This window comes from Psittacula echo, assembly GCF_963264785.1.
Source record: "Psittacula echo genome assembly, chromosome: 5".
In the NCBI taxonomy this organism is placed as follows: domain Eukaryota; kingdom Metazoa; phylum Chordata; class Aves; order Psittaciformes; family Psittacidae; genus Psittacula; species Psittacula echo.
The window spans coordinates 89,117,131-89,183,808 of record NC_137739.1 but is presented as its reverse complement, the minus strand read 5'-3'; the positions used below and the strand labels follow the sequence as shown (position 1 = coordinate 89,183,808).

The 66,678-nt window shown below is 52.1% G+C and overlaps 1 protein-coding gene across 1 annotated transcript; it reads left to right on the top strand.

Moving 5' to 3' along the window:
- Positions 1 to 23,835: 23,835 nt before the first annotated feature.
- On the top strand, positions 23,836 to 62,560 carry EPS8L2 (EPS8 signaling adaptor L2; the record flags this gene model as incomplete). Its single annotated transcript, XM_080620023.1, has 20 exons — positions 23,836 to 23,879; positions 25,444 to 25,499; positions 40,136 to 40,200; positions 44,257 to 44,418; positions 45,285 to 45,434; positions 45,567 to 45,646; positions 46,046 to 46,185; positions 47,462 to 47,541; positions 47,982 to 48,108; positions 48,469 to 48,557; positions 49,225 to 49,299; positions 50,002 to 50,150; positions 50,321 to 50,447; positions 51,153 to 51,268; positions 55,037 to 55,148; positions 56,303 to 56,410; positions 57,861 to 58,002; positions 60,878 to 61,061; positions 62,041 to 62,173; positions 62,489 to 62,560. 20 exons carry the CDS (start codon positions 23,836 to 23,838, stop codon positions 62,558 to 62,560), a joined length of 2,211 nt encoding a protein of 736 aa, XP_080476149.1.
- Between the last annotated feature and the right edge of the window lie 4,118 nt (positions 62,561 to 66,678).

Below are 66,678 nucleotides of genomic sequence, written 5' to 3'. Positions count from 1 at the left end.
TTGCTCTGCCAGGAAGAAGTCTTTGTTCTTCAGCCATCACAGGGGTGTCTGCCGCCAAGCTCATTTAAAAGGCTGATCCCGAGAGGCAAGTTTAGCCTCCTGGGATTTCCAACCTGGAGATACTCTGAGAGATAGGGATTTATGGGTCCACAGCCTTTCCGTGTTCCTCAGCAGGCAGGAACGATGTACAGCGCAAAACCCAGTGAAGGAGCAGGGCTGAGGAGGTGGTGCTCATCTGGAGCCACGCAGGGAGTGAAGCCAGCAGAGCAGGAATACCGGAGCCATCCGGCACAGCAGGGTAATTCCCTCTCAGGCCAGCATCAGCTGTTACAGGGAGGATGTAATAACCTCCACTGTGGTTTTCCTCCCTGCCCAGAGGAAAAGCTGCCTCCTCCATGCAGCAGTTAGAGGTTTCCTGTGGGTGCAGCACCTCACAGGAGCCCACTTCATCGGGAACGTGGAGCTGAGGCTGGCAGAGGGCACGCACAGGGCCTAACACATCAAATGGTTTCTCCAGCAGAATCCTGCCACCTCCCTGTTTGCATCCCAGCAAAGTCAGCCTGTCCCAGTGGTCCCAGTGTGTTATCCCAGTGGTAGATAACACATTTCAGGGGATAGGGATCTGCTGCACAAAGCCTTTCCACTGGCAGGGCTCACGGGGCTCCGTTTGGGCTGATGTTCCCACTGCATTTCCCTTCTGTAGAACCAATATCCCTTCTCCTGCCTGGAATTGTGGCTGGCAGCCTCCGAGACCTGCTTCTCCTCGTGCTGGCGATGTTTCACAGTGCACCCTTTGCCGAGATCCCTGGGACCTCACTGACATCGCGGCGAGGATGATGCTGGGTGCTGGGTGGGTGCATCACACCAAGTATCGGTTCACGTTCCACGTGGTGGAAGAGGTTGATCTCCTGTCAGGACTGAGCTGTCATGCAGGGAAGTGGCTCTCCCGCTGCCCATCCAGCTCACCCAGCAGCATTCCTCTTGCAGTAACTCACCCGGGGTGTTCCCCGGCTCCTCTGGAGCTGAGCACGAGCCCCCTTAGCAAGGCAGGCACTGAAGGGAACCACGGGGCAGGGGGCTCCACAAGCAGCAAGCTCAGGAAGCCTCCAGCCCCGTGTCCCGTGATGGAAGTGTCTGATTTCCTTCTCTAGTGTCAGAGTTGCAGCTCTTTGTGCCCAGAGGCTGGTGACAAGGGGTCTCTCTACATGCCATGGGTTCAACACACACCACAGGGATGGGGGTGGCCTGTGATGCACCTGCACTTCAATAGAATGGTCTCAGAAGCCCCATCCCTGGCAGTGCTCAAGGCCAGGTTGGACACAGGGGCTTGGAGCAAGCTGCTCCAGTGGAAGGGGTCCCTGCCCGTGGCAGGGGTTGGGAATGAATGAGCTTTAAGGCCCCTTGCAAACCATTCTATGATTCTACCCTTGCAAGAAGCAGTTCTTGCTTTCCCTGTGCCCAGCCGGAGACCTTTACTCCCCTCCTGCACCACAGCAATTGCTTCAGCTCAGTTCCTCACCACGGTGGGTTTAGCCATCGCCCCCTCTCCCTTTGTAACCCCCGCACAGCTCTGCCAAAGCCATGTTTTACCTTTGCCCACTGCCGGAGGCTGAAGTGTGGGGCTGAGACGTGTGGCACAGCCAGGCCCCACTACCTCCTGCCAGCTCCTGGTAGAGCTGGGGCAAGACGAGAGGCTTTATGGCTATGTAACCCTAACGAGCACAGTGCCGTGGTGTGGGGTACCTCGACGGGGGCTCTGCTTCTCACCCCAACTGCTTTGGGGACCTGAAGAGTGAGGCTGTTTTGCCCTCCCTGCGTCCCATGGCACCTTTCCCTGCTGCGGACAGCAGGCAGGAGCAGAGCTGGAGGAAAACACGCCATGAGTCAGCGCGGGGCTGCGGAGGAGAGCACCAGGCTGCACAAAAGGTGCCTTGTTCCCCCCGCAAGCAGCCTGGCAGCGCATCCCCTCCCTCCCCGGCGACGGAAACCCAAGCCCCGCGCACTCCTTTGCCACCCGTGGCTGCCTCCAGGCTCCCCGTTGTACGCAACGTTCTCGGGTGGGACACACCTCAAGTTCCACACGTCCCTCCCGAGCTTTCCGTGCCCTTGCATGGGGAGTGGGCGAAGGTGCGGAGCGGCCGGGGCGGCCGGCTCCTGGTTATACAGTAACCTGTTGCTGCGGGTGCCAGCTCCACCTCTCGCTGCCTGCACATCCCTCCCCTCCTCTGCTCTGCCAGGAAACCTCTGTCACCTGCTCGCAGACAGCCGCGGAGAGCGGCGCCGGCACCCAAGGGCAGAGGGGAGGCGGCAGCGCGGGGACCCTCATCAGGCTAGGGCACCGGGTGGGCTCTGCCTTGCTCTCTGCTCCATCGCTGGCGCTGGGCTCGCAGGCAAAGCCCCGGGCAGGAGGCAAAGGGGGTTTGGCTGCTGGAGAATGGCAGCAGGATTAAAGTAGGAAGTCACGGATAGCTGCGGGAGAGGACACACGGGAGCAGAGGGGACACGAGCGGCTTCTCATCACCGGTAAGTCCCTTCGTGCACACCCGAAACCTTCACATCCCCCTGCCCAACGTTCGTCTGCTTCCAAAGGCCGGCAGTTGCAGCTGCGGAGGGAGCGTGTGGAGGGGCTCTGCTCGGAATGTTTCCCGGGGGGGGGGGGGGTATGTGGGAAAACGGCGTTTTCCAGCGTTGTTTTCGGGGATTGTTCCCGTTCCTGCGCTTCCCACCGGGACGGGCCCAGTAGGTGGCACTTTTCTGGCAGCAGAATGCGCGTCTGGCACCGAGCAGGAGCTTTCGCTCTGCCGAAGGCTGGAGACGGCAGCTGGGAGCTGCTGTTTGCTTGCAAACCTCGGGGTTTCCTCCTTTGGGATGTGCGTGGAGGGAATTCGGCCATTCCCAGGGCACAGCAGGAGCTGCTGCGCTGGGCGCTGGGGTGCTCTCCATCACCCCGTTCCAAACCGGAGCTTGGAGCTGCCCCGTTCCCTCAGCTCTGCCTGCCCATGAGCCGCTGGCTGCATTAAAGGGCTGGAGCGCAGCTTTCCCGTCCCCTTTCCCTTATTTGCCTGGAAAATACCAGAGCAAACTCCACCGGGACAAGGCTCAGGGACGAGTCATTTGCCTGACGTTATACTTAAAGGCTGGGAACAATTGTGAGACAACACAGTAGTAAAATCCAGTGATTGCCCTGATGTAATTAGGGCAACAGCGAGTAACGCTTGAGTTGCTGGGCTGCTCCCAAACGCTGCACGGAGTGAGGGCTGTGACGGGGATCAGATCCAGTAACAGGGATCAGATCCCTCGGTGGTTGCTTTGGTGAGATCTGCTCCTAAAAGGGCTCTTTTTGAGTTAGAGAATGACACTCAGCAGCCCGGCTGCCTGAAGCACAGACCCGCTTTCACCTCAGGAGCACATTCCTGGCTCCATTTAGTGCAGTGATCAAGTTTTCAGGGGGTTAGGAGCAAAAATGGGTCCCCTTCATGCCCAGAAAGGGCAGGCAAGGAACTGAATCAAGGAGTCCCAACAGAGGACTATAAAAAGGGGCTTGGGATCCACCACAGAAATATCTGTGAGTGGAAAGGTTATTGCTTTGCCCTGTTTAAAAGCAAGGCTTAAACTGGTGATTGAGGTGATAGCAAGAGTTTGATCCTTGCTGCGGTCAGGCCTGGGTTGTACCTGGTGCTGGTTCCACCGCTGAAGCTGGGCTGGTCGAGCCCTCCAGCCCACGTAGATGATTGGAGCAGGATCCACTGCAGGGCAGGGTGGGGTTGTCATATAGTAATAGAGCTTAGAGGGACTTGGGGGTGCTTTGGGGCACCTGAGAACAAGCTGAGCGCTGGCATCATTGAGCTGGACGTTGGTGAAGTCCCCATTTGCCTGGTATCACGAAGCAGTTTTACAAGGCAAGCTTTGGTTTCTGCCACTCTGCCCGTCCCCATCAAGATCAGGATGGGCAAAGACCCGAGCAAGGCAGCCTGGGTGCTGCACAGCAGGAGGAGGAAATGCCTTGTGGCACAATCTCTGTGCCATGGAGCAGACAGACTCTGTCCTCCAGTGCCCAGCTTGGCTGACTGCAGACAAGCTCCCATCAGCTGGAGTGGCAAAACCCAGCCCCAAGGCTGGTGAAGTAGGTCCCGACCATTGCTTCTGGGGCTCCGTCTGCCCGACTCCCATGGGTGCAGCACTCGACCTGCACGGACCAGCTTGGGCAGCAGCTGGTTTGCAGGTGGATCAGAGAGAAGACACTGTCTGCAGTAACATGAACAGCAGGCACCATTTTGTTAGGCTGTCCCGCTGTGGCTTCAGCCAAGGGCATAAAGAGCCAGGGAGCAGTTGTGCAGGATGAACCCAGGCTCTGCTCTGGTGGAGACTCTGTTTGGAGGACCAAATCTGCCAGAGGTTTGTTAGGATCTGACCCTTGATGGGCTGGCTTCGTGCTGGAAAACTGAGTGCTTTTCATAGGGTCATGGATAACTCAGGCCAGAAGGAAAAGAGATTCCAAAGAGACCCGGATGTGCAGAAGGTCTCAGGAGGTTTCAGTCCTTGTGGTAGACAAAGGAAGGAGTGAAACAGGGTGAATATATGCATCGGCTTGTGTGGGCTTGAGAAACATCCATATAAAATAAGTCCGGGTGCAAAGCCTGAGTGCGTGGGGAGCCTCAGAGTCTTATTCCTGGAGGGCTGGATCCTGGCCGGGTGCTGCTTTGGTGCTGTGTCTCTGTCACACTCTCTGCTTGCTTCCCTCTTCCATGCCACGGTCTCCTTGGAAGTGCCAGCTCAGGGCAGTTTGTGGGTTTGGTGGTTTTCTCCTTGGCCTCACGTCTGCTTTACGTTGCAGCAGTCAGCAATACTGCCCCTAACTCAAAGGCAGATGGTGGTGCGTCACCTACAGCCTGAGTTTGATGTGATGGGCAATAAAACGATCACCATCCAAAACCATTCCAGCCTTATGAGCCCTCCCTAGTGTCCCCCACGTAGAAGTGCCAGGGAATGTCCACAGACTTTCCAGAATGGCAGAGATGGTTTCCTGCACTGCAATAAAGCTTTATCAGCAGCAACGTATGCGCCCAGAACAGCAGCAGTCATGCAGCACTGGGCAGATCTAGGTGCACATGACTGTCACCACGGCCTCCTGACCCCTCCTTGCTTTGGCCAAGGTTCAGCAGGTACCCAGAACACTCACCTGCCTGCCCAGGAGCTGCTTGAGCCTCCCACTGCAAGGGAGGGCACGGGTGGTACCTTCAGAATCCTCCCTGCTCATCCCACTGCGTTATAGGAGAGCCCTTGCGCCATCAGCAGTGCCTGAGCGATGCAGGAGATGGCATCCAAGGAGGCCCAAGATCAGCTTGGCTCCTGGATCTCCCCTTGCCACCAGACCACAGCTTCTCATGTCAGGGTTACAGCAGAGGGGAGCATTAAGGGGTTTCATGTAGCAAAGAGGCTGCGAACAGCAGCTCTGTCTGCTCGTGGTGGGTTTGAAGTGGAAAGCTCAGGAAGAAAGGATGCTCTCACTCATCCCTAAAGTATTTAGCTCCTCTGGATCAAATCACTGTCAAGAGGGAGTCACAGGGGATCCCAGAGGGAGCCAACCCCATGCATCGGTGGTGTTCTGCTCCCATTTGAACAAGGGAAAGTTTGTCCTTCCCCAATGCAGCCAGATGCTTCCTTCCTCCTGGCTGGGGACGGTGCCGCCAGCAAACCAGACACTCATTATGCCAGGGGGTAACCAAAAAGCCTGGTGCTTTTACTTCCTGATAATCCAGATAAATCAGGAGGAATTGCAAGTAAGGAGGGAGGGAAGGGTGTGGAGCCGAGTGATGGACCGGTTTGGAGCTCTTCCCTCTTCACCTGCTCTGCAATTCCCCCAGAGAGCTGAGCCCTTGCTCCCATTCCCCAGGTGCTCCCAAGGGTGTTACTGCAACGTGCTCACTGCCACTGAGGGAAAAGCCCAGGAGCTTCCCAGCCCATGGGAAGAGGAAGCCTGGAGGTGGCTGTTCCTGCAGACACAGATGACTCAGGGGGACCTACAGAGGAGGGGGACAAATCAACCCCACTCACAGGCACAGAATCATGGAATCCCAGATTGGTCTGGGTTGGAAGGGACCTTAAAGCTCCTCCAGCTCCAACCCCTGCCACGGGCAGGGACCCCTTCCACTGGAGCAGCTTGCTCCAAGCCCCTGTGTCCAACCTGGCCTTGAACACTGCCAGGGATGGGGCAGCCACAGCTTCTCTGAGCAGCCTCCCACAAAGGTTTTCCTTACCCTGTTGAGATGTCTCCTGTGCCAGAAATCCTCATCCCGGGTGCCACATCCAGACCATGGTTGGTTGATCACCCACTGAGGCTTAGCCCACCTCTTCACCTCTCCTTTCGCACTCCCTGAAAGGCTCCCACAGCTTCTCCTGGGCATTCCAGCTGGGATGGAGGAGCTGAGCACCAGGACCCAGGAAGGGGCAACCAATGGGATTTTGGCACAGCCCTAACTGTTGTGATGGGCAGATAAGGTACAAATGAGCCCTCAGTGCTCACAGACCTCCAGCCCAGCCTTGCCCCAGGTGAAGGCAGCTCTTTTAATGGCTGCTGGAGCATCAACACTCCACAATTGGTGGGTTGGGGCTTTCAACACCTCCTTGGAAAGGGCCAGCAAATGCTTTCCTTAGTTTGGTTTCCAGCTGGGTTCTGGTCCCCAAAAGCTTTTTATGAGGTGATCTTGATTGAATTTTGTTCTTCCTGCTTCCTTTTCTTTTTCCGCTGTCTTATCAGTCTCAACCTGGCCAGATTTATATCCTCCAAAGGTAAGGTGCAGCCCATCTGAGGGGCAATAAACCAAAGTTCAGGCATCCAGCAGTAATGCACTGCAGAGCAATTCAGAAAGTGAAATTAAGACCAAGTGAACAGGCACAGTCTGAGTCAGCATCACCCTCTCAGAGCATCGACATGTACCCAACCTCTTGCTGAAGGTGACCAGAAGTGGAAACTGTGTGGCAGCCAAGCTGTTTCCAGCCTCTTTATGTGTGAGAGGTGTTAGCTGCCAGAAGAACCAGAGCTGCCACCAGCAAATGCAAAGCAAAACCCAAACCCTGACCCACCTCATGGCTGTGGACAACACAAATGGGTTGTTCTATTCCGCCTCATTGCCACCAACAGGGCTGCTTTGGGGTCACTCCTCATCCCACCACTGTGGCAGGAGATGGGTGGCAATGAGGAGGGTGCTGCCCTTGTTCTAGGTGTTGCTCATAGGTGGTAACAGAGGGTTGGGGCTTAGACTGTGACTTGTGGACACAAAACCCTCTAAGTGTGGTTTGAGGCTGACAGTGGTAACTGGATGGAGGAAGAAGCTTTTGCTGCAGATAAACACAGGGGTGTCCACTTGCCTGAGCCTCAGACACTCTTTCATCAGTGAATTCACCTGTAAAAACACTGGGGAGAGAAGAGAGGAAAGTAATTGCACCCACACCATCCCCTCATAAATCACAGGCTAGAGCCTCCTCTCATGCCTGACACTGCTGCCTCTTAATGATAGCTGTGCTCAGCTGAGGAGCCAAGCAGAGCCAAGCTCTGTGCAGCAGGCAGCTCTAATTAAACCTCCCTGCTCCCTAGGAAGACATTCATGGTTTCCCCTGGGGAGGAAGGGAATGGACTCACCTGTGGCCATTCCCCTGGGTTAATCTCAAACACTTTCACACAGGGAGGCAGTTTGGCTTGGGTTTAGTACCTGATGCTCCTGGTGTTGTTTCGAGGTTGGGATATGGGGCTTTGAAAACTCCTTGAAGAAGGAAGAGGAAAACCATGTATCCGGGTTTACTGATCAGGTGTGGATGGTGCTTGTCTGCTGTAAGGTTGGGTAGTAAGAAATGGCTCCTCAGTTGATGTACATGACCACAATGCTATTGTAAATTGTTCCTTGCTGAGACTGCAGCCCTTAATATATGTGTCCCAGACTGCACCCAAGCAAATCCTCTGATTGGAATTAGATAGACTTCAAGAGGCTTGAGCCATGCCCAGATCCACATGAGAAGAGAGGCAGGTCCCTCAGGCTGGCAGGCAAAGGAGCCCTGTAGCACCAGGCACCTACAGGCCAGCATCTCTTGATGATCTCCAGATGGGCTTGGTGCCTTGCTGACTCACCTCCACCTTCCCACCACCTGAGAACACCTAAGGTGCAGGAGACATCTGAGCTGTGGGAATGGCAGTTTGCCCCACTGATGTCAAAGGGCTGATTCCCAAGCAGTGTGAGTCAGCATTCTCCAGCTGGGCCTGCAGAGTTGCAGTAGTTGAGAACCCAAGTCCAGCATCCAGCACATGCTCATTCCAATGAAGTCAGAGTAGGGTGTGAATAACATGGGGAAAATCATCAAATCCCAGCCTGGTTTGGGTTGGAAGGGACCTTAAAGCTCCTCCAGCTCCAACCCCTGCCATGGGCAGGGACACCTTCCACTGGAGCAGCTTGCTCCAAGCCCCTGTGTCCAACCTGGCCTTGAACACTGCCAGGGATGGGGCAGCCACAGCTTCTCTGGGCACCCTGTGCCAGCGCCTCAGCACCCTCACAGGGAAGAGCTTCTGCCTTATCTCCAACCTGAACTTCCCCTGTTTTAGTTTGAACCCATTCCCTCTTGTCCTATCACTACAAAAGGGACAGGTTGAGAGAGTAATCACGGCATGAACAGCTCTCAGAGTTAACTGTAGATCCATAGGACTGTCCAGTTGGATGCTGTGAGTTGCTACTACTTGAAAATGAAGTTGATGAAGCTTCACCAGCTGAAAAGTGACTGCCAGAAGAGCTGCAGCTCCATGGGACGAGCTGCTGCACTCAACTGGGCAGGAGCAGGTTGAGCAGGATCAATGGAGGGCAAATGTACCAGAGCTGTGCTCGCTGCTGGGCTCTGCCAGAATGAGCAGGTAACACCCTAGGTGTGGTCAGGCCACTGCCTCAGCAATGCTCTTGACATGGAAGCACCCTCTTCCCTCTGCTCTGAGCTTGGAAATGAAGAAGGAAGGTCCCTCATGTATGTGATTGAAGCTATGGAACATCCAGTACTCCAGCTTGGAAGGGGCAGAGTTGAGGTGCTGCTCTGCTCGAGATCTGGGATACAGCCCGTGGTGTGGAGACAGTGAACAGGGAGCAGTTCATTACTAACAGAGCTGGGGGCATCCCGTGATCCTGGCAGCTGGCAAGTGCCCCACAAACAAAAGGAGGTGGCCAGGCTGAGCTGTGGAGCATCTTGCCACAGGCCATTCAGGATGCCAAGAGTTTACACGTGGCCAAATGCAGCTGGGCAAATTCAGGGATGAGATGAAAAAGGGCAACAAAAGCTCCTAAATCCCACTGCTGGAGGCTGGGAAACACTGCAGAGAGCCTCCCATGTGCCTGTCCTGTTGCCGTCCTCTCCTGTGGGCAAGCAGAGCCATGTGTGTGCTCCCAGCCTGCCACCCCAGGTGGAACTGAGCTCTGGGAGAGGGGATGGAGCACTCCATGTCCAGGCAGTTCTGGAACCCCGTGTTTCTGGCTCCTCTGAGCCCAGAGGGGGGATGAAGGGAGGAGAGGAGCTCTCGCCCTGGTGCCTGTCAGTGAAGGAGATGTGGTGCAAGTCTAATCACAGCCTTGGAAGCGAGGACTGAGGGAGGCTGGAAGAAAGAAGCCGCACAAAGCCCGCCTGCCACAGCCCCATGCAGGCAAGACCAGGCAGGTCCCACAACATCTGCTCCATCCCTGGCACAAGCCCAGAGACACTCCTGCTCCCTGCTGCTGCTGCCAAGACCTTGCGAGCGAACGGGCAAAGGTGAGAAGCATCTGAAGCAGTGGAGCAGAGTGTGGGAGAGCTCTGGGCTGTCACCACCCCACAGTCCCTGGTGTTCTCCCTAGCGCTCGGTGGGTGATGCCAACTCCAATGTGATCGGTCCTTGATAAGCCAAGTGCATATAGCTGCCAGGTCACTGCTTGTAGAGGCCATGCTCTGCTCCAGCACCACATAGTGACAGGCACTGAGGTCCTCCTGTGTCAGACTCCTGTCCCCTGACAGCTCAAGCTAAAGAGGACCTGGCTGGCTTAGGACATCCAGCTCAGCAGTACCCCCACAGCAGTCCCTTGCCAACAGCAAGTACCAAGTGATCCCTTGGAATTACTCCTGGTTTCTCCCAGCCCAGGTCTGCTGCAGGGACTGATCGTGCTGCTTTCTCCTGGCCCTTGCAGGAGATCGGGAGGGGTTTGTGCCAAGACTTAAAACATTCCTGCAGTGTAAGATTAGAAAGTGCCATTTCAAGCCTTTAGATAAAGCCAGCCTCCCACATCCTTCTATTCTACATGGAACAAAGAGCAAAGGGAACATTCCTCTTCTGGGTTTGGAATGATTTCTCATGGGACTGCTCTCACCGTGGAGCTGGCTGTTCATGATGCAGAACCTGCTGGCATCATCCATAGGGGTTGGTGGCTTTCCTGAAAGCCCAGACACCAGAGATCAGCCCAGACTGGAGCTGAGAAGGCTGCAGAAGCCCAGAGTTTAGTGCTCACATGCAGGGGGAGGCTCCACAGCCAGCAGTGATGCTGCTTGAGCCATTTCCAGCTCTCACACTCCTGTGATGCTCCTTCCTTGTACCAGCACAAGGGCTGGGAGTCACATTCTGGAGCTGATCTAGCTGGAAAATAAAGCAGTGAGTTAAGAAAATGGCCATGTGGGGGAAGGGGGATCCAGCCCCATCAGTTCCTGCTCTGGGTTGGAGTGATCCTGCCAATGGTGGCTGGGGACAGCAGGAGGCTGGAAGCGCTGAAGCTGCTCCTGGAGCCAACACTAACTTCTCACAGTGGCTAGGAAAGAATCAGGACCATTTGCTAGTCTTCAGCCCAGGTTTCAGAGTGAAAATCAAGTGGGAATGTGGAAGCAGGAGGGAGGAACTGCCAGGATAAGGTTGCTGTATCCAGCAGCATCGCTAAGGGTTAATACAAGGAATGTCTCTAGCAGTTTGCTGACTGAAGGCTCCAAATGCTCCATGCAGGGACATCAAGAGGAGTTGCTTAAAGGTGTAGGCAATGCCTGAGCCCATGTGGATCAGCAGCACTTGTGGCTGTGCCTATAGGAATGCCAGGCACTGACTGCAGATCTTCCCTAAGGGACAACCCATTGCTTCTCCCAGCACCAATTCTCCAAGCCAGGTAGCACATCCCAAGTAGTCACCTGTGTATTCCTCTTGGTGAGGCTGTAAATGTCTCTGGTGGGAGCAGAGCCCTAAGGATGTGCTGAAGGAGGCACAGGAGACCTCTCTCAGCCCAATGAGCTGACATCCCAACTCTCACGTGCAGTTTGTGTCTTAGGAAAGGTGCAAGTTTCCTGCACAGGGATTTTGGGAATAGCACCAGATTCTCCTCCCCTCACTGCTTCCTGTCACTGCCCATCTTGTCCTCGGAACCCAAAGTCAGAGCAGGGCTATCCCCGGCTGGGCAGCAAAGTTTGGTTAAACATTTCCCAACAAAACCTGGTTTGTATCAGCAACAAGCGTCATGGTTCCGATGGGGAGACTGTGGGAATCCGGGAGTGTCAGCATGTTGCAGGTAAAACAAACAGAAGACTGACAGCAAATACCCAGTCGGATGAACTCCCATTTCTGCCTTTCAGAGGTGACTGGGAAGTGATAAATCACTGTTTTCCATATGGAATTGTATCTATCTTGACATATCCAGAGGGGTTGGTAAAGCATAGATCAAAGCAGACATTCTGGGGATTGAAAAGGCCTGGAGCCAGGCTGAGAGAGCTGGCCTGGGTCAGCCTGGACAAGAGAAGGCTCCTTAAGGGGAAACCTGAGAGCAGCTCCAGTGCCTAAAGGGGCTGCAGGAAACCTGGAGAGGGGCTTGGGACAAGGGCCTGTAGGGACAGGCCAAGGGGAATGGCTTTAACCTGCCAGAGGGGAGACTGAGCTGAGCTCTTAGGCAGAAGCTCTTCCCTGGGAGGGTGCTGAGGCGCTGGCACAGGGTGCCCAGAGAAGCTGTGGCTGCCCCATCCCTGGCAGTGTTCAAGGCCAGGTTGGACACAGGGGCTTGGAGCAAGCTGCTCCAGTGGAAGGGGTCCCTGCCCGGGGCAGGGGTTGGAGCTGGAGGAGCTTTAAGGTCCCTTCCAACCCAAACTCTTGTGAAACAGCAACAGAAAGAAGAAAGCTGGATGACGTTACCACTAAAAGCACCCAGGTGCTGCTGCCTGGACGCTCTGTGCCCATTCCCCCCGTCAGCAGCTCTCCTGAGCCATGTTGAATGATCCATCCCTGTGGATTCTATCACATGTGCGAGGTCCAGGTCTGGCTCTTTGTGCTCCCGCTCCAGCTCTCCCCCATGTACCTGCATCTCAGGGCAGCCTGGTGAGAGAAGGGCTGAGGAAACCAAGAGCAGCTCCTCCATAAGACCTTGCTCACTCTGTGCAAGGCAAAGGGAAGATCCCCTCTGATGAGCCCTGAGTGCATGGTGAGGGGCTGAATACACCCTCCAAGAAACACTCCAGAAGCTGGCCTGGACCCTGCCACATCTCCAGGAGCACAGCTGCCATCAGGTTCAGCTGGTAGGAGCCTGTTTTCCTGCAGTGCCCATTGGAGCTCCCATGTGCCAGGGTTCACTTCAAAGGAATTGTTAGCAAGGAGCCAAAAATACACGGGCAGGAAGTGAGGAGGAAGCATGAAAGGGGGTGGGAAGGGATGGCAGCCAGTGCTGCTGTGATTAGCCCAAGAAGGCTGGGGAAGCCTTCAGCATCAAATGGGATGTGATTCAAGAGATGAATCTCCTCCCTCAAAGATTTGTCCCACCCGCCCAGAGCGATTTTTACAGCGGGAAATGAGAGTTCCCAATGCATTCCCTTCCCCAAGCCCAACCTGCTGTGGGCAGATGGGTGGAAAGGGAGTAGGGAGCAGAGTGAAGTAGCTACTCACTGGTGCAGGCAGAGGGAGGTGGGCTGCAGCCTTCTCCCTTGCTTTGGGGTAGATATGGTGTCACCTACCTATACAGGGAAGTGAGTAGCTCTTAGTTGAGGTTTAACAGTCATCTAACCCCAGAGACCTCAGGGTGACCATGTTGGAGACAGTCTGGAGCAGAACGTGGTCCCAAAACAGCTCTCTGCCTAGTAACAGGCACTTCTCTGATGGAGAAGAGCTCTTGGCACGCTCAGTGCCCTGCTACATGCCTGAATTTCTGCCAAGGGAGTGAATCAATGCTTCAGGGAGTGACCAAAAATGCCCTTCCTTTAGGAGGAGGTGGTGGAAACATCCCATCCATCTCAGCACCTCTGTCTTGCTCATGAACCGGGCAGAATGGGGGAGTCCATTGGCAAGCAAAACTCCCTCTGACCTTCCCAAGGTGAGGGACCAGCACCTAGTTGTCTTTCCTTAAAGGATTCCAGCCCTGTTAGGGCTGGCAGCAGCCAGGCAAGTGATGCTCAGATTTAAGTATCAAGATCCTCCTAGGATTAAAAGCTTTTGCTGGGAAGTAATGTGGAAAGGGCCAGGTTGGATGGGGCTTGGAGCAGCCTGCTGTAGTGGAAGGCATCCCTGCCCATGACAGGGGGTTGGAACTGGATGATCTTATGGTCCTTTCCAACCCAAGCCATTCTGAGGTACTAAAGTGAGTCAGGCTGCCAAAGTAATCTGTCAGACTTCATGTAAAAGCAGTACCAAAGTGGGGGTGCTGCGGGGTGCACAGCAGGGACATGAGGTGGGGTCACAGTGAACTTGCACACTCAAACATCAGTTAATGAACAGTGAAGCACTTGAGTGATGAGCTCAAAGGCGCTGTGACAGCAAAGGCCAATCTGTCACTGACCTGTATGGCCACAGCTGGCAAGAGGTGACCGGTGCCCACCAGGGACTACCAAGGACCACCATGGTGTCAGTGTAGACCTGGCAGCTGATGGATGGACCAGAGCACTTTAAACCTTCTGGAAGAAGCAGGTTTGCTATGGGTGCTTTGCATGCACACCCCACCACCTGCCAGGCACAGATGTGACAGCCCTGAGCAACTCAGGGGCTTGCCTTGAAGTCCCACCACAGTGAAGAGCAGTCAGAGCCTTCACATCACTGTGTGAAGCAGCAGGGACCCCAACACCTTCTCCATCCCCAGCCCCTGCTTTGGCTGAGTCTCCCAACTGTTTCACAACAAGCCAGGAAAAGCTGTAAGAGAAATGAGAGATGCCCTTGAGAGGTGCATGTGAGAACCAGCAGACACTAGCACAGGGTTTTGGTTACTGCCTGGATTCAGTGCCCTCCTTCAGGCTGGGCTGGAGCAGCGCAGGGCAGTGGTTATCAATCCCCTGCTCTGGAATATGGCACACACACACACATGCAGAGTCACTCCCTGGTTTTACTGGCCTGAATGTCTGAGCCTTGAATTTTACACAGAGAAAATAAAGTCAGTGTCAAATCCTTCCCCCCCTTTATAAAATCACAGCTCTGACTCCCTTGCTGAGCTGATCCAGAGCCCGCAGTCCAGCTCCAGGCCAGGAAAAGGGGATCATTTTGGGGGGAGGTGTTGAACAAGGACATAGAGAAACCTTCAGTACTGCAACCACCAGTGCATTTCCTCAGCAAACCCTCTGGATGCCAGGCAAGCTGCACCCAAGGGTGCTGCCAGCCCTGGCACAGGATGGCTGCAGCCCTCCAGGCTTCCCCTTGTGTCCTTCTCTCCATGGCTCCCATCCACCAGTCACAGGATGGGGGCACAGGCTTTGCTCGCAGGAGGTGTGGGCACAAATAGCAACAGGACAGAGGAAAGGTGGTGAGGAGCACCTGGAATCCTGTGCTCAGCCCTAGGCCCCTCACTGCAAGAGAGACCTTGAGGGGCTGGAGCGGGGCCAGAGCAGGGCAGCGGAGCTGGTGCAGGGCCTGGAGCCCAAGGGTGATGGGGAAGGGCTGAGGGACCTGGGGGGTTCAGTCTGGAGAAGAGAAGGCTCAGGGGGGACCTGATCGCTGCCTACAACTGCCTGAGAGGAGGATGGAGCCAGGAGGGGCTGGGCTCTGCTCCCAAGGAACAAGGGATGGGACAAGAGGAACCGGCCTCAAGCTGCACCAGGGCAGGTTTGGATGGAGCTGAGGAACAATTCCTGCCCCAGAGGGTGCTCAGGCATTGGAACAGGCTGCCCAGGGCAGGGCTGCAGGCACCGGCCCTGCAAGTGTTCGCACCCCGTGGAGACGAGGCCTCAGTGCCATGGGTTAGGGGTGGCCTTGGCAGTGCTGGGCAATGGTTGGACTGGATGAGCTTGAAGGGCTTTCCCAACCTGGTTGATTCTGTGGTTCCATAACTCTATGATTCTTTTCCCAGGCAGCCTTGGGAACACGTCATGGCTTTTCTTCTTGCGGAGTGCCAGTGACTCATGTTACACTTTCTCCCATTGGAACAGTTTTGGAACTGGGGCTCTTTTAGTTTACCCCATTTAATGAGCTTTTATACAAGGCACATTCACCCACCTCCTTCCATCCTTCCAAAAGCATCCATGAGTATTTGGCAGGCTGTTTCTGGGCCTGTCCTAAACTGCAGCCCAAGTGCAGGTAATGCTCAGTCTCCTGGCAAGAGATAGGCTCAGCAGCCACACAGCAAGCCCAGACCTGTGCCGTGGCTTTCCTCCACCCGGCTCCACAGGAGCCCTCCAAGAGAGGAAAAGGGTGAATCCAGGAGCTGTGACTCAGCACAGGGACTCTGCAAACACCTGTTTCACTTTCAGAGGGGTAGTGGAGGCAGCTGCCAGTTTTTTCCCAAGATCCTGGAGACTGGGCCTGTTTATGTGTTTCCCCTGGGTATTTATAGAGCAAGGCACTGCCTGGACTTGCTTTTGGTTGTGTTTCTTGAAGGGAGGTTTTTACCTCCTGGCAGGAACAGCAAAGCTCCTCGCTGGGTTCAGCCAGCAGCAGAACCTTCCTCTCCCCAGCCTGAGAGCCTCCAGCCCTGGACTCCTCCCCTGGACCTGAGCTAAGGTCTGTGCCTCACCTCTGGGCTGGAAAGAGCCACGTGCAGTGTGTGGGTACCCATGGGCTGGGGGCACTTCCCGGTGCTGTCTGCAGGTGGTTGTTGAACACCAGTTAATGTGGGCACTTCTGCTCCATGGTGTCCGTTTGGGTTCCTGAGCCAGCGGTTCAGCCCCTGGGAGCCAGCACATCCCTCAGATCCAGGGGCACTCAGCAGGGCTCAAGCCAAACCTGCTGGCTGGACAAGGGGGTGGATGTTCCCTTCCTGGTGTTAGGAAGCCGATCTCTGCATTCCCATTGGCAGGGGGTTGGAACTGGGGGATCTTAGAATCATAGAATCATAGAATAGTTTGGGTTGGAAAGGACCTTAAGATCATCCAGTTCCAACCCCCCTGCCATGGGCAGGGACACCTCACACTAAACCATGTCACCCAAGGCTCTGTCCAACCTGGCCTTGAACACTGCCAAGGATGGAGCATTCACAACCTCCCTGGGCAACCCATTCCAGTGCCTCACCACCCTCACAGTAAAGAATTTCTTCCTTAGATCCAATCTAAACTTCCCCTGTTTCAGTTTGAACCCGTTACCCCTTGTCCTGTCACTACAGTCCCTGATGAAGAGTCCATCCCCAGCATCCTTGTAGGCCCCCTGCAGATACTGGAAGGCTGCTCTGAGGTCCCCACGCAGCCTTCTCTTCTCCAGGCTGAACAGCCCCAACTTTCTCAGCCTGTCTTCATACAGGAGGTGCTCCAGTCCCTGATCATCCTCGTAGCCTCCTCTGGACTTGTTCCAACAGTTCCATGTCCTTTTTGTGTTATCTTAAGGTCCTTTCCAACTTGAACCAGGAAATACCCTAAGCCCACATCACTGTTTCTGAGGAGGAGAGTCAACAAGGCGCAGGCCGCTTGGGAGTGTGATCCTCAGTGCTGGATCTAGATCTTTACCCTGATGCTATGCAGAATTTGGGCACAAGGCACAAGAAGTGGCAATGCGGGCCCATCAGAGCTGGTAGAGGGGTGTCTGGACATCTGAGGTGCCTCAGCCTGAAAGAGCTGCTGCTGCTTCTCCCGTGGAGGCTCTTGGTTCCCTGCTCAGGCCTGTGCCGATCTGTTGGGCTGGGCTGTATTTATTCAGGTGCTTGTCTTGTGGAGAATCTCCACTATGTGAAACATCCATGGTCAGAGCAGGGAGTGTTTCTTCCACACACTGAGCAGGTTGTACCCAACACCTGTGACTAGAACTGCTGTAACAGGGTATATGCCATGCATGCCCTGAGATGACACATATGTTCACCCGCACCTCTTCCATAGGGCTTGTGTCTTCGCAACGTGACTGTGATCTTGGGTGCCTTTGTACTGTAAGATAACATGGAAGGGTACCATGGGTTGGAGGGAGGGAGGGAGGGAGAATGTTACAAGGACTGGAGCAGCTCTGCTCTGGAGCCAGGCTGAGAGAGCTGGACTGGGTCAGCCTGGACAAGAGAAGGCTCCTGAAGGGGAGACCTCAGAGCAGCTCCAGTGCCTAAAGGGGCTGCAGGAAACCTGGAGAGGGGCTTGGGACAAGGGCCTGTAGGGCCAGGCCAAGGGGAATGGCTTTAACCTGCCAGAGGGGAGACTGAGATGAGCTCTTAGGCAGAAGCTCTTCCCTGTGAGGGTGCTGAGGCGCTGGCCCAGGGTGCCCAGAGAAGCTGTGGCTGCCCCATCCCTGGCAGTGTTCAAGGCCAGGTTGGACACAGGGGCTTGGAGCAAGCTGCTCCAGTGGAAGGGGTCCCTGGCCGTGGCAGGGGTTGGAGCTGGAGGAGCTTTGAGGTCTCTTCCAACACAAACCAGGCTGGGATTCTATGATGTGTTTGACTGTCAGCTTCTTTGCTCTGGATTTGGGTTTCCCCCTGTGCTTTCTGACTAGTCCAAACATGATTTTCTTTTAGAGGGCATATTCTAGGCAGAGGCCCTCCCAAGGAGGTCTGAACTTCATCTGATGAGCCCCAACAAACACCCTTACTGGCAGGTTCAGAAAAGCAACTAAAAGCAGAAGGGTGGCTGGACCAGGCCACAGCAGATCCAGTTAAGTTCTCTGGTCTGCCCCAGGATCCATCTCACAGGCACTTCCAGAGATCTGAACTGTACTGGATGAACTTAAACCTCTTGCTGCCACATGGGAAGCACTGAGCACACATTCTGGTGCCTCACCACCATCCCAGAGCTGGCTTGGGAGTGGGTTAATGTGGGATTGTAGCTTTGCCTACCTGCCAGGTCCCCTCCACAAGGGCAGGATGGGTCATGGGAGCCGGCAGGATTCTCTTGGGGCCTGTCTGGAGCATGGGCAGAGCAGGACACATCACGGTGCCTCTGCTCCCTTTGCTCCTGTGTGGGTACAGACTTCTCCTTGCAGGACAGTCCATTAAAGAGCTTTCAGCACTGTGATGCACCCTCATGAAAGCACTCAGCCCCCTGACAGAGAGCGCTTTGTTGTCCTGGGAAGTTAACAGATAACATCATGTGGTCCCAGCTAATGTTTCCAACCAACGCTTTATGTTACTGGCTTTGGCTTTGGTGGCTCCAGCATTTCTGCCTGACCCATCCGGTGGCACGAGCTGCATGCACAGGCACAACACCCTCATATCTGCCCCCACCTGCCCCCGCAGGAGCCTCAGGAAGAGTTCCCATCACATCTATTTCCCCAGAATCTACTTGGTACAGAGACTCCCCTCACTGCATCCTCGAGCACCTCAATGCGCTGCAGAATGAGGCTGATTCCCACCAAAAACCTTTGGGTTGGCCTGACAGGGCATAAGGGACCACTGTGCATGTTGGCATCACTCCACGGGGTCCATCCTGGCCCCCAGCACAAGAGGGACATGGAGCTGTTGGAGTGAGGCCAGAGGAGGACATGGAGATGCTGCGAGGGCTGGAGCAGCTCTGCTCTGGAGCCAGGCTGAGAGAGCTGGGCTGGGGCAGCCTGGAGAAGAGAAGGCTCCTGAAGGGGAGACCTGAGAGCAGCTCCAGTGCCTAAAGGGGCTGCAGGAAACCTGGAGAGGGGCTTGGGACAAGGGCCTGTAGGGACAGGCCAAGGGGAATGGCTTTAACCTGCCCGAGGGGAGACTGAGATGAGCTCTTAGGCAGAAGCTCTTCCCTGTGAGGGTGCTGAGGCGCTGGCCCAGGGTGCCCAGAGAAGCTGTGGCTGCCCCATCCCTGGCAGTGTTCAAGGCCAGGATCTTTAAGGTCCCTTCCAACCCAAACCACTCTGTGAGTCTGTGATTCTATGAACCTGGTCAAGAAACACCTGAGGCTACACGCATCAAACCTTATTTGACACCTTTCTGTGACCCATGGGTTATCCCACCTCTGCCACTGCCGTGGCTCCAGGGGGGAAAACATATTTCAGCCCTAGTTTTTGTGGGCATTTTGGACGTCCTGTCACACTTGGCAGATTACAGTGGGATGATGGATGGAGACAAGAACAAGCTCTGTTAGGAATGGTTTAGAGCAGACTAGGAAAAGCTTACTGTTACTTCTAGGTACCAGCTGTGGGGGGGTTGTGTATATTTCTACTGTTGTTCCATCAAAAGCTGTTGTATTTTGACAGGCAGTTTCCTGCTGCTACAATCATGAATCCTAATGGCTTTTCATACTAACACTACTTGATTGCCATCTTAAAGGTCCTCTTAGACCCATGATGAACACTCACAGACACCAGATGCTGCTGTCGTTATTAACAGTGATGATAATAACAGCCCTAAAAGACACCAGTAGTTCCCATTTTCAAGTTGCCCACTCAAGCCTTTTCCATGTGCTATAAGAACAAAAGGGAATGACCACAGCAGCCAAGGGAGAAGCATACATCATAAAAATAACATCAGGCAATAGCAGCCATCAGCCCAAAGGCAGAGCTCTCATTCCTTCCCCTCCCGTTGAGCTTCTCCACCCTTGCGAGCTCACAGCTCTCTTCAAAGAGACTCACACAAGCCAAAACAATGTATGGCCCGCTTCCATTTGCTATAAAAGCCCACAGATATAGCCCAGACAACAATGCCAGGCTCCTGCCATGGCTCTGGGTGTCTTCAGGAGGATATTTGACCTCCGAGGATAAGAGTGGCCGGAAAATCAGGGAGTGAGATTTCCTTTGCTTTAAAGCACAACAGGGCTTCACCCACCTCCATGTCCTTCAGCAGTGACTTGTGGTGCCCTCCCCAAGGCCCTCCAGCACATCAGATCTGGCCTGAGACAGTCACAGTGCCAGGATTTAGCCAAGCTTCCTCTGAAGTCCCCAGCAAAAGCATAATGCTGTCCCCATGGCCAGGATCTGAGCCTGGCTTAGCTGCTGGATCCCATTAAACACCATGCTCATGAGCAAGGTTTAGGTGACCCATGAAGAAACTCTGCCTTGCACCACCATGGTCTTGAACTGGATTTGATGGGGCTGAGGGAGAGGCAGCCCCTGCACAGCCTCACATCAAACGGCACAATTCACTTCTCACTTCCCTTCCTGCACTGCTGGGGAAGGAGCAGAAGCAGCCGCACCCTGCAGGGAGATAGGAGGGGGACCAGGAACCCTCTAATGTGGGAAGCGTGAGGCACAGCTCAGTGGCAGTGGGGAGAGGATGTGTTCAGAGGCTGCAGACTGAGAGAGCTCTTAGGGGTGCCCCATAGGGAGGGGGAGATCTGGGGAGCAGCCTCAGCCCCAGCCTCATCTCACCTCTCAAGTCTTATCTTTGGTTCTGGCCACAAGGACTCTCAGCCCTTTCATCATCATAGAATGGTTTGGGTCAGGAGACACTTACAGCTCCCGGCTGAACCAGGAGCCTCTTCACCAGGCTGACCCAGCCCAGCTCTCTCAGCCTGGCTCCAGAGCAGAGCTGCTCCAGCCCTCGCAGCAGCTCCGCGGCCTCCTCTGGCCTCGCTCCAACAGCTCCACATCCCTCTGGTGCTGCTGCCCCAGAGCTGGATCAGGACTGCAGGGGGGGTCCCCCCAGAGCACAGCAGAGGGGCAGGATCCCCCCCTTCACTTTCCTCAAGTCCCATTGTCTCTTAGTTTAACAAAACCATTACAAAGTCAGAACCGTGTCCCCTGGCCCCAAGCTTCCAGCTGGGATTCAATTAATATCAATTAATTTAAAGTGAATTAGAAGCTGTGGTGTGAGGCTCTGTCCTGGTTTAACCTGGCCAGCATCACCGCACACCCTCATCTCCATCACTGAAAGCTGAACACAGCCCTGGCCCTCAATGCAGCAGCTGGGGGTAGGCAAAGGTTAAATAGTGAAAATAGCAGGAATAAATAAGATGGAGCCCAGCAGGGAAGGACCTGCTGCCTTGGCACCATGCTCATTGCTCCCACCTTCATGCAGGCACCTTGGAAGGGAAGACAGGCTTCCAGTGGTGCTGGGTGACAGGAGAGGGGACACTGGGGTTCACTGTGCTGTAAGTGCCAAGATGGAGCAGGGTCACTTGATGGGACATGTCAGAAGAAGCAGTTTATAAGCAGCCCCTCACTGCAAGGTCAGTGATATTCATGCATTATGGGTTCTTCTGGGCCCAGCAGAAGACTTTTGGAGCGCTGGGGACAACACAAGAGCCTTCTACTTTCTGTGTATGGTGGATGTTCCTCAAGCAGCACATTAACAAGTCATTATGACACCTGCAGGGTCCAGTGGCCTTTCCACTAGCCGAGGTATAAAGCAGCTTACCCTGCCTTCCTCTTGAGAGCCCAGCTTATCCCCTCACTGCTTCCTTATCAGCTATAGAGATAAAGAATTGGCTCATTTTATGTTTGGTCCCGCTTCACCCTGCAGCCGAGCACCAACTTCTGCCACTGTCCCAGGGGCTGCTCCTTTGGCAGCCAACAGGCTTTGACCAGGGATCCTCTAAAAGCAGGAGGAGATTCCAACACCGTCTTTTGGACAGAGCTCCTGAAGGAGCAGTACCAACCAAGGTGACCCGTGCTGCATCCCAGGTTCCTCCTGCTGTGTCACACTGGGGCCTGGGAGCCAGCTTGGTGCCACTTACCTGCTGGCATCACCTGGATTTCAGTCCATTAAGGACACAGCCCTGGGGCAGTAAGTGAAAGGGAGCCAGGAATGTTCCATTAACAGGCAGAAACATTCCCAGGTATGATCCTGAGCCGTGGCACTGAGGCGATTGGATGGGGCAGGGTAAACAGACCGGGGCTGGGTTTATGACAGCCCGTTCCCTTCGCCAGGTATCTTATGCTAATGCCTACAAAGATCTGGGAGATAGGAATGGGAGGAGGAGTGTAAAAGGAAACCAGCAGACAGCTATTAACAGAGGGAAAATTCACAGGTACGCAGGCTTGGGCCCAGGGCCGGGTTTTATTTCACTGCCGGGGGCTGGCAGAACACCAAGTTTCTCCTCTAACGTGTGTCTGAGCCTGTATCTGTGTGTGCACAGACTTCGGTATCAACCATGAGATGGAAAAGGAGATTTTAACATACGAGCTGCAAAATGCATGTCAGAGCAATTTCTAACAGTGTTCCAGGGGTGTTTCTGTGACACAAAGAAGGGGGGAAGCCCAAAACCACCCTTCTTTGGGGTATGTGGCAGTGCAGACCTGTTAGCAGGGTACAACACACATGAGCCGTGTGCTTCACCTGGACCTCCACAGAGCACACCCCGCTGAGCACCAGCTTTGTTCAGAACACAGAGAAACCCTGAGTCTGCCCTCACCTCGGGGTGAAACACGCAGCAAACACCTCAAATGAGTGCTTCCAACGGGAGGAATAGGAGCAGATGGGTAAGGAATCCAGGGCAGCTCTGCTGACAGTGCAACAGGGCCTGCTCCAGAGTCAGCCTCCAGAGAGGAAGCCCCAGGTGCCAGGGATGACTCCAAAGTATTCCCTGGGGATTTCACTTGCTTCAGCCTAAACTCAGTCAGGAAAACCCCGTGGCCAAGCACGTTCAAAGGTGCCCTCGCAGGGAATCCCACTCAAGACACTGATTTCTTCCTTCAGGCCAGCAATGAGTGTTTTAAAGCCAAACCATGTTTTAAAGCCACACCTCTGGATTCTGAGCACCTTTTGGTGAGCTGGGTCTGACCTCAAGAGCCTCCCAAGCTTCTCAAAGAGGATAAAAGTACCTGAAGACTTTGTCTTGGCTTTGCTTCAGCTCCTGCACTGGAGCAGAGGTGAATGTCTCGGATGCTAATACAAAGCGTCCTGAGGTTTGGTTATACCTTGGGTTTATACCTTGTTTGCCCTTCACCTTTTTCCCTCCCCTTGAAGTTGTGCTCTCAGAGCAGTGCCTGCATCTCTCTCAGATCTTCTCTCATGGTATTTGTAATCCTCGTCTGAAAGAGGAGGGCAATAACCTGCCTGATTCTCACCAAGCACTCAGCCATCCCAGTGAACTCTTCTCCATCCTCACATGCCAGTGAAGCAGAATCCACAGTTATCTCACTATTCCCTACATGGCAGTGCCCTGGAAGGACGTTTTAACTGGTCTAGAGCTTGAAATTGCTGCATAACAGAGGATAATAGCACTACAGGCATGAAAAGTGACTCAGGATGCTTACAGCCACAGGGATCTGTGTGTGTTAATGGTCTCTGACAGGCCATGAAGGCAAAAGCCACATCCACCCACCCACCCATCCCTGCCGGACCGCAGGCAGGGTTGCTTCACTAGGAAAAGACATGGTGGAATACCACAGAGTTGGGATGTGCCTGGAAAGGATGGGCAAGAGGGGAGAGGTGGGCATAGGGTTGGGAAAGGCATCTTGGTCAGAGCTATGAGAGGTGTCCGAGCCACCGGGCAGATCAAGGAAGCCCCATGGTGCTCACTTCACTGCTTGGAGAGCCCAGATGAAGGTGGAAAGGGCAGCACACACACAGATACATCATCTGATGGTGTTTTCTAACACTAACCCTGTCTCTTCTGCTTCTGCTGCAGTTGCCTGTCCTGGGAAGCAACATGAGTCTCAAGGGATCCCTCAGCAGCAACCCTGGCTCTTCAAAGTAAGGATCTCCATGGTGGGCTTCCTCCATGCTGACACCTCTTCTCCTTCCTATGAAAGAGGGGGATGCTCCCAGTGGTCCCACTGCTCCCCAAGTCCCTGGTGCTTGTTTCACCCTTCCTGGGCACCTCACAAGCTGTGGCCATAGCCAGAATCACTGCCTCCTGTGTCCTGCACGCTGGTTATGGCACATTAGGTGGAGGGAAGAGAAGGACACCAGGAACCCCTCCACCTGCAGCTTGAGGACTTCAGCAACTTCCCAATGGAGCCAGAACCCCCAGCTCTCCCTCCCTCCTGCATGCTCCTGGTCTCTGGAGAGCAGAGTGTAGGTGTGTGAGCACCATGAACCACTGCCTGCCCTCAGGGGGACACTGACAGCGCAGAGAGTGCCACTGGCCAGCCACTGGCCCACTGCAGGACAGCCTGACCACAGTGCCTGAAACCCTGAGGTCCTGCTTTGATCCTCCCCCTCCAGACCTGAGCTGCAGAAAACACTGTCCCTTCCTAGCTGTGCACTGCTGGGCACAACACAGGCATGGGGGGGTGGCCCTACTGGGAATAGAACCCATGCTTGGAGACCTGACCCCCCAAAACTCAAGCGTTTGCACACAGTTATGGCTTTAACCTGCCCGAGGGGAGACTGAGATGAGCTCTTAGGCAGAAGCTCTTTCCTGTGAGGGTGCTGAGGCGCTGGCACAGGGTGCCCAGAGAAGCTGTGGCTGCCCCATCCCTGGCAGTGTTCAAGGCCAGGTTGGACACAGGGGCTTGGAGCAAGCTGCTCCAGTGGAAGGGGTCCCTGCCTGTGGCAGGGGTTGGAGCTGGAGGAGCTTTAAGGTCCCTTCCAACCCAAACCAGGCTGTGGTTCTGTGAATCAGTCCTGCCACATTTTTACATTGGACATGTTCTATATTTGAGCCCTGCCTTCAAGGAGAACATTTCAGAAGGGTCCATTAACAAGGGATCTTAATCTTGGTCTTTACACAAGGTTCAGGTAGGCCCAGGTACAGTGTGGAGGGGTCTCCATTTACCTGCCCTGCTCCCTCTAAGAGCCCTGCTTACCACACACTGGGAGCCACTGTCCCTAAAACAGCCCCTCCAGAAGCAATGTCCTTCCAGGGGACACTGTGTGAAGGTAACTGTAGTGGGGACAGGCCCCGATGGGCTCCTCTGTCTCTTGTTTCCAGCTGCTGGGTTCAGTGATGTGCCTGCAGTGTGGGTATCAGCTGGGGTTGTGGAGGGAGCTGCTGGCACAGGCAGCCAAGCAAAGGCTTTGCCTAGTAATTTGGAGTCATGGAATGGTTTGGGTTGGAAGGGACCTTAAAGCTCCTCCAGCTCCAACCCCTGCCACAGGCAGGGACACCTTCCACTAGAGCAGCTTGCTCCAAGCCCCGTTCAGCCTGGCCTTGAGCACTTACTGTCATACCATGTGTGACAGACGTGATGAGGGTAGGGCTGATCCCATTCATGACAGCAGCAGGGCTGTCTGTGCTGTGAGCTGCAGCATGAGAGGAGATGTTAACAAGATCCAGGAGCTGATGGTTTCTTTGTACCTTTGTCTTTTACAGTGGCAGCATGGGCAGAGCAGACGGAGCCTCCAAGCTGAGCGCAAAGGACCTGTATGGTAAGTTGTGTCCACAAACTCATCTAAGGCTTCAGTTTGAGCAGGCTGCTCTAGTGCAAGGTGTCCCTGCCCGTGGCAGGGGTTGGAACTGGATGAGCTTTAAAGTCCCTTTCAACACAAACCAGGCTGGGATGCTGTGGCAAAAGCACCTCTGAGGATCTGGACGTGGCTGTTGGGGAGTTTTAGGCTGGAATTCAATGAGAGCCCCATGACTCCAGCCCTCCATACACCACAGGCTGGCTTGATGTGGCAGCAAGTGCCACCAGCTCCTGTGCTGGGCCCAGAAGTGATTTTGTGAGGACAAGCTGTGCAGATCATTGCTTCCCCTCACCCAGACCCTCTCCAGTGTGTTCCTGAGATACTCTGATAAAGGCCTAACAGAAAAAAGCCTGTCCTCCGCAGGTTAATGATTATCCTCCTGGAACTACTCGGTGAACCATGAACTCCAGTGCCCTTTGTCTCTCTGGAGGCAGAGGGAATTGGGAGGATGGTGCTTGGGCAGAGCCTGGTAGCAGTGTGTTTATAAAGCACCCCAGCTCCACAGCAGCCAGGGAGGCACTGGGTGAAGAGCTGCAGAGAACATGTAGGTGTCAATACCAGCTACTCCTGATCTTTGTAGGTCTCTTAATGCATCCCAGGTGAAAACCTGGCCTGGGGAGTGGGCAGAGCAAGCAGAAAGTTGTCACCTCCCTCAGTCACCGCCTGGATAAGATGATGGGGGGAACACCAGCAGCTTTTGGGGTCTCTGAGCCTCCAAATTGTCCCACCTCAGAGCTGTCAATGTGCCTGGTTGATGATATCAATGGTTATCTGCCTATGCCCCTCATCGCAGAGCTGATATTTGATGAGAAATCTCCCTTTGCAGCCCCCAAGTGAGGGTGGTTTGTCCTTGGGGAGTGCCTTTGGTGCTGAAGGGGTTTGGCTGGAGGCTGGTCAGTGTGGAGTGGCCTGGGGCAGTGTCCCACAGTGACTTACAGTGTCCCACAGTGACTTACAACTACAACCAGGCAGTTGCTGGTGGCAAGGTGGAGGCTGTGCTTGGTGGATGCAGTGTTAAAGTCATTGATAACTCTGATTAGCTGCAAAGAGGTGAAACAAGGGCATAAAGGTAGAACAGAAACCTGCTGTTATTGCCTGAGGCTCTTTGGGATCTGCATGGTGCATGATGGGCAAGTGCCAAGTGGGTGTTTTATCTCTGTCAGTCACTCACCTGGAGATGAAAGGACACAGGATGAGCCTAGAAAGAAGCAACAGGAGGAGGTGTGGAAGTGTTTGGGTGCTGCCCTACTCTGCACACTGCTCCTCCTACCTCTAATGGCATCATTCCTTTTGCTGTGCACCAAAAGCTCGTGCAGATCTGATTGGGACAGAAAGATCCCTGTGAGGTGAACAGAGCCCTACAGACCCGTGGAGAAATGAATCAGAGACCCAAGAACTGTGCTGGAAGCATGGCCCAGAAGCAGGTTGGCAGCCAGGGGAAAAAGCAGGCCATGGTTTGGAGCTGTCAGGGTCTCAGGGTGGGATCTAATGGTCAGCACAAGCAAGGACCAAGCCACAATACCTCCTGCACCACCAAAGCCAGGGAAGGGAAAGGCTGAAGCTGCCTTTAAAACAAACACAGTTGCTCAAATAAGCCATTTTCAGTACTGAGTTACAGGTTTTACAGGGCTTTTTTGCGCATGGACACACCCCAAAAGCAAACTTTACCAGGGATGGGACCTCTCGGACCAAATTCCAGCAAAGCAGTCCTCCAGAGGAGTAAATCAGCTGCCCATTAGTTCCCTGCAGCAGCCTGAGGCCAGCAGTGATTTCGCTTAGCTATAAGGCCCAAACCAGTCTGGGATGCTCTGACTTACTGCACACAGCAGTTGGCTGCCTCAGCCCAGCACCGCATGAGCACATCCTGTGCATCCTCAGGGCTTTTCCTTGGCAGGACTTTAAACCCACCCTCTGGTTCAAGATGCTGTCAAAGGACACTCAGCATGTGTTAAACCAGCATTTAAACACCTGGGTCCCCTGGCACTCACATCTTCCCTCCCCCAGCATCAGTTTCTGCTGTGAGCTGGCACATTTGGGGATGGAGAGCAGGCCAGCACTGAAATCCCAGGGAGAATGATGTTTTATAATGAAAACAAATCACATCAAGCTGAGCTGGCCTTGATTCTGGGATCATGATGCTGCCAAGGGACAACATGGAGCTTACACCACTGATATTCCCATTTTCCTCCAGTGTCCTCAGGCTGCACCCTCAGCCTGTGCACGCTGCCAGGCCTGCGAAGAAGTGAGCACAGTGATTCCCAAATTCACGCAGACAGGTACTGCATTGGAAGCTCGCTGGATAACAAACACGATGCTCCAATGCACACAGAGAGCTAAATATTGTTTCTATGGGAGTGAGGCCTTGGGTTTAGGTTTCAGCCTGGGGAAGAGAAGGCTCCTTAAGGGGAGACCTGAGAGCAGCTCCAGTGCCTAAAGGGGCTGCAGGAAACCTGGAGAGGGGCTTGGGACAAGGGCCTGTAGGGACAGGCCAAGGGGAATGGCTTTAACCTGCCAGAGGGGAGACTGAGATGAGCTCTTAGGCAGAAGCTCTTCCCTGTGAGGGTGCTGAGGCGCTGGCAGAGGGTGCCCAGAGAAGCTGTGGCTGCCCCATCCCTGGCAGTGTTCAAGGCCAGGTTGGACACAGGGGCTTGGAGCAAGCTGCTCCAGTGGAAGGGGTCCCTGGCCGTGGCAGGGGTTGGAGCTGGAGGAGCTGTAAGGTCCTTTCCATCACAAACCAGTCTGGGGTTCTATAGTATCTTCCCCTGTCTCTATCCCTGCCAGAGCTGATACCCCTTTAGGTGCTTAGCTGTCCTCAGTGGAGTTCCTGGCTGTCACAGGAGCAGGACACTCGTCCTTTCCTCCTGCCTTAACAAAGCAGCATCCCATTTGCTCAGCTCCCCATTCTGGAATAGTCTGCGTAGAGCAAGCTGGGGAATGGCTGGTACTATCAAGTTGCCACCTTACTCAATGCACAGCCACCAGCTGAATTAATGTTAATGCATACCATAAATAAATTAAGCTACTTCTCCACTTACCGGTGTCTGTTCTGAACCCAGATGAAAGCCCATGGAGGGGGGGAAACCAGGATGGCTCTGGAAGAAGCCAGGGAAGGGCTGCAAGGAAGCATTTTTGCTTCCCATGGCAGGCTTCTGCCACCCCTGCCTGTGGGTGACACCCGGCTGGACTTCTGCAGGTGCCCACCTAAGCATGGCTCCATGGCTGATTCAGGCAGTACTGCCTCTGGTGATGGATTGTGCAGTGTAACCATGAGCTGAGGGCAGTTTGATGCTGACAGTGGGTTTCTCATAGGGCTGTAGGATGGAAATGGCTCTGCAGCAGTGTTCAGAGCATCCCATTCCTGTTTGGCTGCTGTGTCTGTCCCTGTGGTGCTCAGCTGCTTCCCAGCACTCCTGGCCAACTCCTCAGGTGTCTTTGCCTCTCACTTCAAGTGCTGGGGCACAGAAGTGCCCGGCAGACCCAAAACCAGGGCCACAGAGCAGGGGGACATGGAGAGGCACTGCAGAGCTGGGACCCTGTGATCCAGCCAGTTGGCTCCAACCCGCCCATCACATCCTCAATACACTCATTTGTGGGAAAGACTGGAACCTGTCAGGATGCAGGGCTGGAAGAGGGATTCTGGCACAAGAGCAGCAGTGCTGGCCAGCCTATGAGGCACTATCGCTTGACACTGCACCTCCATGTAACGCAAGCCAGGCTCCGGTGCTGTAACAGGACACGGGGCACCAGCACAAAGAGAAGAGCCCTTCCTGCTGCCCAGCGTGGTCCTGTGCAGGTATCAGCTGCCTGGGGAGCTGCAGGGACAGGGACTCCACTGGTGCTGCACCCATGGGCTGCCAGCAGCTGTGTTAGGCAGAAGCCACTGGCCCTGGTTAGGCAGAACACACTGACAGAGAAGGAGTAAATTATGTCTAATGGTCCCAAACCAGCTCCTGGGGGTCTTTCACAGACCTCCCTTGTCTCCAGACAGGGCCTTCAGCCTCCAGGTACATGGGCATGCCTCCGAGGTGGGGTCCCTGCTGTGAGATACCCACCACAGACTTGGGCCACCTCAAGAATCACCCCAAAAGCAGACCAAAACATTGACTCAACACAGTGTTGCTTTCCCTAGAGCTGCATTTACCAGTGATGGCTCAGCCTGAGGACCAGCAGAAGGGGCATTAGTTACTCTCAGTTATTGCCTGCCCAACCCCTGAGCTTGGTCATTATCCCAGCTGGAGCCCACAGGGCGGTTCCCAGTGGGAGCACTGAGGTGCTGTCCTTCCCCACAGCCCTCTGGAAGAGGGTTTGTGCATGGATTTAACCCACACTGGCACTGCCTGCAGGACACAACCCCAGCAGGATGGTGGCTGGAAACTGAGCTTGCTACAGCTACGTAGTTGCATAGGAGAGGAGCGTGCCCGTGCCTAAACCCAAGGGGATGTGGGCAGCATCCGAACGGTGTCACTGACAACCGTGTCCCTCAGATGCAGATGCATCCCCTGGGTCTGTTAGCAGAAGCTAAAGCTGGAAAGCACTGACCTCACGGAGGTGATTCCCGAGGTTCCAAGCACGGTGCAAGGCTGGTGTTTGGGTTTAGGTACATCTGACTCAGGAGATACCAGGCCTCTAGCGCTATCATCCCACAGGAGACCCAGCAGATCCCAAGACTACTTGCCATGGAGAGGAAGAACCACTTCCCTTGGGCTGCCCTGCACATTCCCTTTGGGAAATGACAGGGGGAGTGAGGGACCAGGTGCTGATGGCAGCTGCACCAACCTAACAGGTCCTGTATGTATTGCCCTTCCCAAGGGACCTGCCCTGCTTGCCCAAGACTTCCAGAGCACTGGATGGGGGAGATGGACACACAGCTCTGTGTCTCCATCCACCTGCATGGCCATGGCCAACACAGTTTCCCCTTGGGCATGGCTTTCCCCTTTGCCAGGACAGGCTGAAAGCTGCTCGGAGCAGGGAGCAACCCTGGATGCTCCTTCCCAGTACAGTGGGACAGTAATAGGGAGAGAGGAGCTCTGGCAGTAGGTGGGTCAGAGGCAGTGCAGTTTCCCAGTGCTGCTGCTGTTTGCTTCCCCAGCCCACCCCAGGCAGTGCAGTGCACTGCCTGAGACATTCATTCCCCATCCCTTCCCCTGCCAGGCCTGAGTACCTCCCTTGTCCTCCCCCACTGCTCCCTTGAGTGCCATTTCAGCTTCTTTCTTCACATCCCATTTCTCACCCGAGATTCCAGGTTCAGATTTCCCCAGCTCCTCTCTGACACTGCCTTGTGGTGACCCTTTCATTCAGAACCTCACACACTCCAAACTCCGACTGGAAACAGGGCTGGAAGATAAACAGGAAAGCAGCATTCCTGCTGCCTCCTGCGGATCAAACCCAATGGTGGTGAAGACAGGGTGGGCTGAGAGATGTGACCGCAGTCCCTATGGATGTGACTGTGTGGGGTACAGCTGTGGGACCATACAGCTCCATGCAGAAGGCACTTGTGTGGGGTAAAGAGGCTGAATGGGGGTTGCTCCCACCACTCTCTGCTTTCCCCAGACTGTGGGTTATTGTGGGGTTTCTTCTGCTCTTTTCGCATTGTATCAGATGTCTGAGAGGGCAGAACAGTCTCAGGACTGCTGTGACCCCGTGTTCCTGGTGCCTGGGGGGGATTTGAGCCCTTCTTTCCTGCTGCAGGCAGGGGGGATGCCTGTGGAGTTACATGGGGGTCACAGGCTGCTGCAGACAGGATCATAGAACCACAGCCTGGTTTGTGTCGAAAGAGACCTTAAAGCTCATCCAGCTCCAACCCCTGCCACAGGCAGGGACCCCTTCCACTGGAGCAGCTTGCTCCAAGCCCCTGTGTCCAACCTGGCCTTGAACACTGCTAGGGATGGGGCAGCCACAGCTTCTCTGGGCACCCTGTGCCAGCGCCTCAGCACCCTCACAGGGAAGAGCTTCTGCCTAAGAGCTCATCTCAGTCTCCCCTCTGGCAGGTTAAAGCCATTCCCCTTGGCCTGTCCCTACAGGCCCTTGGCCAAAGCCCCTCTCCAGGTTCCTATGAATGGGGCAGCAATGCTCATGGCTGGCACATTACTTTGGTCTGGAAGCTCTTGGAGTGAATGAAAAGGCTCTCATTGAGCTTGAGGACAGCCCAAGGCATGAATGGTGTGTGGCAGCAGGGAGCTGCTCTGTTGATAACGTGTCAGCAGCTGCTGGAAGGTGTCAGGAGGCCAAATTCCTCCTCAGCACACACAATATTTCCTCCAGCTCAGCCCAAGTGCTCACATTCCTGCTTTATTAGCTGAAGACACAGCCCACTCTAGAAGAGCAAATAAACCTGACCCACCTCCTGGGTTGTGCAAGGATGGAGCTCAGCAAGAAACACTGTGTGCAGTGTGCAGGACCTACAGTAACACTCTGTCTGCTGGGCAGGACCCAGGGCTGCTCCCTCAAGAGAATCAGGGTATTGAGGAGCTGCAGGGAAGCTTAGAAGTGAAGGTGCTGCCTTTTCCCTCTACAACCAGCATGGAGCAACTGCTCAGGGTTGTTACCCACAGGACCACACTTTCTCCCACCCTTGGTACCACTGGGATGCTGTTCCAGGGATCCTCTGCCTCTCTCTGCACTACTGCCCATCCCTAGATGCTGTAACCATGTATTCCAGCTCTAAGCTGGGCCCAGCAGGCAGAATTATCCCAATCTCCGTGTACACAACCTACCAGGCTGAAGGGAATGTTCACAGCCACATCCTAACTCGCTGCAGAAAAGGGTGTTGCATAGAAATGGGGAGGGAACTTGGCACAAAGGATGTGGTTTGGTTTCCTGGACCAAGCCGATAACTCCGTCCCTCCAGGATGTGCATCGATCCTGCCTCTTTTCCTCCTTTATGACTCCCTTTCATACCTTCCACTCCTTACAAAGCCAAACAGGATGCTCCCTTCCAGCCCAGATTTCAGCTTCCTCACTGGGATTTCAGCCCAGCACCAGTTTGAGCCCTTGGGTAAAATCCACCTCCTGCTGCCACAGTGGGATGAGCTTTTCCCATTTCCTCAGTGGCCACTGGTGCCATTATTCCCACAGCACTGGTTAGCCACAGGGTACTGATGATAGAAAACATTCTGGCTTTGCAGTTGTCCCCACACCTCTGGGTAGGAGGCAAGACTAAAACAAACTGGCTCAGAAAGGACTGACCAACTGAACCGAGTTCAGTTACAGAACCTGTTACAGGGGTTTGCCCCCTGAAAGAAGGATTTTAGGGCTCATTGGGCTAAATCCTTACAGGCAAGAGATGAGAGAATTTACCAGAGTGTGTGCATAGAATGATAGAAATACTTAGGCTGGAAAAGACCTTTAAGATCACCAAATGCAACCATTCCCCAGCACTGCCAAGGCCACCACTAACCCGTGCCCCCAAGTGCTACATCTACACAGCTTTTAAACACCCCCAGGGACATTTCAATGCCTCCCTACCCTCAAGCATGTTCCTCATGGCATCCATACTCATTCAGAGCTTTCTGGATCACCCGTACCATTCATATAGCAATGTCTGGGCTCAGCAATGGCACAGCTGTGATTCACTCATCATTGCTCTTTAGGCCACAGCAGTGGATCACATCAACCACCTTTTTCCAGACAAGATCCCCAGGTTTATTCTCCTGCCAGACACCAAAAGCAAGGGACAAAGCTGTGTTGTTTTCCCACCTCTTTGGCTCTCTTGGCAGTCAGAAAGGGAAGAGTACAGTGATGGTCACCATGGGCTCATGCCAGAAGCTTTTACCACCTGCAGATGTTTGCTGTACCAGTGCCACAGCCCTGGAGCTCTCCTTGCCCTTTGCAGCCAGCCCCTGTATACCCAGAGTCCCCCACTGCTGCAGCTTCTGAAGGTTACAGAAGTCAGTTAAACAGAGCTTAGACACCAACCTGCACCTCTAACAGCAGCTTCCATCTAACTTGGGAGAAACCATCACTATATTCCTCTAATGCTTATTTATCACATGGGGATTATGCAGATTCTCTGCCTCCCAGGCCGGGGGTGGGTTGGATGACAGCCTTGCAAGACACTGCAGAACTGCAGTGTCCCCATGGGAGAGGTGTCAGATGAACCAGGAGGCAATGAGCTCCTGCTGCCAACGTGCCACCCTTCGTACATACACCATCATACACACATGCAGGAAGAGAGGGGCCAGGGCTGTGAGAAGGGCACTGAGAGACACCCAGGACAAGTGACCTGACTCCTGCAGCCTCTCCTGGCCAAGGGAGTTCACCTCTGCAAGGTGAAGGATCCCCCTTTCAGAGTCAAACAGCCACAGATCTCCCCACAGCATCATTCTGTGTGTGATGTATTCGGATCAGCCAGCACAACCAGAGCCAGGGCCAAGCTAAGGCAAATAACAGTGAATCCAGGGAAAGCTCTGCAATGTTTCAATGCATTGGTTTGAGGGAAATAAACCAAAAAGTCCCTTTTTATTTAAAGTATGCACTCTTCTTGGATAGATGGGGCCTAAGACTGTGCCTGGAGAGGGGCTTTGAACAAGGGCCTGTAGGGCCAGGCCAAGGGGAATGGCTTTAACCTGCCAGAGGGGAGACTGAGATGAGCTCTTAGGGCAGAAGCTCTTCCCTGGGAGGGTGCTGAGGCGCTGGCCCAGGGTGCCCAGAGAAGCTGTGGCTGCCCCATCCCTGGCAGTGTTCAAGGCCAGGTTGGACACAGGGGCTTGGAGCAAGCTGCTCCAGTGGAAGAGGTCCCTGCCCGTGGCAGGGGTTGGAGCTGGAGCAGCTTTAAGGTCCCTTCCAGCCCAAACCAGGCTGGGATTCTGTGATTTTGTGATCTCCAGCCTGGCTCTTTAATCCTCCCTGTGTTTAACTCAAACCTGAGCACTGGGAAGGGAGATTCCAGTGTTCCAGCATCCTGCTGTCCCCGGAAAGCCTGGCTCTTCTCAGGCCCTGTGGTTGTATTTGTGGATGCCAGGAGGAAACACAAAAATAGCAGTTTCCAGGGTGTGGGGGACAGGTAGGAGCCAAGGACACAGGAGGGACCTCAGAAGAAAGAACAAGCAGATGTCTTAAAGCAAGGGACAGGAAAGAGACTGTGCAGAAACAGCTCCTTTCTCATTGTGGGCAGCCCTGAGGCAAAATAAAGGCACTTTTGTTCTAGTTCCACCACTCTTGGAGGTATTGCAGAAATTCCCCAGGGAGAATCAGCAGAGGGAGGGAACATCTGCACTTCATCCCTGTGCTGGCGCTGCTTCTGTCTGGAAAAGGCTAAAAATGGCTTAAAGGGGCTTTTGCCCCCTGAACCAGCTCACCCCAGCACAGGGATGGCTCTGGGCTATGCAGCGCTCTGAGGTTTCAACAAGTCCCCAAGATTCCCAAGGGCTTCTCCAGGCATTTTCCCAGAGGGACACAGGGAGCTCATCCCTGACCATGACATATCCGGCTTCTTGAGCTCGGAGGATGGGGCAGAGGCATCAGAGGGACCCCACAGAGTCTGTAACAACCAGCCACAGCCCTGACCACTGCTGCAGACCCATGGGCTGCTCTGCCAGAAACCAGCTTCCCTCTGGGAACAGCATCCCCCCAGAAATCCTTTCTTTCCTCAAGGAATACCATCTCCTGGCACAGCTCTGCACAGAGGAAGTCCCTAAGGAAGGGTCCTTTCAGTGCTGCAGACTTTTCCCTGTCCCATTGTAACCCCCCTTTGTTTCCAGACCAACCACTTCAGCCTTTTCCACTCCCTTTTAGGGAGGAGATGGGATGTCTCAGAGTCCAAGTGTGCCTCCATCCCACACAGCAGCAGTGTTCTCATTTCCAGTAGTGTCATCTATTTACACCAGAAATGCTGGGTGAGGAAATTGAGGTTATGGAGACAAAGAATCAGTGTCTCACCTGCACCAGGAATCCCTGTGGGATGTGTTGCCTGTTCCAGACCTTGCCCCACATTTCAAGTAGGGCAGACTGCAATTAAACCCCCAGCACACAGAAAGTGCCATTGACCCTTCAGTGCCAGGCTAAGGTGGGAAGTGGCCGTGCTGGGATATTAAGTAGTTTACTCAAGGTCACTCTGAAGCAGGGAGCTCTGCTGTGGGTGCCTGAGGTCCTTCCTCTGAACTATTCTTGCTTCCCCTCCAAGTCAGTGCTGGTGGTGTCAGCGGGAAACCTGGCACCTCCATTAACACCTCTGTAAGCACAGAATCACAGAATGGTTTGGGTCGGAATGGACCGTAAGCTCATCCAGCTCCAACCCCCTGCCAGAGGCAAGGACATCTTCCACTTGCTCCAAGCCCTGTGTCCAACCTGGCCTTGAACACTGCCAGGGATGGGGCAGCCACAGCTTCTCTGGGCACCCTGTGCCATTGCCTCAGAACCCTTACAGGGAAGGATTCCTTCCTTACATCCAATCTGGATCCCCCCCCGTTTCAGTCTGAACCCATCACCCCTTGTCCTATCACTCCAGTCCCTGATGAAGAGTCCCTCTCCAGCATCCCTGTTCAGACCCTGGAAGCTGCTCTGAGGCCTCCATACATGTCCCTCAAGAACTCATTTCTGTTTGCCAACAGCAGCCACTTCAGGGCCGCCAGGATCAGGCAGAGGCAGAGCTCAAGCTGTGTTTGCAGTCACAGGGATACAGGGTGCAAAGCACTCGGGTGTCCTGTCAAGCTGATGGCACAGCTGAGGCTTAAAGTGTTGGACAAGGGTTCACAAGCTTTAAAGTCAGCTTGAAACCAGCTTCTTTCAATCCTTGCCAAGCTCTGAATGAAAGCAGCCCTTCTCTTTTCATGCTGGTTATCTTTGTATGTTTAGTGTGCTCCTGTGGCCATAGAGGGGTTTGGAACCATTGCTCAGCCCTGTGACTTTGGAGAAGCACCAAAAGGAGCTTAAATTAAAAGCTCTTCTCTGCTGGCCAACGGGAATGGTGCAAACCGCAAGCTAAATCCCATGGAAAGCTTGTTCTGGAGAGACACCTGCTGGCAATGTCCATAGGGCTGAGCTGGACCACACTCATCCTGCTTCCCTGGAAGCCAAGAAGGAATAAAAGCACGACAGAGATGCAAAGGGAATCCAGAGAGAATGTTCATGCTACCAAGGTGGAACCCAAAGGAAAAGCAGGCTGCAAACCTGCACGTGTCCCAAGCCCCAGTCCCAACTCCAGCAGCACTTTGCAGCCCCAAACCAGGGCAGGTTACAGGAGCAAGAGCACCCAGTAGACACTTAACAAGAGAACATGAGAAAGACTCACACTGTAATGTACCTGAGAGGTCTGAGCTTGTTCAGCCATACCCAGTCTCTAAGCACCCTCCCCACCAGCCTCTGCTTCTGGGACAGCCAAAGAACCCCCACATCACCACAGGGGCTGAGCTCAAAGTGAACCAGGAGCATTCCAGGGCCTGGCTGGGCTGATTGGAAATCCTGTCACGTCCTAGGCAGGAGAAATCTGGGCATGAAGGTGCATGTTCCATGCAGGAGCACACACACGTGAGGAAGGAGTGTACAGGAATCACTTGCAGGGATGCTGGCAGTCAGTGCTGAGGAGGCACGTGGCTGTGTTAACTGTCTGGGAAAGCAGCAGATCCAGCTCCTCCTTCCTTTGCCCAGGATCTGCTGGCAGGAGGTTTAAGCAAGAGCTGTTCGGGTGAGAAGTGAATACAAGAACATCCTCAGGACTAAGCTAAAGCTCCAGACTGGTTGCTTTGGGGTTTGTTTTCTGCTCTTGTCACAGGAAGATGCTCTCTTTGCTGCACTTCCTCCTTGCCAGCACTCTGCTGCTTGCAAGGCTTACAAGAGAACATGCATCAGATGTGGCAGATTACCCACCAGCCAACACTTGGACTTCTTCTTCATCACTATGACCAGCTTCAGGAACCACCATCCTTCCTGATCCTGACCTTCATTTCTGTCCTATTCCTGCAGTGCCCTGACCCCTCCGCTGTCTCCATGCAACTGTGTGTGTGGGACAAGTTCACTCAAGCAAGCTCAGGGAAAGGGATGGACAGGATGCATGGTCTGAACTGGTGCTGGGGCAGCTGCCAGAGGTGGTGTCTGCAGGAGTCTCAGTGATTCCTGGTAGCTGTGGAGGTGTAAAGGACAGCAGAAACCAACTCCATGGTTTGGGAGCAAGCAGGGATTGTGCTGTCTTGGGGTGAAGTGGTCAGAGGCTATTTTTGCTGGGATATAGCCAGAAGAGAAGGAAAAGGCTGTCAGAGCAGCAGTGCTCCGCAGAATCAACTGGGTTGGAAAAGCCCTTCAAGCTCATCCAGCCCAGGCCTGCCAAGGCCACCCCTAACCCATGGCACTGAGGCCTCGTCTCCACGGTGTGTGAGCACTTGCAGGGCCAGTGACTGCAGCCCTGCCCTGGGCAGCCCCAGTCACTGCTTGTGTTGCAATGAAGCTTTCCCTTCTGTGGGTGCCCTCTTCCCCTCCATCCCCCGTGCTGGGCCTCTCCCCATGCAGAGCCCAAGGCAGGCGGGGGCACCACTCCTCCTTCCCTTTCCCTGAACACATTCCAGCTCCTTTCCCTGACCTGGGAGTCCCCCCCGAGTCCCTCCCACAGCAGCCATGATAAGATACACTTGTAAAGAGCCTGATAACAGACAAGCAACACAAAAGCAGACCAGGGCCCTGCTCCCCTCCACGTCCCCTTTGCCCCTGCTCCTATCACCCACTCTTCCTTCTTTGGTGGCAGTGCCAAGGTGGCCAGGGTGCAGGAGAACCTGCTGACTCCTAAGGGAGCCCGCGTTGCTCAATCCTCAGGGATGGGGCTGGGTGGATTCTCTGTCTGGAAAACAGTTTGTGCCTCATCACAGCCAGGGGCAAAGGCAGTGCTGAGGGAGACCATGTCTGGCCGTGGTGGGCACTGAGAAGCCACTTCATGAGGGGGAACAAATGGTGTAGTAACTTCAGGAGTGCAATAGGAGCAGCAGCAGGTAGGAAATAGTCACTTCCACTTTACACAAGGGACAGGGGAGGGGAAAGCAAGACACCAGCAGAACTGCCACTCGGGCTCCTTCATCCCTTCCCCAGAAGGGAAAGGATTTGCACAGAGGCAAACTAGGAAAGCATTCCTTGCAGAGGCAGGGATTTGTCTGGCTGGACAGACTAAAAGGAAGCAAACCACCTTCCAGAGAGCAGCAAAAGGGGATGTCAAACAAGCCATGGTGGCCCCAGGCAGGAGCTACATTACCAGCACCCTCATTAGGCTGATGTCCTCACCCAAGGGGTGACCAGAGCCTTGGCTGCCTTTGGCCTGTCCATGGTCACTGCTCCAGCAGACCCTGCTCCTTTATCCAGACTCCTTCCCACCTCCAGCCTCTCGCAAGGCTCTGCTTGATCATCACTTCCTTGCACTGTCTGCACTTCAGAATAGACTTATCCTCGCTCACCTGGGCCTTGCAGGTCCTGCACCCCTTCACCAAAAGATCCTTTTCTTAATAAACTTGGAAAGAAATAATAATAAATTTTATGAATTTTAATAAATAAAAAATAAATCTAATAAATTTTGGAAAGAATTCCTATAGGATATTTCTGGGTGCCAGAGAGAAGCCCCCAGCTCCCAGAAGGTGTTACAGAGCTTTCAAGTAAACCACAACTACACTAAGATTAATACATCCTGCAATTAATACAACCATGTTTGCTGTGTTCTGAAAGCCCCTTGGTTGTGAGTGTGGCAACAGAGGACAGGATGTTGTAACTCAGGCTTTAAGAAGGGTGCTAATGTATAGAACTGCCACTGCATTAACTAAGCCGAGCAGGGATCAGAGGTGGTGAGGAAGATGTTTGGGATCACTCTGGGTTTGGGATAGTTACTCCTCTGCTATTCCAGGCAAGTCTTTAGAAGGAATCCCTGGGCAAGCACCAATGAAGGAGGTGGCAGAGGAAATTCTTACAGGATTCTCTTCAATGACCTCACAACATTCCAAGCAGTTTCCCCCCAGTTGCTCCTTACTGCCACCTTCCAGTAAGAGTGCAGGAAGTGAAGGAACATTTCTTGCCTCATACAAACATTGTACAAGGAACTCAGGCTCTGGCTGCCCTTGATCCCTGGAGCCGTTCCTATCTCTAAGTACAGCCTTCACTGGGGCTTGCCAGGAAACACCAAGAAGGCAAACTGAAACATCACAGCAGTGCAGAAGGTTCCTGCTGGAGGATGATTCAAGGGCTGTTATAGAATCATAGCATCATGGAGTGGTTTGGGATGAAGGGAGCTTAAAGCTCCTCCAGCTCCAACCCCTGCCACAGGCAGGGACCCCTTCCACTAGAGCAGCTTGCTCCAAGCCCCTGTGTCCAACCTGGCCTTGAACACTGCCAGGGATGGGGCAGCCACAGCTTCTCTGGGCACCCTGGGCCAGCGCCTCAGCACCCTCACAGGGAAGAGCTTCTGCCTTATCTCCAACCTAAATCTCCGCTGTGATGATCTCCAGAGGTCCCTTCCAACCCTAATGATGCTGGGATTCTGTGTCCCCTACACACCACCTTGTCAATCCCTGTTACAAAATTTAATATCATGAGTGTCTCTCACTATTCCCAATACCCCCACTGAAGCTGGAAGCTCAGGGATAATGGGAATAACTGTAGCACCCCACTGAAACCTTATTTTCTTCTTCTTGTTGCAGAACAAAGAAAAAAATACTCCAACTCCAACATCATCATGCACGAGACATCACAGTACCACGTACAGGTGAGTACGCAACGAAACCATATGGGGCTGCCAGGCCAACGTCAGTGATAGGTGCTGGAAACACAAAGTGTTTTATTGGTCCTACACCTTCATTAGGCCAGAGAGGAGTTGGGAGGCTTCTTAGAATGAGTAAGAGTTGCTCTTTAAGGTCCTTCCAACCCAAACCATTCTGTGGTTCACACCCTGAGAGGCAAACAGCGAAGCTGCTCGAAACCTCATGTTGCTTTTCCACAGTTCCTGGTCCTATAGGAACATTTATCTCCCAAGCTTCCCCCCAAGCTGGGTTCACACACTATTTCCAGCTCCTGGACTGTAGGACACACTTTCAGACGTGGCTATCTGCTGTAGTTTTCCTTCCTTGAGGAAATTACCACCATGGTCCTGCTAGCCTGGAGTGGGGGCTGAGGCCACACAAGTCCTCTCCATCACATACACTGAAGCTGGAGTCATCCAAGCTTCTCGCATGATTCCTTTGAGCACAAAAGGGTAGGAAAGTAAAGAGCACCCACAGGAATTTCTGCACAACAGACTCCTCTCATAAAGGACTATGACAGCAGCACAAGCCCTGAGACAATTCCTCTCCTAAGACTGACCCTGCTCCTTCCTATGAATCAGAGGTTTCAGGCTGGACCAGATCCTCTCCTTTCTCTCTTCTCATATATTGCCTGCTCTAAAATCAACACCAGCTCTCCTGCATCTCTTATTTCCCTGCTGCTCTCCAGAGTTCCATTACAGAATGGCATTATTTGAAAGTCCAAGCAAAGAGTCTCTGGTACAGCTCAGATCCTCCCAAGGCTACAGAGAGCCATGGCACAGCTCTGAATCACCCTCCAACCCTGTAACAAAGCTGGGTCCAAGCTTTGGTGGCTTCTCCCATGACACAAGTCACCCTTGGCCATACAATTGCCCCTACCTGGGATCTCACATGTTTCGTTGAACTGAAGAGTGGGAAACATCCACATCAGACACTGCTTTGGGAATGGGGAGAGAAACAGGGACCACTCACTGCTGCTGCACATCCAGTGGGTGACCTGAACCAAAGCTCAGGACTCACTGATCTGACCCCTTTCCCTTGCTGGGCTCCCTCTAGGACCAAGGTTTGTGGACATTGAGGTCAGCAACTCCATCCTCTTGCTATGAGGTGTGGCATGAGCATGAGAAGTCAGTGCCTCAGGGAGCTGCTGTAGAGCCAGTGCTGCTCAGTCATTCAGCCAGACACTGTCATTGCAGCCTGCAGATGGGCAACCACTGATGGGAAGGGAGGACAAAAGTGATGAGTACAACATGTGAAGTTGGTTTCATTACACATGGACCTCTTTTGTGCTTTCAATTTAAATTGAAAATGGCCCATGAACCCATCGCTTATCAAAAATTCCCTGTCTGTATAATCAACATTAAGCAAATGAAAGTGTGCAGGGGAGGGATGAGAATGGAGGAAAAAGGGTGTTAAAAGGACGAGGGAATTCTGCACAAGGAAACAGGAAATGGAGCTGCTTTTGTCCTCCTTCCCTTCCCTCTCTTCATCTGATGAGCAGTGGGAGCTGCCATCCCTCATCACCCCATGCTTCAAACCCTCCTTGATCAGCACAGACAGGTTAAACGCAGGGCTCCCTCACTTGCCCATACAACAGAGCCCCCAAGGACTATCACCTTTCAGCTCCCCCCCAGCTACTGTGTCCTCTCAAGTAACCCAAAACCCTTCAACCACAACGGGAACTCAGCCAAATGCAGCTCCCAGTGTCACAGGCAGCCACTCAGAGAAAAGGAGCCAGCCTGAATGTCCCAGGCCTGGCAATTCCTGTAATGGAATACAGCAGTGCTGGCCACCGTGGGATGGAGGTGCCCATCTGAGGCCAGCTGGACCGTTCCCACTGCAAACTGGGCAAGGGGAGAAAGGAAAACACTTTCAAGAGGATCATATAGGAGCACGACCAGCAGGTCAAAGGAGGTGAACCTGCCCCTCTGCTCTGCTGTCATGAGACCCCACCTGAAGCACTGGGTGCAGTTCTGGTGTTCTCAACATAAGAAGGACATGGAGCTGCTGGAGCAAGTCCAGAGGAGGCCACAAGGATGCTCAGGGGCTGGAGCACCTCCTGTATGGAGACAGGCTGAGAACATTGGAGCTGTTCAGTCTGAAGAAGAGAAGCTGCATGGAGACCTCAGAGCAGCTTCCAGTGTCTGAAGGGAGCTACAAGGATGCTGGAGAGACACTCTTCATCAGGGACTGCAGGGACAGGCCAAGGGAAATGGCTTTAACCTGCCAGAACAGGGGAGACTGAGATGAGCTCTTAGGCAGAAGCTCTTCCCTGTGAGGGTGCTGAGGCGCTGGCCCAGGGTGCCCAGAGAAGCTGTGGCTGCCCCATCCCTGGCAGTGTTCAAGGCCAGGTTGGACACAGGGGCTTGGAGCAAGCTGCTCCAGTGGAAGGGGTCCCTGCCTGTGGCAGGGGGCTGGGAGTGGATGAGCTTTAGGGTCCCTTCCAACACAAACCACTCTGGGATTCTATATTTAGTGGCCCTCTCTTCTCTGGTTTGAAGACCCCAGTCCAGCAGAGAGCTTAAGTCCATACTTAGACATGAAACAGCCTGTTCAGTTGCTTACGATGAAATACAGCCATGAAGAAACACTCACTTGGAGAGAGGCCCTGGCCCTGCCACCATCCCCACAGGCACTCATGGAAGCAGAGCAGGTACTTTAAGCACTGACACGTACATGAATTCTTCATGAATCATGTCACGTGCCACCCACTTGGGAGTCCTTACCCTGAACTTTGACCAAGGCAAACAGGATTTCAGTGGCAGCAGTGAGATAGGAAGAAAAGTTTCCTTACAAGAGGCATTTTACAGCCTTTGAAGTCATCTGTAAGTTGAAGTTTAATAGTGGACGGAATCATTGCCCATTCTGACAAGAGCCACTATAGTTGAAGATCTGTGTGGATGAAAAGGGAGGTTAAGGGGATAAATCAAAGATTCTCCCTCTCATTCCACCAGTATTTGAAGGAAATGGAAAAGAGGAAATACTCTGAGTTACTCAAGTAGCTTTCGCCTCCATGAAATCTAACTGAACCGTAAACCCCAGAGGAATTTATATAGCCTGTAAACCTGCCTTTAAGATAATAGAAGAGATAAGAATGGCTGTTACCAGGTATAAACCATTTCCCCGCACTGCTCAGAAAGCAGAGGGTTTGTCACTTCTGCACAGATAGTGTTGACTCTGTGAATACCTTTCCATGCACTGTTTTACCATCACACTAACACACCTGAGCATGTTTCTCAGGCCTGATTGCATGGCTAATCTCAGCCTTCAGTTCACATACCTGTCAGGAGTGTTATTTGGCCAGTGCCTCACCCAATGCCTTTGCTTTATGAACACAGGATTGAGTCTTATGCTCTGCAGTGTTTATCCTCTTCTCTGCTCTTTCCAGTCCTTGGGAACTGGTTACCACAATTCCAGCTTCTCTTGCCTCATGGTCCCCTCTGCTGGCAGATGGGCCTTCCCCCCCATGCAGAGACAGCAGCATTCCCTGCACTGGCTGCTGATCAGAGAGTAGGGAAATAAATAGCCTGGATTTCTGGGGTGGCCTTCACCCACTGCTGGGGGCACACGCACCACTGGGATGTGACACACTTCCTTCTGCAGCTGCCTCCCTGCCCAGCATTCCCCTCACATGGAATGCAACTGCTTTTAGCTTGGCAAGTGGAGTTCAACTCCCATATTGAAGTTTCCAAGTCAGTGTCAGACAAACCAGGACTAACTCCTGTCTACAAGGCACCTGCACTGCTGGATGGGGGCCAGAGGTGCTGAAGTGACATACAGGGAGATAAATATGGGTGGTGAAACATATTGTGCTGCATTACAACACTCAGATCTTTCACCACTGTGGCCAGGTGGGTGCTAACCACCAGAACATACACATTCTGCTGCAACTCTCTCCTCCCTATGCTCTAGGGAGCAGACAAAGAGGAGTTCAAGCCTTTAAGAGATGGTTTCACACTGATTCACACACACCACCAAGCCTTTTTCACCTGTTTTTCCCTCTTTCCCCCCCCCAACTCCAGCACTTGGCCACCTTCATCATGGACAAGAGTGAGTCCATCGTGACGGTGGATGATGCCATCCGGAAACTCATCCTGCTCAACTCCAAAGAGAAGATCTGGACACAGGAGATGCTGCTGCAAGTGAATGACAAGTCCATCCGCCTCCTGGACTGCGAGTCCCAGGTACCAGAGCTCCCCACAGAACAACATGTGGGGTACAGCCCATTCCCTTCCCATCCTGCCTGAGAGGGACATTTGCAAGGAGCCCAAATGAGGGTGAATCCCTACCGGAACCTGCTCCTGAGTGAACAGGGGCTGGCTCTAATTCAAAGGGCAGGTAGGTGTGAGGTGATTTACTCACAGCTCCAGAGTGCAGATACTCCATGTGAAAGATACCTTCAGGCTTTCTGTGAGAGTGATGCACTGACAGGTCCACAGAGATCCTCATAAGGCATAAGCATAGAGGGAAGGACATACTACATATATTAAAACAACACACAGGATCACCTGCCCAAGAGCAGTGCCCTGTTTTGACAGGCAATACACGTACACCCGCATAGGACACCTAATCCAAAGGGAAAGAGCATCCAGATGGTGGGAGAGTCTGCCCTGATTTGAGCAATGAGAAACTAAAGAATATAAGCCCAAGGTCATCCAAGGACACAGTGGGAGTGCACACCCCTCACACAAAGCCTCTTTCCTCCCCATGCACTGCTGGGATGCATGACGAGTGTACTGGTGTGCAGGCAGAGCACAGCAGTAAGATGATGGTGAGCAGCAAAACTCAAGCTCTTGAAGTCTCAGACTGGGCCCCATATGGAGAACCTGGAGAACAAGAGCTCACCTCTCTCCTATTGCACAGTCCTAAGCCACTGCTCCTCTGCAAATCTTCACATGTTCTTTGAAGAGCCCAACAAACCACAGTGGAGGAGCACAAGCTCTGCCAGGTCTCTCTCCTCAAACAGGAATCCTAGGAGCTCATACATGGGACCATTCCCCGCCAGTTCAGTACTTCCCCATTGCCTGACCCCTTCCTCTTCCTCTTGCAGGAGGAGCTGGAGGACTTTCCCCTGCCCACGGTCCAGCACTGCCAGACGGTGCTGAACCAGATGCGTTATTCCTCCATCCTCCTCCTGGTGTGCCAGGATTCTGAGCAGCACAAACCTGACATCCACTTCTTCAACTGCGACGAGGTGGAGGTGAGCAGAGCCCCCCTTGCTGGGGTGAAACAAGAGAACAGACTCTGTTCCAGCTCTTCCTTCCTCACCTGCTTAGAGCCCTTAAACCCTTCCAAAGCAAAGCCCCTAAAACATCCCTGTTTTGTCTTTGAGGCGGAGATGGTCCATGAGGACATTGAAAGTGCTCTGGCAGACCACAAGCATGGGAAGAAGATACGGCCGCAGACACTCAAGTGAGTATTGTGGGATGCTTAAACCTGGCAGATCAAGCGGTTTCCAAATTTTCTTGACTTTGATAAGAACCCAAGGAAGTTCCTTCCTATTCTTCTTAGGCAGAAGCTCTTCCCTATGAGGGTGCTGAGGCGCTGGCACAGGGTGCCCAGAGAAGCTGTGGCTGCCCCATCCCTGGCAGTGTTGAAGGCCAGGTTGGACACAGGGGCTTGGAGCAAGCTGCTCTAGTGGAAGGTGTCCCTGCCCGTGGCAGGGGTTGGAGCTGGAGGAGCTTTGAGGTCCTTTCCAACCCAAACCAGTCTGGGATTCTATGATACAACTGGGAGTAAACAAACCCATTTTCAGAAGCCTCAGAGACATGACGAGCAGTGACAGGATGTTTCTGTGTCTTCCCTTTGCAGAGCAAACCAGGAGAAGATCAGGCAGAGACAATCCATCCTCCCACCACCTCAAGGGCCAGCTCCTATCCCGATCCAGCACGATGGGCGAGGCTCAGCGATGAACAGGAACCGGGTGGCACCCCCTTCCCAGCACGATCCAGGTACTGGAAGCACTCGGCAAGTGGTGGGATTCCCAGCCCCCCAAAAATGGCCTGTGGTCACCCTGTCCTGCTGGAGCACAGGGAAGCCCGGTGGGTTTTCACTGTGTTACAGACATACCAGAGGCGAAACATGTTGTTGCATCTCTACTGTGCTTTATAAATGCCTAGAAATCAGCCACAGCAAACACAGGAGGCATCTTCTGCTCACCCACTGCTCAATAAATCAAAGCTCCTTTAAACTCTTTGTAACAACACTACTTGGGATACTGAAATTCCCAAAATAACTGAAAGCTCCTTGGAAAACTGAGCCATCAAGTTTGGACCAGGCACCAGTGATCTTAAAAAGACCTAATCAGAAAGGCAAATTCCTGCCTCTTGGCAGGAGCCAAGATTTCACCCTCAAATAAAGCAGTTTGTATGAAACTGAGTTGAGTGTGGACTTGCAGATCTGGACTCACCTCCATCATGTGCTGATCTAAATCTTATTCTAAAAGCATCCCGACTTCAGCCTGTTGGAGCTGGCTTGATAAAATCCTGTATTTCCCTTTCAAGAAAGAAGTAACAGAAATAAGCTCTTGCTCTGACAAAAGCTCAGATTGATTAAATGATGAGCAAACTGTAAGCTCTCATCACTGCCCATTGCACCACCTTCTCTTATGATCAGTTTCTAGGTATAAGGAACATACACAACCAGGATACCATAAAAAACTCCAAACACCAGCTGAGGAAACGAAACACTCATTTCCTCAGGACAGGATCTGAAGCCAAGCAGATGCTCAGGCCTCCCAAACTGAGCCTATTACAGGGCCACTTTTGTATAATGAACGTAGGATCTATATTTCAGAGCTGCCCCATCCCTGGCAGTGTTCAAGGCCAGGTTGGACACAGGGGCTTGGAGCAAGCTGCTCTAGTGGAAGATGTCACACCCATAGCAGGGGTTGTAGCTGGAGGAGCTTTAAGGTCCCTTCCAACCCAAACCATTCTGATTCTATTATTGCTTCTCCTTGGAAACACACCTTATTGCTTTCCCTACACAACTGTCAAAACTGTTCACCTCATCTTACAGACGACATACAGTTTTATGTGGTCCTTTGCCAGAACTGCCTCCCCAGGTCTCCCACTTGATATCCCACTGTCCAACACCTCCTGGCCTGGCCCTTTCAAACCCTGTTATACTGAGCTGACACATTCATGTCACAAGAGGCTACCCTGTATTTAATGGAGCCCATTTTTAATCTTGGAGTAAATACATTTTCTCTCCCTGCCTTCTGTGCAGACTATGAGCGACGAGGCTCCGGCTGCCACGACCATGAGGAGTCCCGAGCCATCCTAGCCCAGAAGATTGAGAAGGAAACGGTGGGTAACAAGAAGGGCGCATGGTTAGTAGGGAGAAGAGAGGAGGGAAGCAAAGGGCTCTTCTATGAACAGATATTTAATGCATAGTCATTGCCAAACTGCTATCTACTGTGCATGAAGATAAGGTGACCAAAGCAAAGCTCCATTGCTGGGTTGGTTACAATTCCCTTTGACCCCAGGCAGCTCTGCTGATTTCAGCTCTGCTCCTCCCCAGCCCACAGCCTGGTCTTGGGGTTGTTTTCCAGCCATCCATTAGCAGGGGTCACTTGTCACATTGATAAGTACAGCACGAGGCACAGCTTTGTGTTTGGGAAGTGATGAATTCAGCTTAATCCCATGCCTGGATTCCCTGTTCCTGCGCATTCCTGCAGGAAGTGAGGCAGGAGCAGAGCAGCACACTCAGGGATTCACTTTGCTTTGTTGCATTTGTGTCCTCACAGCAAATCCTGAACTGCACTCTGGATGACATTGAGGTGTTTGTCGCCAGGCTTCAGAAGGCTGCAGAGGCGTTCAGGCAGCTCAACCAGAGGAAGAAAGGGAAGAAGAACAAGAAGAAAGGGCCAGCAGGTACATGCAGCAGCTGGAAGAAACAGGGAGCACAGGGGCATGGATGAACAGCCTGGCAGTGTTCAAGGCCAGGCTGGACACAGGGGCTTGATGCAACCTGCTCTAGTGGAAGGTGTCCCTGCCCATGGCAGGGGGCTGGAACTGGAGGAGCTTTAAGGTCCACAGTTCTCACAGAACACACAGAGCCTGGGGAAGCCTCCAGCACACAGAAATACTTCTAACTTTTCCTGGACCCTTGACTTACAGTAATTCTCGTCTCAGCACCCATTACTGCCATGTCTTCTGCATGCCAGCAAGGTGAATCCTTCCTGAACAGGGACGCTCTAATGACAGTGTCCTTCTCTCTCCCTCCTCATGCAGAGGGTGTGCTGACTCTTCGAGCAAGACCCCCAAGTGAGGCCGAGTTCATTGACTGCTTCCAGAAAACCAAACTGGCTTTTAACCTCTTGGTAAGACACAGAGGGTGTTTTCATCCCATGCAGTGACAGGGCTTTCCCCCATATATCATATAGCAAGCATTTAAAGTGAAAATTGAACTAAAAACACTACGAAGGGACAAAGGTGTGAATTCCAGACCCTTCAGCATCCAGAACACATCTTGTGCAGGGTTCTTAGGCCAAGTTGTGAGACTGAAACTAGAAACATAACATCCAGGATGGGACTGAGCAGGCAGAGGATGCCCTGTACTGCCTGGATCCCTTCACAGACACAGCCCTGCCTCAAAGCATTTGTAAAGCTGTGGGTGTTCAAGGCCAGGCTGGACACAGGGGCTTGGAGCAAGCTGCTCTAGTGCAAGGTGTCCCTGCCCATGGCAGGGGGTTGGGACCAGAGGAGCTTTAAGCTCCTTTCAACCCAAACCAGTCTGGGATTCTATAAAATAGCTCCGAAAGGACTGATTTTAACACAGTAGGTACCTCGCCGCTCCTAAGCTTTAGCACTCTCTACAATTAAAACTGGATGATTCCCACTCATTCGTCTGCCCTGATTTCAGGTGCACCATTGAAAGTTCCTTTACTTCTCAGGCTGTTATTAACTACAGCAAACAGCAGCAATCCGTCCATGTGACAGAAAAGAGAAGCAGGTTGGAGTTAAACTGGGTTTCCTTTCCCTTTCCAGGCCAAGCTAAGGAAGCATATCCAGAACCCCAGTGCCTCAGAGCTGGTGCACTTCCTATTTGGGCCACTGGAACTGGTAAACTTCATTCACTGGTTTCACTGTGGACTTGCTTTGAATGGACAACTCCTTCCCCAGAGGGTGCTCAGGCATTGGAACAGGCTGCCCAGGGCAGGGCTGCAGGCACCGGCCCTGCAAGTGTTCACACACTCTGTAGACGAGGCCTCAGTGCCATGGGTTAGGGGTGGCCTTGGCAGTGCTGGGCAGTGGTTGGACTGGATGAGCTTGAAGGGCTTTCCCAACCTGGTTGGTTCTGTGATTCCCGAGATAACTGAGATGATCTAGGGATCAGCTGCTGCCAAGAGGACTCAGGCCACCCCTCAGCATGAAGGCTTGTCCTCTGGTTTTCATTTTATAGCTTGGGGAACATAGGAACTGTTAATTTGCTTTTTCTTAATAAAGTCAAGCACTCTCAGTGCAGTGTGAGGACAATAAGGGGACACTGAGGGAATGCAGTGTCTCTTTTAGGTGACAGCAAACCAGTAACATAGTCCACGTGTGTTGTGAAACCTCCCCCTTACAGATGAAGGCAAAGAGGAGAACTTTGGAAGCACAAGTCTAGTGTGAATTAGCCTGGTCCTTTGGAGTGGGCTGACACAGAGACTTCAAAGCACCAGAGCCACTGATTCTCGTGTCTGTGATTCCTGTTCCTCTGTGTGTGTTCTGGTTTGATATCTTGAACATTTCCTACCAAACCCCTCCTGTTTGTGTGCGATCCAGATCATCAGTAGCTGTGGTGGCCCCGACCTCGCCAGGTCTGTCATCAGCCCACTTCTTTCCAAAGACGCCACAGATTTCCTCCGAGGACACCTCACACCAAAGGAGATAAACCTCTGGGACTCCCTGGGAGAGACGTGGACCAGATCCAGGTGAAGAGAGAGCTGCTGCCCCACCAGGGTCCCCAAGAGAAAAGCAGGGGGAGTGCTTGACGTTACAGCCATAGCAGGGGGTCAGGGAACCCCCGACGTCCCCAGTGCTCCTCCCTGACGTGCTTTCAGAGACATGGATCTCATCACGTATTCCCTGCTTCGTGTCCTAGAGCCGAATGGCCGCGGGAAGCAAACATTCCCACCTACATCCCCAAATTCCGCAATGGCTGGGAACCACCCGTGGAAATCTTCCGTGGAGCTCCCTGGGAAATAGACATCGGACACTTGCAAGAGGAGGTTGGTCTCATGCCCCTGGTAGTCTGCCCTTCTCTCTGCCTCCCCCTTTATCAGAGTGAGAGGTGGGGCTGTGGAGTTTGTGGTGGGAAATGACAAGCAGTTGGGATCTGGTCACTCCAGTTAAATAAGAAAGAAAATAAGGCCAGAGAAGGGCAGCAATGGTCAGCTTCTCCTCCTGATGACAGGAAATGAGGTACTACACCATAGTATCTTCCAGTACCTAAAGGGGACCTACACTATATCCAGAGAGGGGCTTTGGCCAAGGGCCTGTAGGGACAGGCCAAGGGGAATGGCTTTAACCTGCCAGAGGGGAGACTGAGATGAGCTCTTAGGCAGAAGCTCTTCCCTGTGAGGGTGCTGAGGCGCTGGCCCAGGGTGCCCAGAGAAGCTGTGGCTGCCCCATCCCTGGCAGTGTTCAAGGCCAGGTTGGACACAGGGGCTTGGAGCAAGCTGCTCTAGTGGAAGATGTCACACCCATAGCAGGGGTTGTAGCTGGAGGAGCTTTAAGGTCCCTTCCAACCCAAACCATTCTAGGATTCTATGATAACTGAGCCCCACAGATACAAGTTTGCCTGAAGAACATTTCTTTGGTGTTCACCTCATCATGATCAAAAGCTTCCAGGCCACAATTCATCTCTCACTCTCCTTTTCTCTAATACATCTTTCCCCTCTCTGGTAACATTGGCTCCATTTTTGCCTTCCCAGCTCTCATCAGCCAATGGATATCCTTACCGGAACTCCTCTCTCAAGCGTGGCCAGAGCACTGAGCAGAGCCAGGCTGTGGATGCCTTCAAGCAGAATGTAACTCAGCATGTAAATAGGTACTGTACCAGCACCACCCAGCTCCCACCTGCAACCTCATAAACGCACACCACAACCTATCACAACACCAGGATGCTTTTGCATGTGGTAGGTAACACCCTGCTATTATTAATGCAGACTTGATAACCAGATCAGGGAACTCAAAGGTTACTCACATGAACCAGTTAATCAGCAGTAGGTCTGCTGGTGGGAAATGAGTTACATGTGATTTCCACCACAAGAGGTGAAAATATAGACCTCAGTCAATCAGTAAGTCTTGTTTCATAACATCAGCCCACCAAAGTGATATTACGGATCATGTGCTAAAGACACTGTGCTTCTGTTCTCCATGCCTTAAGAGGAGTTAGCATCCATTCGTCCAACCATCCCAAAGCCACAACAGCTTGCAGAGAAGGAACCTGCTCATAGGAAGAAGCTGTACTAAGGCACATGAGAGCTTTCCAGCGTTCGGAAGTGCAGCCTGACCTGCACGGAAAACATTTCAGCTGAGGAAGCACCAGTTTGGTTCTCTGGAGGCAGCAGCTCCTTCTTTTGCTTTGAGACACAGCCAAAGGGAAGCACATTTATTAGAAGCTGAACAAAGCATGAGTGTTCCCAGTCTTGCCCACCTCTCCATCAGGAGACTGGCAGGTTGCTGGTTTCAGACAACTCTTTCTAATGAGATAAATCCAGAAAGTGGGTAAAACCCCCTCCCCTTTCTTCAGGAGTCTGGGGAAGTTCAGTTCCCAATGTAGAACCAAGCAGGCCACCCCTTTGCCTCAAGCCTTTTCCCAGTGAAAAGGCTGCTCCTTTATGATCTAATAGATACTCTGCCCTACTGCCAGTTTTCCATTACCAATTAGTCAGTGGTATAAAATCTGTATAAAACCAAAGCTTTTGGTTCAAAGCTTTAAGGGTTTCACCTATTTACATGAGCTCAAGCCCTTGAGATTTCACAAGATCCAAGTTCCAACCAACTCTTCCCAAAACGAATCCTTTGCCACACACTCCACTGTGCAGTGATTTGACATGACGTTATCGACTTCAGCTCCTCAAAGACTGGCAGGTCAGACCCAGCAAAGCCCTCAGCCATGAACTTTTCTATGGCCAGCCCTAAACTGGGAGAAAACCTTCAACGAGACTGGTTTTCATGGGTTCTAATGCAAAAGATTTGTAAGTTCAACTACTACAACAAAGCTCAAACTGGCAGCAAAATACCTTAAGTTCAACTATATCAGCAAAATAACTTACTCTTCTCATTCACCCCATCAAAGGTCCTGGTGAGACCATAAAACAGTACAGACACAGCATTGAGTAGGGAAAAAATTATGGTAACAAGTTCTCCTCTCCAATTCCATGTTTCTCAGGGAGGTTATGGAAAATAAAGAGAACTCAGTTTACATGAGAACATAACCTGCCAGAGGGGAGACTGAGATGAGCTCTTAGGCAGAAGCTCTTCCCTGTGAGGGTGCTGAGGCGCTGGCACAGGGTGCCCAGAGAAGCTGTGGCTGCCCCATCCCTGGCAGTGTTCAAGGCCAGGTTGGACACAGGGGCTTGGAGCAAGCTGCTCCAGTGGAAGGGGTCCCTGCCCGTGGCAGGGGTTGTAGCTGGAGGAGTTTTAAGGCCCCTTCCAACCCAAACTGCTCTGTGGTTCTATGACTTAAGGTTGTCTTTAGTAACTGGCAGTCAATGCACGTGAGGAAACGTTTTCATCTGTTAGCCTCAGCACTATAAACAGTAGTTTGAGTCCCATATACAACTTAGCACTGTGCCTCTTCCCAAGGTGACCATCTCCCTGAGACACCACCCAGTCTAACTACAGTGTGGGCTTGTGGAGGAGTAGATGAGTATCTCTCTTCTCCTGGGGTAGGTGTTGTAGCTTTCTACCTGCTTTTCAGACTGACACACCAAGAGTTCCTTATGGATAGCATTTAAGGAAGAAACCATCGAAGTCAAAGGCACTGAAGGAGATGCTACAATTGAGAAAGTGCTTTTACACCTCTTTCAGCCCAGAGCAAACCTCAGCCAGGTGTGTCCAGATGTTTGCCACAATCACAGCTGGGACAGACGCATTTCCTGCTCTACTCATGCTTCTTTCAGAGTGCACTGAAGTAGTTTGCCAACCCAGAGCCCCTGTATTAGCAATAATAGCCATGCACGGTACTTAATACCTGTTTACACCAGAGATTTTAGCTGCAAAGAAGTGTCATGAAAGCCCCAAGCAACATTACAACCGTCAGCAAAGGTCACTTGTGTAAAATCCAGATGCCTGCAAAGTACACAGTAGCTTCAAACTCCTTAGTGCTCACCTCTGGAATCCTACAAGAGATGGAATTCCAGCCTCCCCCTCCCCACCTTCAGGGTAAGGCCACTACTCCCATTCCTGACTGATGGATTCAGCCTCTCTGAAAGGCTGCTCCTCCACTGCAGACTCACACCTTATGCATTGCACACGGCTGTAACTAGACCAAGAGCTGTCCCAAATCAAACTACAGCCACAGGCGTGATACCAAACCACTGAAGCAATGTTTTCAACCTTAATCACACCACCAAAAGCCACCTAATGAAGACAGTAAAAAGAACTGAAAGCATGATGGGCTTGCTTTTCAAAGTCAGGTTTTACAGGTGCCTCAGGAACAGTCCAGAGTTTCCACAGCTCACGGATTTAAAATCACTGACCACAGAAAACCACCAGGTTAAACCCCACAGCACTGCCTTCACTGAGTCACACAGAACACAAACCAGAGGAGAACCTGGCCCCATGCTGCTGAGCCCACCGTGAACACAGCACCCAGGGACCTCCTGCAGCAGGTGGTAGCTATGCAGATTACAAGTCAGAAGCAGAAAGCTCCATAAAAGGTGCATTAAAATAGCTCCTCCCTGCTCCTTACACAAGGCAAGGGAAATTTTCCATACTGCAAACCTTTCTGGGATTATAAAGTCGGAGAAGGAAAAGGTGAGATCTGCGATTTTTCCTAAGCCAGGCAAAACCCATGGGATAAAAGAAACCAGCTCAGTTTAGCTCAAAGGGAACCTTTCATTCCACTTTTCCAGCAGGTTTTCCAATCTACCATATTTATTTTGTCTCTTCCCACATGAAAAGTCAGTTCAGTGTTAAAAGCCACATATTCTTGTGTCAAGAATTCCCAAGCAACATATTCAGACACATTCCTCTTCCCTACCCCACAATGAATCTTAGAATAGAAACATTCAAACTCACTTTTCCTTGGAAGCTGCAGATTCTGTGTCAGTAGCTCAGTGTTGCCTGATGAAAAACACAGGTTTCCAGTCAGTTCTACCCGTATTTATTCCCAACACCACTTCCCCCAGCACTGGGGCCTGTTTCTCCCCTCTCTATCATATGGAGCAGTTGTTTCCACTTAGGATGGGAGAGTTTTCTACTTGATTGCTCTCAGGAGGTGCAATCAGAACATGTTTGTGCTTTCCCAGTCTCCCCAGTCCTTGCAAGGCAGCAGCTGATGGGAGAAGGCTTTTCTTGCACCCTGAAAGCAGCAGCCTCATAGTTCCCTTTAATAAGGCCACTAACAAACAGCCCTACAGCTTGGGGGGTGTGTTTGTGTGTGTGTTTGTTACCAAACATGGGATGTTTCACTAAAATAAGGTGTGAAAATCATCCTCAGAATAGAGGAGAAAGGGACATTGCCCCCTTCTAACACAAACACAGCTGACACTACCTGCCTTGCACAATCATCACTCCACCAGTGAACCTCCATTGCTTCAGGGATTAGGTGGCTCTCCATTCAACCTCCATGTTTTCCCTCCGGCAGGAATTTTGAGGCACAGGGAATGGCTCCACCAAAGAGATATGCCAAAATCCGCTATGATTTCACCGCACGAAATGCCAACGAACTCTCAGTGCTGAAGGATGAAATCCTGGAGGTATGTCAGTGGGCTGAGGAAAACTGTGCCCTCATCCCCTTGGCAGGAACAGGAACATCTTTCCTTGGTGTTTCTGAGCAGTAACATGAAGTTTGGTCAGGTCTAAGCTTTACCTCTGAGCTGGAGCAGGCCGGCTGAGCACTGGGTCATTGCTAAGCTGGGACATGTCAGTCACAGGAGGAAGGAAAACAAGTCACTGTAGTATGATCCTCACTCACCTTCTGGTTCATTATGACCACTCTGCCCTCCCAAAGGAATTATTTTCTATGAAAACATCCTTTTTCATAACCTTTCTCCTATCCCAACACTGCTGGCAGCTGGAGAATGTAGGGGGTGACTTGGTCTACACACCAACTGTACCACATCTGACTTGACACAAAGACTTCTATTCAAAACTCTGTTCAAAAATGGATAGAATGAGGAATTGCCAGCAAAGCTCATCCATTCTGAGAAGATTACTTAATAAAATACATTAAAAATCATTCTGGAGCCAGGCTGAGAGAGCTGGGCTGGGTCAGCCTGGAGAAGAGAAGGCTCCTGAAGGGGAGACCTCAGAGCAGCTCCAGTGCCTAAAGGGGCTCCAGGAAACCTGGAGAGGGGCTTGGGACAAGGGCCTGTAGGGACAGGCCAAGGGGAATGGCTTGAACCTGCCAGAGGGGAGACTGAGATGAGCTCTTAGGCAGAAGCTCTTCCCTGTGAGGGTGCTGAGGCGCTGGCCCAGGGTGCCCAGAGAAGCTGTGGCTGCCCCATCCCTGGCAGTGTTCAAGGCCAGGTTGGACACAGGGGCTTGGAGCAAGCTGCTCTAGTGGAAGGGGTCCCTGCCCGTGGCAGGGGTTGGGACTGGATGAGCTTTAAGGTCCTTTCCAACACAAACCACTCTAGGATTCTACGAAAAATGAGTTCTTGAGCTCCCCAGTCTGTTTCCCCCCCAGAGATGCTCTCCTGTTCATCATCAGGGTAAGTTCTGATGCTTTTCAGGAAAGGCTTCAATCCTGAACTACAAATGAGTGCAATACCCATTTGCCAGCTTCTGGCCTCAGTGTTGTTATTCTGCCAGCTTCACGTTACTGTGTCCTTTATTCCCACTTTATGCCTTTTATGTACGCAGGAATCTGATGTCCTCACTAACCAGTTTACTCTTCCCCCTCTCCCAGGTGTTGGAGGACAATAAGCAGTGGTGGAAGCTGCTCAACCGGAGCGGGCAGGCTGGATATGTCCCTTACAACATCCTGGATGTGGTGAAACTGGATGAGCTTGAACAGGTCTGTGCTCAGGTGATGTTTAACTGGTACCCAGCTGCAGACCACAACCAGCCTCTGAGATAACCTTGTAATTAGACCTCCCTGGAATTCTTAGGATGCTGTGCACAGGTTGAGATGAACCCTCACACGCAGATGAACCAGGATGCTGGAGATTCCTGAGTCTCCTATGATAAAGCTCTCACATTTTGCAACCATTGCCTCCTCAAAATCAGGGCTTTCCTTCCCACCCATGCAGCAGCCTCATGCTTTCCTCCTGCTCCAAGATGCCAAGCACTGACAGGCAGGGTCATGGGACAGGGGAAGGCTGAGCCCTGTGCTACAGAAGCAGTCTGCTATGAAGAATGACCCTGAATGGAAGGGACAACTACCCCAACCTAGCACCCTGGCTTGTCACCCCAGCAGGAGATGTCTCACACTGAGGTGTCATCAAACAGATGCTGGATACAGCAGCTTCTGAGAGTTCCACCTTTGGCCAGTGCCTTCCTCCCAAACCCGTGTCCTTCTCAGTCTATGGTTTACCCCCTCCCCTGTTGTAGAACCCTGCTGCTCTCAGGGCTGGGCTGTGAACATGATGAAGACCATAAACAGCCATAAAACAGCCATAAAGGCTAATTCTGCCATGAAAATGCTGAAAATGTTATTGGAAGTTGAATTAAAGACAGACAATTCCCTCATCCAGCTCAGTTCAGTAGCAGGAACAAGTTACTGGAGTGGAGGCAGATGGAAATACCATCTATATGAGTATTAAGTGAATACTGCTCTCAAGCATTTTGCATTGCAAAAATGAGCTGGAGAGCTCAAAATGCCCTAAGGAAACATGGAATTGCTTCCCCCCTTTGTATTTCCCAGCTTGGGCAAAGCATAAGGTGCTGCAGCAGGCCTGTGGGTAAAAGCTCTGTTAGTTCAATCAAAATGTCAAGAAACTCTTTCCAAACTGCTCCAGGCACTTGGCAGTGGTGTCACTTCACATCAGTCACCAGAGCAGTGATGCTTTAGCTTCACATGGGCTTTCTGCTTGCTTTCATATGAAAATCATTTGCTTCCCGTGCTCTCCATCCCCAAGGAAGCCCTGTGAGCAGTGATTTCTGCACAGCAAAAGGCTAAAGGGCCAAGTCGCATGTGTGAGCATAGCCATCTACAGCATAGTAAGCAAGCAGAGAATGGTGTAACAAGTGTGACATGTTTGACATGTTTTCTGGGGGTGCAAATGCCTTCTCACAGCCTCCAGCCTTTGCTTTGGGTTCTGTGAGGCCACAGAAACGAACTTCTTCCATGCAGCTCCACCTGAGTCCCACCAGCCTCAGGTGAGTGGCCCTGGATCAGCACAGAGAGAGCACAGTGATTTATTCCTCTATTTGCAATTGTGGGTGGGAGGCAAAAAGTTCAAGAACATGAAAAACGGCCATAAAAGAACTTACACGTCCTTTTTTTTCCCTTTCTTATCACCCAGTCCAACCAGAGGTACAAAGGAGACCTGAGCCCCAGAGGATATGGACCATCCAGCCCAACTCACAAGCTGCCTGCCAGCTATGCTGGGGATAAATGGGGAAGTGAAATGTTATCCCGTAACTCTCCCCAGGACGCCAAAGAACGTATGTAACAGCTTCAGACTGAAACGGGGCATTTAGGGTGTATCTAAGGCACAAGTTCTTGCCTGTGAGGGTGCTGAGGCGCTGGCACAGGGTGCCCAGAGAAGCTGTGGCTGCCCCATCCCTGGCAGTGTTCAAGGCCAGGTTGGACACAGGGGCTTGGAGCAAGCTGCTCCAGTGGAAGGGGTCCCTGCCCGTGGCAGGGGTTGGAGCTGGAGGAGCTTCAAGGTCCTTTGCAATATAAACCACTCTGGGATTCTGTGTGTCCCTCACCATGCTCCCAGCATCAGGCAGCTTCCACATGTCACACAGCAGCCTCAGGCAGCCAGAGAACATGGCACTGTGGCATTTTGGGGCTTAGTTGAAAAGTCTCTGTGAGCACATGCTTTTGGTTTTGCTCATTCTCAGTCCCAGTGGTTTTCTTTCTTGCTTCGCTTTTACCGTAGTCTGATCACTACTTTGGTCACTGTGAATGTGTAACCAGACCTACCCAAGTGTGTTCCCTCTCATAAGGCTCTGCACAAGGAGTGCCTGCAGCTTTTAGTGATAAGCATTAGGCCAGCAGTGGCTTTGGAGGAGATTCCAGGTTGTACAACAGCCAACAGAGCAGTCCTGCGGCCTCACAGGCTCTCAGGCAGCCTGAGACAAGCACCTTAACCCTCCTTCCAGCTTGGCCCTCCTCCTAGGGAGAGTTGCCTTTCCCACCAAAACATTACAGTGTGGCTGAACAAACACACACATCCAGGTCATCCCCTTCTCTGGATTCCTTTGCTCCTGTCTCCTGTCACATGCAGCACCCGCCTGGCCTGTTCCTTCCTGTGGTTCCAGTGAACCCCTGGCAGCAGATCTGCCATGTACCAGATTGACATCACTCCCTCACCCTGTGCATGATGCGTGGAGTCACAGAGCATGAGGAAACCAGGAGACTTGCTGCCCTCACCACCATCACACCCTCTCTACACACATAGCAAGCTGTTTCCCCAAGGCCGCAATCAGGATTCATCCTTTGTTTAACTGCTGTGGACTCCTGCAAGTCAAAGCTGTTTTGGGATGATGGAAAGCCCCACAACATGAGCATCACAGACACGTACCTATTAATAACACTGAGTTAATCTCCACAGTCTTTAGGAGTTCATGGAAAAAGTGACACTGGCCGAGTGTACTGCTCACTCCCAGCTCATGCTTCCTGCCGCTTCTGTTTAGCTGCACAGCAAAAGGTGGAGCTCTGAGGAATGGAATTAGTGGATTCCTCATTACAAGTATCAGAAGACTGAAAAGTAGAAGGAGCAGGGCTCAAACCCAACATTCAAATTGAAGGTACTCACAGAATTGGCCTTCCACATCAGGCAACAGTGAAGGGCAACAGGAAGAAAATACGTGGCCACTGAGCGGCAGGAAAAATGGGAACCTCATTCCCAGAAGCAGGTTGTGGGGCCTCCCTGACCTCTGCTGTCTCATGCGGCTTTTCCCCCTCCTGCTGCTAAGTTTGCAGGGCAATTTCCTTATTTCAATAGCCTGAAGGGAACAAAGTAACTCATAAAGAGGAAGATGACAAACTAAAGCAAAACCACAACAGCAACACCAGGCATCAGGGAAAGGGATCCTCTCCCTTATCACCACTTTACAGCACCAGTGGGAGCAAAGACACTGTCAGATCAGGTTTACACCCTTGAGCAAACTTGTGCTGGTTGGTGTGGTGGGTTTATGTCTTTTGAATGAGGTGATGAACAGGAGAAGTTAGCAACAGGAGAAACAAGGTCAGCTCCAATATAAATCTGTATATATGTAAAATATACAACCTACTAGAGCAAGCTGCTCTAGTGGAAGGTGTCCCTGCCCATGGCAGAGGGCAGGAACTGGATGAGCTTTAAGGCCCCTTCAAACCCAAACCAGTCTGGGATTCTATGAAAACAGGTGAAAATATGGATCTTTCCCAGCACCCAGGACAGACACCAGTCACAAAACTAAAAGGAATGTGTTCTTATCAAAGCGTCTTCCTATTATGTTGCCAAATACAACACCCAACAAGTGTTTTTGACCAAGAACTATCTAGGCAGATTGGTTGGTGGTGTAGTTCTGTTGGCTAAAAGCAAATGCCTCTGCAGATGTGAGCTCTCCTCTTGCACACCAGAGCAATCTCCACTTAGCTATGTGCTCACTAAATAAGACAGCTCAGAGTATGCTTGTGTGTACCCGGACAGAGAATACACCTTCCTCTAGAAATTATACAGTGATATTGATGCTGGTTAACAGCAGAACCAGGGATTTAATGTCTCCCAGGAGCAGGAGCACTTGTTCCAAGACTCTCCAATCACCATAATGGATGAAGCTGAAGCAATGAGGCCAAAATCTCAGACAGTTATCCTGCAGAAGCCCTTCAGCAGCTTTTTAGCCTCAGTGATCACTGTGTGAACAGTGAGCACTCGGCTGTTATTTGGTGATTTCTCCTCTCCATCACTCTGGAGAAGAATTGCAGAAATCTAAGCTTCTCCCAAAAAGAAAGTGAGGTTCCAAAAGCTGAAGGAAGTTGAGAGCGTTGGCTTGGGAGGGAAGGGCAGATTCCCACAGGATGCTCCCTCAGCCTGTCAGCCTCCAAAACTGTAGTGAGCTCCTTTACACATTTGCTCCTGATGGAAGTTCGAAGGTCAGAATGTCATTGCTCAACCTATTGCTCTAACAAAGCACTTAAGCCTGTTCTTTACAGCTAAATCACGAAAGTAAGCACTTTCCTTTGGTGTATCTAGAGAGTTAATAAAAATGCTGAGCCACATTCTGCTCTTTCTCACAGTCTCCCCACAAACACATGGATTTCATAGGATTTCTGACTGCACACTTCATTTCCTTCCCTAACTCTCTACCTTGTGCCTTGTTTCCCCAGAACTGATTCATCAAATGGACGAGCTGAACGACGAGCTGCTAAAGAAGATCACAAACAACAAAATTCAGCCTCCTCATCGGATTTTCAAAGTGGAAAAGCCTCAGCAGGTTTTTGTGCCCCTCACCTTCGAGTCCAGCACTGAAGAAGTCAAAGCTTGGCTGGAGGCAAAGTCATTCAGCAAAGAGTAAGATCCAGTTTACTGCTCTATGAAATGCTGGTCCTTCATGTAGAAAGGTGTGGGGGAGGCAGCTTGCAACGTTCCAGCTGGTTTAGAAGTCACTCATATTTACTTACAGAGTCTGTGTTGCAAATTAGATTTCAAGCATATTAAATCCAGGGTATATTTAATATATCATATTCAATTCAGAGCACAAACTTACTCCCTTTCTTCCTTCTACACTATCAAGTAAACCTTGCCTTGCAGTGTAGCAAAAGACCTAATGTGCAGCTAAATAAAGGAATGGTCTTGCTTATTCCCCCAACTCACAGCCCAGCACTGCACAACATCCTGCCACTGGTGCTTGTCTGGTCCCAGTTACCCAGTTCAGAGTGCTGAGCTTAGAGAGAAATAACTGATGAAGTAACTAAGCACATGGCCTGAAGTGCCAGTTCCAGGTGACTGCCTGTTTCTGGAGAAGCTGCTCTAGTGGAAGGTGTCCCTGCCCATGGCATAGGGGTTGGAACTGAACGAGCTTTAAGGTCCCTTCCAACCCAAACTACTCTGGGATTCTAAGCTGTCCTAGAGAGGAAGAGCCAGACCCTCCTCAGCCACCAGCAGAGGACCAAAAAGCTGTGCATGGTCAAGGGTTAGGAGCTGCAACCTACACTTTGCACAGAGAGCCAAGAGGAGCTCCAGGATTGCTCCCCAAACACGCTGTGGCTGGAGTGAAATCACTGCAATGCCCGTGGGCTGGGTACACAGTGGGTGCCAGGGTGACACGTGGCTTCACCCACTCTTCATGGCTTGATGTCCTGTCATCCCTGCCAAGAGCTTGGGTTACCCAACAGCTGCCACCCTGGCACAGCCCCAGGGCCTTCTGTGTGATAAGCTTCTGGTGTAGGAGCTGCACATCATCTGCTCCAATTCCTTTGATCTCTGACTCCTCACCTTTGGCAGGAGGCCATGTGTAACACAACTACCATCTCACTTTGTGTCTTCCCAGGACAGTGGAACACCTTGGGATCCTCACTGGAGCCCAGCTCTTCTCCCTCAACAGGGAGGAGCTGAAGAAGGTGTGTGGTGATGAGGGCAACAGAGTCTACAGTAAAATCACTGTGGAGAAAAACCAGCTGGAGGTAAGTAGCTTCTGGGACAGTTTCTGCCTGAACGGGTGCCTGTACCAGCAGTGGCAGGTACCCCATTAAACACACATCTCATGAAATACAACTTAAAAACCCTCAACAACCAACCAAAAACCACACAACCAATAAATGCTGATAAGTTTTGTAAGCAAAAGGCCCCACATCACCCTCTTCCCACTAATGAACCTGCCCCTCTCACTGGTATCACTCACCCCTTTGAAAACAGTTCTACTCTTCCAGTATTTAAATACTATACTTTAACTACAGCTTGAAGTTCAATTCAACCTTCCTGTTTTGTTTCCATTCCAGAAGAGCAGAGGTGAGTCCGAGCTGCAGGAGATCATGAAGCGCCGCCAGGAAAGGATTGATTCTGCTAATTAAACTCTCTCTGCTTTAGTTGAGCTCTTAGTCATAGTAGTGCAGGAAAAGGGAATGACAGCAACGACCCCTGCTCCAGGTGAGGGACAGCAGTGCTGCACTTAGTGTGCAACTGCCATCAGAGTGACACTTTCATGAACACTGGTGAGAAGGGTAGACAGTAAGACCATGTTCCATTGGGAAAGGTGTTTTAATATTGCATGGAGTATTTTTTTTTTATATAACTATATATTTTATACTGAAATTTTATGTGCATGCAGCAGAGCAGAAGAGAATTCACACACGTGGCTGAATGTCAGACAATGGATGGATTTAAGCTAAAAACACCCCACAAAGCTTTCCTCATAGGGCTGTCCCTGCTCTAACCTCCCTTGCTGGCATGGCTTGGGAAGAGCACGGCACACACAGGGAATGAGCCAACCTGAATGTGTAGTCTGGACCATAGAAATAAGTCTTTTCCCCCTCACTTTGCATTTCCTTCTCCATGGCCCTGCAGAGACTCTGTGAGAACTTACTGTTCCTCTTTCTGTGCCCCCATGTCCTGTCTTGGATTAATTGCAGCACTCGGGATCTAAGACTGGCTGCTTCCTTCCTGCACCAGTTAGTACTGCCTTCAAACAGTGACAATGGGCTTTCATTACACAGTGAGCAGTATCCAAGTGATTTGAATCTGCAAATAGGTGAGCTAAAGCTCAGCAGTAGGAAGACATTAGAATTTCTTCCTAATGTCTCATCTAAACCTTCCCTCTTTCAGTTTTCAAAGCTATTCCCACTTGTCCTGTCCCTTCGAGCTCTTGTAAAAAGTCCCTCCCTAGGGCCTGTAGGGACACAGGCCAAGGGGAATGGCTTTAACCTGCCAGAGGGGAGACTGAGATGAGCTCTTAGGCAGAAGCTCTTCTCTGTGAAGGTGCTGAGGGGCTGGCACAGGGTGCCCAGAGAAGCTGTGGCTGCCCCATCCCTGGCAGTGTTCAAGGCCAGGTTGGACACAGGAGCTTGGAGCAAGCTGCTCTAGTGGAAGGTGTCCCTGCCGTGGCAGAGGTTGGAAGTGGATGACTTTTAAGCTCCCTTCCAACCCAAACCATTCCATGATCCTGTGCTCATCCCTGCCTGCACAGAGGCCAGGGCTCAGGGCAGCCATGCAGCCCATCACCTTGGCACTGACCCTGTGCCACAGAGCTGCAGCACTGCCAAAGGCAGGCAGGAGACAAGCTGAAGAGAAGCCCCTGCTATTTGCTCCCAACCTCGTCCCCACCTTCACATTTTCATTGCCAAGAGAAATCTCAAATGCTTCCTAAATAACTTAAGAAACAACAGCACACTTGGAAAGGGTTTTAATACAGAGTAAATGGCCACAAGAAAAAAAAAACAATTGACTTAACAGAGGCTGTTGCTCTTCACTTCCTGTTTTTCCTAATAACATTATGTGCAGATGCACATGTATCTAGTGAAGTACCCCCCGATTCTTACAATCCAAAATAGGCATAAGCAAAAATCCCTTTCCCTAGAGACAAAATTAAGGGATTATGCACCAGTAATTTAATCAAAGCTTTAAAAGCCCAAACAAGCACCTATCAGATTTCCTGCCCACAGCAAGTTTGGCACAGACTGCACTGAGATCTGGAATTTACTTCCAGACCGACTTGCAGCAAAGCAAACGCATCTCCAGGAGCTGCTCACAGACCATGAACACTTCATCTTCTCCTTCATTCACATACCTTAACTTCGGCTGAATGGGAAGTCAGGTCCAGACTCCACAGAGACACACATGTCCTTTCCTTTACCTGCTGTCAATGGTCCCACCTCCTTTAAAGCCTAAGCACATGCCTAAGTCTTTGCACATTTAATAGAAAAAGCCATGCCACTGTGAAGCAGGGGCTGGGGAACATGTGTCTTAAGTCTGAGAACACTGATGCACCTTTCAGTTTTGGGTTTGTTCTTCCAAAAAGTGTATCTTTTCTTCATCTTGAAACAGGACATGGTTAGCACCAGCTGGAGAAGCGTGCAGGCAGGGAACTCACAGGGGAGCAGCATGGTTTTAGTCACTGGTTCATTGCAGCAGCTGGAATTGGCAAAGGGCACTCACCTTGTCAGGGAGGGATGAAGAGGCCAATCCTCCTGAGCAGCCCTGGCTCTGGGTTTGGGTGGAGATGAGAAGCAGGTGTTGAAGCACAGGAGGCTGAATCTCTTCTAAAATGGAAACAAAACCAAATGGTGAGGTAGGGAACACAGCACCCTTCTGGGCTCTGGGTATAAAGGAAGGGAAATGACACAGAATTAAGAGTTACTTGGGATTCTAATAGAGGTGGAAAGCTGGGAGACACGGGGGCATTTCATAACATAAATGTATCAGTAGACTTTATGCAGAAGTCACCTTTAAAATCTCCATATGACTGAGCTGTGCATCTGTTATATTTGTACTGCCTGCAGATAAAGCTATAATGTACTGTACATTAATGTAATTGAACAAGGGATAAAATGATATAACCATGCACTGTATAAGATTTATTAAAATAGCTAAGTTATACTTATAACTCTGGCTCTGTGTCTTTCACTTTCTCTGGAGAAGGCTGCGTGGAGACCTCAGAGCAGCCTTCCAGTATCTGAGGGGGGCTATAGGGATGCTGGGGATGGACTCTTCATCAGGGACTGTAGTGACAGGACAAGGGGTAACGGGTTCAAACTGAAACGGGGGAAGTTTAGATTGGATCTAAGGAAGAAATTCTTTACTGAGAGGGTGGTGAGGCACTGGAATGGGTTGCCCAGGGAGGTTGTGAATGCTCCATCCTTGGTGGTGTTCAAGGCCAGGTTGGACAGAGCCTTGGGTGGCATCGTTTAGTGTGAGGTGTCCCTGCCCATGGCAGGAGGGTTGGAACTGGGTGATCTTAAGGTCCTTTCCAACCCTAACTATTCTATGGTTCTATAAAACACAAAAGCAGTTCTTAAGGACTGATTTTTCACAGAATCCCAGCCTGGTTTGTGTTGGAAGGGACCTTAAAGCTCATCTACTTCCAACCCCTGCCATGGGCAGGGACATCTTCCACTGGAGCAGCTTGCTCCAAGCCCCTGTGTCCAACCTGGCCTTGAACACTGCCAGGGATGGGGCAGCCACAGCTTCTCTGGGCACCCTGGGCCAGCGCCTCAGCACCCTCACAGGGAAGAGCTTCTGCCTAAGAGCTCATCTCAGTCTCCCCTCGGGCAGGTTCATGTCACTGTGAGACTGAGATACACAGTGGAGTACCTGGAGCTGTGTTTCCTTTTGTTCCTGGGGGAATGGCATTCAAAAGGAAGGGTGTTAGGGCCTTGATAATCATTCCTGTCTGAAATCAGGGGTAGGTGAAAATCCCACCTGTGATACCAATCAAATGTTGGGAAAGCATCGGCTGAACCCAAAACATCCGCTTGCTCATCATCCTGAAGAACAGATGCCTCCTAGCTCTAGAACATGCAGTCGAGCCAACACACACAGATAGTGCCCAAGGCTACATTTTGCACTGGCAAGCTAAAAATGGGCAATGCCAGCTAATGCAGGGCCAAGAACAAAGCAAAGGGAAGGGATGTACAAAGGAGCCTCTCTTATCCCTTGGCAAAGGACTCTGGAGGCAATGAGAACATGTTTCCTACACAGCGACAGGATCCAAACAGGACTCAAACCCAACGCCTCTTCCCATTATCCTCCCTTTGGATAGAACAAAGCACCAGAAGATCGTACAAAAGCATATTCCTGTGTATCAGGAAGGGAAATTACCATGGCAGCTTCCACAGCTGAAAACAATATAAGCCAAAATGAGGGGAACAGCGTGATCCAAAGAGCTTCTGTTTAAAGGCCAAATGGCAGGTTCTGCAACATTCCCGTTTGGAATCACAACCCTGTTAACAGCATCGCCTTCTCTCCAATGAAGCTTAGGTGGATAAACAGCCCTATGTGCCAAGAGTGCATGCCTTGCCGGGTTAGGGGCTCTCCACACGGTAGAGCAGGCTGGGGCCCTGGCTCACAAGCCGCTTTCAAGCCCTGCCACAACAGCGAGGGAAGAAACGCACCGCTGAGCTCCAGCAACCGGTTAACCCGGGCGAGTCTCTCCTCACAGCTGCTAAACGGGGCCAACGCCTCAGGCACCGTCCCG